We start from the raw sequence: 72,089 nt of genomic DNA, 5'->3' as shown, positions 1-72,089 counted from the left end.
TCCTGAAAATAATTCCAACATTTCAACTTTATTGATGTGCAAGCTAAGACTCAGAGGTAATACACCTCTCAAAGCCATGCACTATTAGGTATATTGGGACCAGAGATGACCCCAAAGTCCAGGCTTTAAACATACAGTCAACATTCTTCTTGAATGGTTCTCAAAAGACCTTGTAGGATTGATTGCAATTAATTAAGAAAAAAAGATGTATCCATTTCCCAAGCTGTACATATATGACTGTCATAATCTATGGTATTAGACAGCAAAGCTTTCTTAACATGTGTCTGCACCAAACTGTATGATCAATCTTTCTTTAGGAAACATAACTGTAAATGTAAACGATAATTTAAAGCTATATTTTTTCTCACTTTTTTTTTTTTTTAAAGAGAGAGAGAGAGAGCGAGAAAGAATCTTAAGCTGCTCCATGTTCAGCATGGAGCTGGACACAGGGCTCAATTCCATGACCCTGAGCAGAAATCAAGAGTCAGCTGCTCAACTGACTGAGCTACCTCGATGTTTCTTAGGTGCAAAGCTTAGAACGATTTTCTGAATCATTATCTCCATCAAGGGATCAATCACCCTGTGAAAGCTGACCTACTTTGGTCCTTCCACATTTAACTTCTTTTGCAAGTCAACAATTCACACAAATGATTATTGAAAATAGTCATTCATTTTGGCTAGTCAGAAAGGAAACATATGTAAGAAAGAGGAAGAAGACTTACGCTGGTCAGAAAAACACACACCAAAATGGGCAAGTCCTAGGTCTCTTCAGATCCAGTCATCAGCTCCTCCAAACTGGAATTCCTCACAACATTCTGAGAAGTTCTTTGGTGATAACATACCTAAACATGTTATTATAGGAACTAAGCCTCCTTTAAAAATGGTAATTTAATTTCTTGTTGAAAATTGACAAATTCCATACAAATACTAAACGCTCTTATTTGTCAAAATGCCTGTTCCTCTGAACAAAAAAATCCCCAATGAAATAAAACTCAGGATGACATTGGAGAGAATTTTTCTTAAATGAGGCTATTGATATGGAGTATTGGCTTGTTTTTCATGCTCCAATTATAAATAAATTATAGTAATTTGCATGTATTTTTTTCCTGATCCTGGAAAGAAAACAGTAAAGAAAAATAATTGAGTTGAATATACGAATACGTTTTAATTTCAAATGATTTAATAGAGGACAAGTTAGATTGAGAGTAGAATAAGTACTATTAGAATTATTATCCTTAAAATGAACTGTCAGATTATTTTTACCCTGATCCTCATTATTCCTTCTATTCCCTTAAAACTGAACTAAGCTACTTGGCCAGAGTAGCAGTGACAGACAGTGGTGAAGAACCTATGAGCTTCCTCACATATTCTCCGTGTCATCTTGGCCAAGTTGCTTTCAACATGTCTATGCCTCAGTTTCCTTATATGTCAGTGGGAATAATACAAGAGACGTTGTGATTTTTTATATAAACTAATGTCGTGGACTCAATGTCTGGGTCTCCACAAAGTTCATATGTTGAAATCCTATCCTCCAATGCTATAGTATTAGGAGATGGGGCTCTTGGGAGGTGATTGACATTAGCTGAGATCATGAGAATGAGCCCTCATGAATGGAATTAGTACCCATATTAGAGTCACAGGACAATTTGCTTCCTCTTTGTTTTCTGTCATGTGAGGATACAAAAAGCTGAGAGTCTGCACCCTTAAAGAGGGATCTCACCAGAATTGGACCATGCTGGCTCTATACTTTCGAGAAAAAAAAATATCAGATGTTTATAAGCCACACAGCGTATGGTACTTTGTTGCAACAGCCCAAACGGACCAAGACAAATACTTATACATGTATTTAGAACCGTGCTTGATACATGGAAAGTATGCCACTAAATATGAGTTTTATGGCTTGCTGGCTTTAGTTCACTGGGAGTAGAATTTATCTCTGGTCTTAGTTTGTCTATTAACATCACTTTCCTGGAATTAATTGACATAATGAATATGAAATTTCACTGTGACTGAATTCTGCTCATGTTACTGACTGCCTACGACACTCTCCTCCACCCTCAGTCCTCCCCGTCAGCCTCCATTTCCTTATAAATATTACATTACTCTTCAGATGTGTCTTTCCTGTTTTCCACTATTGCTTACTTAAAGCCTGTATTAGTTTCCCATGGCTTCTCTGACAAGTTACTAAAACTTGGTGGCTTAAAACAAAAGAAATATATCTTCCCATAGTTCTGGTCAGAAGGGTGAAATTGGTGTCAGCAGGGCCATGCTCCTTCCAGAGGCAGAGGGTAGAACCCATCCCTTGTTTGTTTTTTTTTTTGTTTTTGTTTTTGTTTTTTTTTTTTTTTTTGTTTTTTGAGCTTCTGGTGGCTCCTGGCATTGTTTGACTTGTGACAGCATCACCTCAATCTTCAAGGCCGCTATCTTTGTTTTGTTTTGTTTGCTGCAAAAAGCTTTATTGCTTCCATTCGGTCCTTGGCTTGGGAGAGGGCTCCTGGGTGGTTAAAAAGCTGTTGAGTGACTTCAGGGAGAGGCTCAGGCACAAGCCCTGGCACTAGAGGGATGCCAGAGGGGTCCCTCAGAGGCTGCTGGGCTTCAGAAAGTCCTAGTCATGCTTGAGAGTGAGCCTTTGGAAGAGATACTAGCCCATTCCAGACTGGGGTTCAGCCAGTCTGCAGTTAGTTGGGTGGTTGCCATCCTCTGGATGACTTTCACCTCCTCGTCTAGGATCTGACTCTCCAGAAAACCACATAGATGGGGGTCTGCACTGGCAGAACCCAGGTGCATGTAGATCCAAAAGGGCCTGGTTCAAGTTCTTTTCCAGGACCAAGGTGGCTTCCATAGCATCCAGGGTTTTACCTCATTCATGTTGAGAGGCTTCTTCACGTCCTGGAAGAGGGTGAGGCTGCCTCTCTGGTTTTGCATATTCAAGGGAAGCTCAGGGATGTGGTGTTTCTCCTGGAGGAAGTATCCCTTTCTTCCAGAAACATGTCATCAAGGTGGAGATAGAAGCCCAGAGAGGTTGATGTAGGAAGTCTGCATATGCATGTTGACCAGGTGGTTGACAGAAACCTCCACCTTGGTGGAATAATTCTCACATATCTGAGAGCTCATGGTTGATCCCTAGTAGGAGATAGGCTCAAAGTAAGGTGTTGGCTGGTTCGAGAAGGCCACCATCTTTAAGTTTTTCCCTGTTGGTCTTCTTATCACCTTCTCTTCTGTCTGGGTAACCTCGCTCTGCTTCTTTCTGGTAACACTTGTGACTGGATTGAGAGCCTACCTGCTCAATCCAGTAGAATCTCCCCAAATCAAGATAATTAATCATATCTGCAAAGGTCATTTATCTCTATAAGGCAAAATTTACATATTTCAGGGATAAGTATCTGAGATCTTTGGGTAGTTGTTATTCAGACTACTGCATAAGCGATCTCTCCTTTGAATCCACAAATTTGTTGATATTTTTCAAATGGCACTAATTTCATTTTTTTGATAATTCATCTCACACATGTTACACTGTAGATTAACTGAAAGTAAAAAGATGTCTTTTTGCATATCTTTTTTTACCCTCTGTAGTGATCAGTTCATAAGCATGCACATGACTATCAGCTGTTAGGTTAAATTTAATGTTTTACAATTGTAAATATTACTTATGGTGACTACTATTATTGAAAATATTAAGTTTTCTCATGTTTCAATGTATAGTAAGTCTGTTCTTTTATGACACTCAGGTGTTAGATCTTTAGGTTGCCAAAATAATACCATGTTCTTATATGTAGAAGATTCCTAGCCTAGCTTGAGAGAGATGAACAATAAGGAAATAACTACAAAGAAATGCAAGAATGCTAAATACACAAAGGGAAAACAGAGAGAGGACTCCCCTGGGAGTCAGATATTGCTTCCGAACATGGTGGAGCTAAAATGGCTTCCATTATAGAGGTTATTCCCAATTTGTACATTTCTGATCACTAAAGGCCAGACTCATGATTAACAGACTTTGAATATTATTAATCTGAACCCCATGTGATATATAATTAAAACTTAAAATTTTAGTGACCTTGATTTTAGCTCTTTCATACATTATGCAGAATAAAGTCATCCATAATTTCTGTTAAGTAAACATCATTGTATTTGGCTACATTTTACTGTGTTTTTGCTCAGATGATATGCAAGGATCTTATATCTTGGTTTACTGACTTATTTATTTCCCCCTTTAAAAAAGAATAATTATGCCCAAAAAGGAGCATAGTATGGTCTTAGAATTTCTGCTCTATTGTCTGAACCTGCCCTCAAGTGCAATGCAAGTGGCATGAAATAGCTTTGATCTTTTATTCTGATCCTCTAGTAATAATCTTTCTGATATGGGCAAATAACAGCAGTTTTCCTCTCCATGACAGGCCTTTTCTCCTGGGACCCAAAGGGCATTAAATTGAACTCAGAGGTGCCACAGAGTTATGGGAATTACGGTTTGGTTACTACTATATTCTCATATATGACAATTTTGTCTCCCAGTAATTTTTCCCCAAATGTATATAAAAAAAAGGTAATATTTTTGCCTGTAATATTTCATCAATCTTACTAGAATCATTATATCTTGATTTTTTCAGATTTTATGATACTTCTTTTCTGTTCTCTTAAAGAGATTGCCTATTCTCCTTATTTCTCAATGACATAAGGCTCTCACTTGGGTCTAGATAACAATGAATACACTAATTGTATTTTATTTCAAGTATTTTTGTTAAAGAAACATTTTCCATGACCCTTATTGAAGATAGTAAGGAAGATTTTATTCAAGAGGATTCCTGCACTAGGGGCTTGGGGAGAGAAATCAGGCTCAAGTCTGAATAAGGAAAAGCAGGGATGTATAGCCAAGGAGCAAGGTGGGAGTCAGTGGATGAGCAGTTAAGAAGAGGAAGCATCAAGGCTTGGCGGGGGCGGGGAGGGTTCTGGCTAAAGAGACTTGATAAGATTCTTGCGGAAGACAAGCCAGGGTGATAAGATATCCAGGATGGGGAAGGAGGAATTCAGTTACATATGGAGGGCGTCAGATACCAAAGCTGGAGGATCCCGACTAAACGGATTTAGGATTCTTGCTAAGACTGGATTCCACAGGAACAGAGAGAGAAGTAAAGGCAGGGCTCAGAGGAAGCTGACCAAAGTTTCATCAAAGAGAGGATCGTTCTCATTTTGAACACTTATGAGGGCATTTAAACTATGTGGTAAAATCTTTCATCAACCACACTTACTGACACTTAATGCTGGCTGCACACTGCACCAGATGTTTTAGATCCACTGCTGGAGGTAGGTGTTATTCTTATGTTAAAGATGAGAATATTGAGGATCATAGAAATTAAGTAAACTGTGCAAGGTTGTACAGGTGGTGAAATGAAATTTGGAACTAGCTTGCCCATTCATTAGTTCATCTGGCATATGTGCATTGAATACTTACTCTGCATCAGGCACTGTTTTCGACAGTGAAGGTACAGAGGTAAGCAGAAAAAAATAATGTCTCTTCCTCCACAGAGACAACAACAGAATATGGGAGATGACGTGTTATTGAGGCAACCACCTAAATAAATGTAAAATTTCACCTTTAAAGTTTATTGTGAAGAAAGAGACATGATAACTTGTGTTATAGTAAGATGGTTATATTCGTAGGAAGGGGTCCTACGAGGCTGCCTTGGAAAACATTCATTACAGCTCAGCTACAAGGAGGTGAGCAGTGTGTTCAAGACACAGGCATTACTACAGACTGAATTGTATACCCACTACTTCTCTTCCCCAACCATATGCTGATACCCTAATCTCCACCGTGATGGTATTTGGAGATATGGCTTTCTGGGAAATCACTTTTAGATGAGGTCATGTGGATGGAGCTCCCATGATAAGATTGGTGCCCTTAGGGGAAGAAACATGGGAGACTTTTCTTTCTTTTTCTCTCCCTGCATGCACACAAAAAAGAAGTTAGTCATGAAGAGGGACCTCAGCAGGAACCTTCCATGCTGGAGGGTTAGCCTCCAAAACTGTGAGAAAATAAATTTTTGCTGTTTACGCCACAATCTCTGTTAGTTACAACAATCCTGCAGCCTGAGCTGACTAGATAGGCATATATAAACCTTCTGTACAAGAAGATGACTTGGCCTTTTGAAGAGACAGAAGGCCAGTGTGGTAATCAGGCAGAGTGCAAGAGGGAGTGGGGTTTGAAATGAAGCTGAGGATCCAGGTAGAGCCAGTTCATGAACAGTCTTGGGACCAGCTTTGGGAATATGACTGTTTATCCTAAAAGTGTTGGGTAACCATTGAAGAGCTCATGTCTTGACACATTTGCATTCTGGAAAGATCAGTCTGACTGCCAAGGAGACTGGGGATGCAAGATGGGGATGGTGAGGAATTGGACAAGGGCCAGGAAGGATTCTCTTGTTTCTTCCTTGCACAGTTGAATTCACGGAGGAGGGAATCCTGAACAAGGAACAGGATTGGAGAGAAGGATGAAAGACATGAAACAGTATATAAACCTTCAAACTTGCCTTATCCAAATCCTTATATATAATCCCTTATAGGCCGAACACAGAAGCAGATTTGGGGTAACATTAGAGGTTCATTTTTGACACGTCGATCTGAGTTAACCTTGAAATATTTAAGTGATGAATTTCGGACAGGCAGTTAGTATACTGGTCTGGAGCTTAATGGAGAGATCAGGGGAAAAAAATCTATGTTTGTGGTCACTTGCTGCTTAATGGAATTTGAAGAAATAAGGAGAGTATAGAGTAAGAATATAGGAGTGTCAGAGAACCAAATAAACCCCATACTTTAAAATATAGTGGCCAGAGAAGAAAATGGTTTGTAGGGGTTAGGAATGGATGAAGCAAGATCCCTGCCTTGTTCCCATCTCTCCCCTGTCTAGCAGAGAACTATTGCTTCTCTGCCTTTTTGGTGGCATTTACCATTTTGAGCTACTGGTAGAAGACTGGAGAGTAGGAGATTGGTAGAAATCTGGCTATTTTCATCCTGTATTAGTTTTCTATTTGCTGCTACAATACATTAGTGTCTATTTAATTGCTTAAAACAACATAATTTTATTATCTTACAGGAGTCTGAAGAAAGTCTCAGTGGCCTAAAATCAGGTGTTAGCAAGACTGTGTTTTTTCTGGAGTGTCTAAGGAAGAATTTGTTTCTTTGATTTTTCCGGCTGGAAGAAGTCACCTGTGTTTCTTGGATTGTGACCCTTTCCTCAACTTCAAAGCCAGAAGAGTAGCATCTTTAAATATATCTCTCTGTCTTCTGTGCTCGCATCACTGACTCTCCTGTCTCTTTTAATTATAAGGACCTTTGTGATTGCATTGGACCATCTAGATAATTCAGGGTAATCTCCCCATCTCAAGATCCTTAATTCAATCATGTCTGTGGAGTCCTTTTTGATGTGTCAAGTAACATATGCACAGGTTCTGGGGATTGAGTTGTAGACATTCATAGGGGGACATCACTCTTCCTACCATACACCCCTCTCACTCATCCAGCTCATTCTGCCTCCAGTCCCAGTCAGAAGTCTCCTCTTGGTGGGGTCTGTGTTCCTGACACGTAGACTCCACCATGGTCTCAGACCCTACCAGACAACCCTAGCCTCGAGACTCTGGTAACCCACATCTTGCCATTCATCTTTTGGGGATGGTGGATGCTCCCTGATGCTGTTAACCTTGGAGTTGCCTGGCTTTTTCTTGTTTGGCTTCTCAGGTCTTCTGTTACACAGGTAACCACAGACTACATGTGAAAGGCCTCAAGTGGTTTCTGTTTTCCCAGCTTGCTGGACCTTGACAGGTGAGAACTGATGGCAGCTTGGGTTCAAGTAATGCTAGAAACATTTCCTCATATTTATGTGACATGATAAAATCAAAATGATTAATTTTGAGGAAAGATCCCTGGGTCAACAATCCTGCCATATTCTATCATGTTATTCTTTTTTTTGAAAAGTGTTACATATTTCTTTTTTTTTTAATTTTTTTTACATTTATTTATTTTTGAGAAACAGAGTGAGACAAAGCGTGAGCAGGGAAGGGGCAGAGAGAGAAGGAGACACAGAATCTGTAGCAGGCTCCAGGTTCTGAGCAAGCGGTCAGCACAGAGCCTGATGTGGGGCTTGAACCCACAAACTGTGAGATCATGACCTCAGCCGAAGTCGGATGCGACCGACTGAGCCACTCAGGCGCCCCGAAAAGTGTTACGTATTTCTCAACAAGTGTCTCTTGTTTCTCTTAAGAGATGAATCAATTGTATTTGTAGAATATAGAGAAAAGATTTCCACAAAACTCCCTTTCCTTCTTTGACTAGGTACTCGATAATACAGTATTAAAAATTTCCATGCATGGATGAATTTTTGTTATTTGATTGTGATTGAAGCAAGCCTTAAAATACAGTTGAAGGGAAATTAAGGCCATTAATAAATATCCAAGGAATGTAATTTTTAATGTAAGTGATTTATAAGTGATAAACCTTAAACAATACTCAAAATACAGTTTTTCAGAGATAAATTCCAAAATTAATGAATCAAGTATTTCCCTTGGGATGTGGATAATGAAAAAAACTCAAATAACACAAACACATTTTTAAGATCCTTAAAACAATTTATTACAGCTGTCCTAACTTCATTCTGGAAACCTTTGCTTCTTTTCAGCATCAAGATCTTGATTAGAGTATGTTATCTGGGTTGATTCAGAAATCTACACACTGGAACAGCTTGGTGGAGTGGATTTTGATGATTTGGGTTCAAGCCCAGCTCTGGTGCTCATTAGCTTTGTGATCTCAATCTGCTTAGCCATTCTGAGCCTTGGTTTTCATGAGTAACACATAATCATTTCAACCCATTTTAGAAGAATGAGGACTAAATGTAAAATAATTGTTTCTGAGTAGATGGGCAGATTTTTTTTTTTTTTGGTATGACTTTGCAATAGAAAATCCCAGCTGTAAAACTAAAGATTTATTTTTTAACTCTCTCTCCTTGCATTCTCTAGTATTCTTCCCATGAAGTTTCAGTTGCCTGTTGAATATTACAGGGGAAAAGTAGAGAGTAGAAAGTTAGATAAATAGGTCTGGGTTTTAAGGAAGAGGTCCAGATTGGAAATATACATTTGACAGTAATTACCATTTAAAGCTATGAGATTAGGTGAGTATGGGACATGAGTACAAATAGAAGTACAAAAATCAGTTGTGTTTCTATACACTAACAATAAACAATTAAAAAGAGAAATTAAGAAATTAATCCTCATTACAAAATTAAGAAAAGAATAAAACACCAAGGGGTAAATTTAAACAGGGAGGTAAATGATTTGTACACTGAAACCTATAAAGCATTGATGAAAGTTATTGAACAAGACACGAATAAATGAAAAGAGATCTCATGCCCATGGATTGGAAGAAATAATATTGTTACAATGCCCATACTACCCAGAATGATCAACAGATTCAATGCAATTGCTATCAAAATTCCAATGGCATTTTTCACAGAAATAGATAAAACAATGCTTCTTGAGAAAGAAGAACCTAGGTGGAGACATCACTCTTCCTGATTTCCAACTATATTACAAAGCTATGGTAATGAAAAAAAAAATAATAATGGTGTTTGGCATATGAAGAGACATATAGATAAAGAATGGAATAGAAAGCCCAAAATAAATTCCTGCATATATGAGCGATTAATTTTTGGCAAAGGAGCCCAGAATATACAATGGGGAAAGAATAGTTTCTTCAATAAATGATATAGGGAAACTGGACAACCACATGCAACGGAATGGAACAGGATTACCCATCTTACACCATACACAAAAAAACAACCCAATACAGATTAAAGACTTAATGTAAGACCTGAGCCATAAAAATCCTAGAAGAAAACATGGAGAGTAAGCTCTTTGACATTGCTCTTGGCAACAATTTTTTTAATAAGGTGACGCAGGCAAAGGCAACAAAAAGAAAATAAACAAATGAGACTACATCAAATTTAATTTTTTTTTTCAACGTTTATTTATTTTTGGGACAGAGAGAGACAGAGCATGAACGGGGGAGGGGCAGAGAGAGAAGGAGACACAGAATCAGAAACAGGCTCCAGGCTCTGAGCTGTCAGCACAGAGCCCGACGCAGGGCTCGAACTCACGGACCGCGAGATCGTGACCTGGCTAAAGTCGGACGCTTAACCGACTGCGCCACCCAGGCGTCCCAAACTACATCAAATTTAAAACAGCTACACAGCAAAGGAAACCATCAACAAAATAAAAAGACAAGCTAAATAGGATGAAGTATTTATTTGCAAACAACATATCTAATAAGACGTTAATATCGAACATAGTCAAGGAACTCGTACAACTCAATAGCAAAAACACCAAAGTAATTCAATTAAAAAATGGGCAGGGACGCCTGCATGGCTCAGTTGGTTAAGCTTAGCATCCAGCGGATCATGATCTCATGGTTTGTGGGTTTGAGCCCCACATCAGGCTCTGTGCTGACAACTCAGAGCCTGAAGCCTGCTTCAGATTCTGTGTCTCCCTCTCTCTCTGCCCTGACCCCACTCATGCTCTGTTTCTCTCAAAAATAAATAAACGTTAAAAAAATTATTTTTAATTAAAAAAAAAATGGGCAGAGGACCTGAATAAACTTTTTTTTCCAAAGAAGACTCCCAAGTACCCAACAGATGCATTAAAAAGTGTTCAACATCACTGATTATATAGGAAATGCAAATCAAAACCATAATGAGGTATCACTACACACTTGTTAAGGTGTTTAATATTAAAAAAAAGATAAGATATTACAAATGCTGGTGAAGGTATAGAAGAAAAGAGAACCCTTGCACACTGTATGTAGGAATGCAAACTGATGCAGCCACTGTGGAAAATAATATGGAAGTTTTCTCAAAAACCTAAAAATAGAACTACAGTATGACCAGCAATTTGACTTTTGGGTAGATATCCAAAGAAAATGAAATTACCATCTCCAAGAGATATCTATCTTATCATGTTCACTATAGCATTATTCATATTAGCCAAGGTATAGAATAAGGAAATCCTGTCCTTTGCAACAGTATGGATGGAACTGGAGAACATTATGTGACGTTAATAAGCCAGACAGAGAAAGAAAAGTACTGCATAACATGACTTACATGCAGTCTTTAAAAATATAAGAATCAGGGGCGCCTGGGTGGCGCAGTCGGTTAAGCGTCCGACTTCAGTCAGGTCACGATCTCGCGGTCCGTGAGTTCGAGCCCCGCGTCAGGCTCTGGGCTGATGGCTCGGAGCCTGGAGCCTGTTTCCGATTCTGTGTCTCCCTCTCTCTCTGCCCCTCCCCCGTTCATGCTCTGTCTCTCTCTGTCCCAAAAATAAATAAAAAACGTTGAAAAAAAAAAATTTTAAAAAAAAAAATAAAAAAAAAATAAAAATAAAAATATAAGAATCAAACTTACACAGAGTAGAATGATGGTTGCCAGCATCTGGGGGTGGGGGGAGGAATAGGAAGACACTGGTGAACACAGACAAACTTTCAGTTATAAAATTAATAAGGTCTGAGGGTCTAATGTCTGAGCTGGTGACTATAGTTGATAATACTTTATTGTACGATTGAGAAACTTAAATGCTCTTACCAAAAAAACCAAAGTAAATATGTGAGGTGATGGACATGCTAATTAACTTGATTCTGGAAATACTTTCACAATGTATATTTATATCAAATCTTCATGTTGTATACTTTAAATATATTGTAATTTTATTTGTCATTTAGACCTCAATAAAGCTGAAAACAAATTTAGAAGGAAATCAAACATCTAAGATGTTGAAGGAAACTGGTCAAATGTTTTCAACTGAGGTTATTGTCAAAGACTGATACTAAAAACAATTTCCTACAATTTAATATTATAATTATATTAAAATTATTTTAATATATTAAATTATTGTATTATTAATTATATAAATTAAATTTAATAATTAACATAAAGGGGCGCCTGGGTGGCGCAGTCGGTTAAGCGTCCGACTTCAGCCAGGTCACCATCTCGCCGTCCGTGAGTTCGAGCCCCGCGTCGGGCTCTGGGCTGATGGCTCAGAGCCTGGAGCCTGTTTCCGATTCTGTGTCTCCCTCTCTCTCTGCCCCTCCCCCGTTCATGCTCTGTCTCTCTCTGTCCCAAAAATAAATAAACGTTGAAAAAAAAATTTAAAAAAAATTAACATAAATATTAAAACACTTATAATGCACGAATAAAACAAAGGAAGAACATTGTACCAGAAAAAATAACTAAATTTAAAAGAACTCCCAAATTTCAGGGTTGAACAAATGAAAAGGAACTACCAAAGGAGCATGAGAAGGAGCAGCCAGATACGTAGCTGCAAAACCAGGAGAGTACGATGTCCTGGAAGCCAAGTGAAAAAGCATCTCAAGGAAGAGAAATACTCACCGTGCCACAAGCTGGATGGATCGACTATGATAAGGACTGAGAGTTGACCATAGGATTTAGCAATGTGGAGATTACTGGTGACTTGATCATTGTTTGTGGATTAGTAGAGGGCAAAAACACAGTTGACACAGGTTCAGGACACAATAGGGAGAGGGGAATTGGAGCCAGTAACTATTGCAAACTTTATCAAGAAATTTTGCCGTAAGAAAAAGTGAGAAATGGGCAGGTAGCTGGATGGGGAAATGGATTCAAATAAGATTTTATTTGTTTCAGATGGGGGAAATAACCCCATTTTTGTATATTCAGGAGAATAATTATTTGCTTAGGAAATAGTAATACACAAAGAGTGGGGAGAATAAGAAATAGAAAAAGGAATGTAATGGACAAATGGAAGGGTCAGCTTTAGCTAGATAATTCATCTATAGGAGCAGGAGAGAAGTTAGAAAATGCAGCACAAAACAAAATAGAGGGATACATATGATGATCAGAGCTCTTCTGATTGCTACAAGTTCCTTAGTGAAAAAAGAAACAGTCATCAGTTGAGAAAGAAGATTAGAGAGGAGATTTTGGCAGCTTGAGAAGAGAAGGGAGAAGTAAAAAATCTTATCTAGAAGAGATAAGAGGAAGGGAATGAATGGGGGAGTACAGTATGACTGCCAGGTGCTGTTAAGGGTGTGGTTTTGGGTAGTGATTATGATTTCAGCATGATTATACGCGCTCTTTCTGCTATATTCACCTGCTTGGGTGCAGGCACAGAATAGACAGAAAGCTGATTTAATGAGTGTATTTTCACTATGCCAGTACAACTCAGCTCGAGTGAGATGAGAATGGAATCAAGAGTGTGATTATCAGGATTGATGATGAGATGTGAGCTGAATATGGAGGGAAGAGAGGACATAAGGAGAATGAAGGACGGTGAAAGATAGTAAGAGCAATGGACTAAAGATTGCAATCAGGGGAAATTTTCTGAAAGTGAATACTATGAATACCAGGAAAAATAAGGTAGAAAAATAGGAGGTGACCTCTGTCAGGGAATCTAGCAGAAAACCAATGGCATATTCAAACTGAGCAATTTGAGAAAAGTTTGATAAAACGACTACAGATGGGGATCCAGGTTTAAGGATCCCACATGGAATAGCCATACAGTACCCTGTGATTACCAATGGGTTAACAATCCTAAACCTTAAGGGTGAAGAAGAGGAAGCTGGAACCTAGATGGGAAGTGACATGGAGCTGGTCATCTGGAAAGACTGCGAGCCAACCCTCCATTACTGGGTGGGAGGGGATTCTTCACTCTCCTCCTGCCCTCTAGTGTCCTATAATCACTCCTATTCGCCCAACCATGAAGAAGCCGGCAGTCAAGGGAGATTTTTGATGCAATCCACATAGGACATAGAGCAAAGAGGAGAAGAATGGGAAGTGGATCTGGGGGAGCAAACAGAAATTGCCAAGTATATAGCGTTGAGGAGACTGACAGTGATCCAATAACTGAAACCTGGGAGGACAGATTTATGGGGAAGTGTGGGGAGGGGTGCGTTCCCTGGGAGTGAAGCAGATAGATGATGGTAACAGGAAGATATGGAGGGACTGGACTTTGATTATATGGAGTCCATCACTACTGATTGCATAGTCAAGCAAAGAGAACGGTCTGGAAGAGACAATGAGGAACAAGGAGTCTTGTGGTAAGAGAGAAAAACAACCACTACTAGAAATGACTGTAGAAGAAATGTGCCTTTATTCATTAATTCAACAAGCACCTGATATGTACTCAGGACTACTCCAGACACTTGACATACATCAATGAAAAAAAGAATATTAAAAGTCCTACCTTTGTGGGGGAAAGCACTTAATAAATAGTAAGCATACCAAAATAAAATAAAATAAAATAAAATTTATGGTATCCTAGAGCATGGTTAAGTATCATGGAAAAAAATAACATGGAATAGGGAGAGTTAGAAATATGAGGAGGGGATAAGATTGCCATTTTTATTTTTTAAGATTGAAATTTTAAGCAATACTTAAGAATGGTAAGCTGTCAGAAGGATACTTTTGGATAAAATGTTTTTAGGTGGGTAGAAAGTTGTGGGGTGACAGTACTCTGAGCTTGGGAGAAGGAAGGCGAGTACCAGGCAGGATAGATAAGTTTCATGAGCAGAAAGAGAGGAAGGGGAAGCCATCTGAATGGTTTATGCAGCCATTTGAATGGTTGAATGGTCGTGGAAATGAGTCTCCACAAACCTCACCTCCAAGTCCCATCTGAAGAACTCTCTAAGTTCATCATTTTATGTCACAGAACCCCACTACCTCTCTGGTCTTCATATTCTCCCTTATCCTGGCTAGTTCTCTTCTGCCTGTTTCTTCAAGATTCATATGTTCTAAGACGCTCTCCTCAGGCAGATTCCTTTCGCTCATTCAGGTATTACCACAGGGCTTCGCCTATCAACCATATTCTTATGACTCCAGAATTTACATTGTGACCATTCTCTTAAAAAATGTGTCAGTCTATATTTTGGGGACACTTTAAGTGAAACTTATCCAAAAGTGAATTCATGGGTTTTCCCCCAAAACCAGCTTCTCTTTCTTTATTATCTTTTTTGATGGCTTTACCATCTATCTAGTCACCCAAGCTAGAAACTATGATGTCATCTTGAATTCCCCCCCCACCTTTTCTTTCACTGACACAGTATTTCAGTCTGCTCCTGTCTTCATAAAACAGATTAATTAGCCTTAGAATTACCACTGTTCTCATTCTCCACTGCTTCTCTCCATTCTTAATGACGTTCTTTAGTAAAAGCTCTAATCAGATTTTGTGCACACTTTGTATAGGGCAAAGGCAAATTTTAAAAAGCAGATGGTGTTATTCAAATATGTTACCATAATTACTTTCTTTTTCCACCATGCACTGACCACACAAGAGCAGAACTATAGTTTATTAAACAGTAAATAACTGGAAGCAACATAATTAAATATTTTTAATATAGAAATAGTGAAGATGATGTATTCCTTTTACTGATAAATCCTTTGCTCAGAAACTATAAAGACAAAGGAGTGTACAATCTCTACATCTAGCATTTAATTCCTGTTTATGTGAACACCCTTCTTTCAGAATTTATTTCCATGAAATCATCAGTTCTCGACTTGGACTTAAGGGAAGTAAACTGACCTAGGTATTATGACTGAACACTAGGTGGTTTATAGTTTAACTGAATATTTAGAAATGCCATCCGTTCTGGAACTAATTTTTTAATCTAATGCTTTATGAAGAGTAAATAAAAGCAGCACTCAAATTGATATGCACCGAAGGAGAACTGTGCAAATATTTCCCTAGTGTTGGCACTGGGAGCACTCACTTTCCTCAAAACATTCAAGTTTGGCGTCACTGGGCATGACTGGAAAGGCTAAATGGTTTCAGAATGTGGCTTGAGACTTCACTTCTCATTTACCTTGAAATGCAATCAAACATAGCAGGAAATGTTCTCACGAATAGACCTTTTAACGTTTTGTATTAAAAGCTTTTAACCTGCGGCTAGAAACTGGTTTTGAAATACTTATCTCAGGAAACGAATTTGCTTATTCTCCACACAAATCTAAATACAACCCAGTTCAAAATTGAACAAATTTCAATTTCATTATAAAAAGTAGAGTTTTCTATTGGATTAATGGTTACTCTTGACTGTTACATTAATAAAAGTATGTCCCTAAAGTATAGATTACATCTTGATGGATGTTGAGAGACCAGATTAAGTATAGCCCTGTATAAGTACAAAATAAAAAATAAGATAAACGCAATTATCATTAATGCATGAGAGCATCAGTGCCTCTCAGTCCTATTTGTATGGTCATTTTATTTCAAATATTACAAGGAAATAATACTTCTAATTTTCTTCTATCTTTGTAGAGGTCACAATAGCACCATCTGGGTAATTCAGGAATTGCTATCAATGTTCCAATTGTTTTTTTCCCCCAACATTTAGTCCTACATGTTTTTTAATATTACACAAATAACTTCAAGTTGCTTTAAAAATATTTTTTTTATTTAAAAAGTTCAGGGAAAGAAAGTAGACATATCCAATATAAATTCTTTTTTGAGAAGTTTTGGCACAAAGGGGAATAGAAAAAAATGAATGGTGGTTGGTGGGGAAGGTGGGATCAAAAGGTTTTACTGTTTTGTTTTTAAGTTTATTTTCAAAGAGTGAGAGAGTGGGAGGGGAAGAAAGAGATGGAGAGGGAAAATCCCAAGCAGGCTCTGATGCGGGGCTGGATCTCACCAAGTGAGAGATCATGATCTGAGACGAAATCGAGTAAGACGTTTAATCAACCGAGTCACCCAGGTGCCCCTGTTTTTGCTTTTTTTTTTTTTAATGAGGCAAAGGACTAGATGCTTGTATGATGTTGGAAATAATCCAGTTGAGGGAGAAAATTTGGTGACTTAGGAAATAGAGGGAAGAATTGCTGCTGAATAAGATCTAAGGCACACGTAGAGGGGTCAGCATTAGATAAAAATACAGATAGCTCACTAAAAGCAGAGTTCATGGGTGCAAATGCCAGTAAGTTGGAGATATAGAAAGGGAATCTAGAAATTCTTTTCTGATAGCTTCCATTTTCTCCATTATAAAGGAAGAAGTTCCTCACCTGAGAGCAATAATGAAAGAGGGAGTGTTGGAAGTTGGAAGAGAAGAGGTATGGAGAGAATGAACGGCAGAGGTGAGCACCTGGCAGCTGATGGCTCCTTTCAGGTCCATGGCAGTGTGCTTTCATACTTTTTTTTTTTTTAATTTTTTTAAAGTTTTTTTTTTTTTTTTTTTTAATTTATTACTGAGAGACAGAGACAGACAGAGTGCAAGCAGAGGAGGGGCAGAGAGTGAGGGACACAATGAATCTGAAACAGGCTCCAGGCTCTGAGCTGACAGCACAGAGCCCCACACGGGGCTTGAACTCCTGAAACGCGAGATCATGACCTAAGCTGAAGTCAGACGCTTAACAGACTGAGCCACCCAGGCGCCCCAGTGCTTGCATACTTATAATCCACCATGTTCAAGCACTCTGGTGTAGGTGTGGAATAGGTGGAGAGTTGGATTAATCAGGTTGTGATTTGCCAAGTAAGAGAAAAGCATGAAAGCTGAGGATGATTTCATGGGAGTGTTGTAAGGACCATGGAATTTAAGCTCGATAAGGAGCAAAAAAAAAAAAAAAAGAAAAAAATACACACACACACACACACACACACACACATATATATATATGAAAAGAGATAAGATCATAAAATTGGAAATTTCAGTAGGTTTAGAGGAATGCTGAAGCAAGAGAACCAAAGAGAATGTGCAGGAAGGAAAGAAAGTGGTATTAAAAGAGTTGGTAAAGGGGATTGAAATTACAGAAGGGTTGTGTTTGTTGGTAATCACACAGGTAGAGTGGTTGAGACAGATGGAAGACAAGGTCTTCAGAGGATAAGGGTTTTAAGACCTGAGAGTCCAGGGAATTGGAAGAAGTATCTATGTGTAAATCAGTAGCTAAGACTCAGGTGGGATTAGGAAACCAGGAACAAATATTTGAGATATATGGGCTTTGTCATGGAGTTTCCACAGATAACAGCCTTGGTGAGGAATTGGTGGGAGGGGGGGGGAGGGGGGTGGTTTACAGAAAAGGGAAGAGTAATCATCTGAAAGTCCCAATGAGGAGCAAGTGGAGGGGGTTGGGGGAACAAAACAAAATAAAACAAAACACTTCATGCCTCAAGAGGGACTCAGAAGGCCTCCTCCTCAAGAGGGGATAATACTTAACAGCAAGAATATAATTGCTATCCTCACTGAAAATGTTAACTCACAAAATGGGACGGAGTTTACGTGTATCTTGCTCCCCACCATCTGGAACAGTACTTAGCACTTAGTAGGAAATTTTGTTGACTGGATTTCATTTTACTGCACTATTACTTAATTATGCTGGTTTAGCAATAGATGGTTATATTGGAACAAAATACAAAATATGACACAATAAGATGGTTAGACATTTCATTACTTTCAGCTGGAAAAATATGTCATAAGCACAGAAGTGCAAAAGACAATAGAAATATGCATGTAAGGATTTATGGTTAATGAGGTTGCTAAAATGATTTAAATGACAAAGTAAGGACTAGATATCTTACAAAGGACATCTTAGTGGTAGGTGGGGAGAATGGAGATAAAGGTTGACAGAAAATAAATGATTCTATGAAATGTAAACTCATTTAATCTGAACTACAATTTTACAAACCCCAAGGATATCATTACAGGGGATTGGATCAAGCAGTGATTCTGATGAATTTGCAAAAGCAAATGGAGCCAAGAACAACCTTCTTCATTTTGCCCATGGTGCTCCTCCTTAAATGTTCTTATAAATAAATTGAATAAATCAATGTTGTTCTGAGATATCAGTGAGGAATATTTAAATATGTGTAACTACATTTTTTTTCTTTAGTATCCTGAAAAAAGTTGGATTGAGTTCACATCCATATTGATTCTTTAGGGGGTATCTTCAGTGGTAGCCTTTATTGAATGATAGAGTGTAAAGGATGCAAATATAGGGGTGTTACTAAAAAAAGGGATGCATATATAGTCTTGGGAAAGCATAGAAAAATAAAGAATATAATAATTTTAGTTTATATTTTTTGCCTCTTTTTTGCCTCTAATTTTTCTTTTTAATAAGGTTGATCAATCACTACACAAATACAACAAAACTCTTTGTCTCCATAGGTTTAACTGAAACAACCTCATGATTCTATGTAAAGGGTTGCTTTATTTGGTGTGGTAGGCTGAATAATGGTCTCCTAAATATTTCCACATCCTAATCCCTAGGGGGGATGAATGTTGCCTAATATGGCAAAAAGTCTGTATAGATGTAATCTTGGATAATCTAAATTAAGATTATCCTGAATTATCTGGGTAGGTCAGATATAATCATGGTGGCCTTTATGAGAGGGAAATCAGCCAGAGAAGAAGGTGTTGTGAAGACAGAAGCAGAGATTGAAGGGAGGCAACCAGAAGCCAAAGAGTGTGGAAGGCAACCTCCAGAAGCTGGAAAAAGCAAAGAACAGATTCTTCCCACGATTCTCCAGAAAGTAGCAGTGCTGTAGTCACCTTGACTTTCAGTCCTTCAGACTCATCTTTGACTTTTGACCTTCAGAACTATAGGAGAATAAATGTATGTTGTTATAGGCAACCAAATTTGTGGCAAGTTTTTTTTTTTTAAGTTTTATTTATTTATTTTGAGAGAGAGCATGTGTGTGCATGAAAGAGGGGCAGAGAGAAGAGGAGAGAGAGAATCCCAAGCTGGCTTTGCACCAAGTGCAGAGCCCGATGTGGGGCTCAATCTCATGACCATGAGATCATGACCTGAGCTGAAACCAAGAATCAGACACAACTGACTAAACCACCCAGGTGCCCCAGTGGCAATTTTTAATAGGAAACTAAAGCAGGATGTATTACTTTAAACCAAAAAAAGGTATTGTATTAAAATTAAGAAATAAAAAGGATGAAATATTCTCATTTTTTTTAGAATTGTTTACATGTAAGTGAAAAATTTATGGAAAATCTTTCTAAACCTGTGTCTGTTGCCAATTTGACCTACAATTTAAGAATTACTGAATAGGAGCGCCTGGGTGGCTCAACTGGCTGAGCATCTGACTTTGGCTCAGGTCATAATCTCATGGTCTGTGAGTTCGAGCCCTGCATCAGGCTCTATGCTGACAGCTCAGAGCCTACAGCCTGCTTCGGATTCTGTGTCTCCTTCTCTCTCTGCCCCCGCCTCCAATCTCTCTCTCTCTCTCTCAAAAATAAATAAACATTAAAAATTAAAAAAAAAAAAAGAAAGTATCCACCTTATTACACCCACACAAATTGCTAGATATTTATTTTAAATAGCTTTTTAAAATAATGTCTATAAAAGCAGATTGTGTTATTTAGAGAATCTGTGGCCTTCATCCCATTTCTGCCACAGAGTTCCTAAAACCCTTATAATTTTCTAAGTGGTAAGAATGATAAAGATATTTTTGTTATAGTAATGAACTGATTTTTGAGAGCACCTAAGGATAGGCCTTTTTGCCAGTGGAGCCAACCATGTGATTATAGAGTTGGAACTTTCAGTCCTATACCCACACCTCTGAGGAAGAGAAAGGGTCAAGAAGTTGAATCAATCACCAGTGTGCAATGAGTTAATCCATCGCGCCTATGTAATGCCAAAACTGGGGAGAGTGGTACCTCAGGACAGAGCATGGAAGCTCCATGTGCTTTCCTCATACCTTGCCTATGCATCTTTTTCCATCTGGCTCTTTTCCTGAGTTATATCCTTTTATGATAACGAATAATTTAGTAAATAAAATGTTTCCCTGGGTTCTCCGAGCTGCTCTAGCAAATTAATCAAACTCAAGAAAGAGGTCATGGGAACCTATAATTTATAGCCAATTGATCAGAAGTATAGGTAGCTACTTGGACTTGGAATGACAATCCTGAGTTGGAGGTGGGGGCCATTGGAACCTCCGATTTGGAGCTGGTCATCAAAAGCACAGCCTGGAGTTGTGATTAGAGTCTATAATGGTTGGGGACAGTTTTTGAGACTGAGCCCTCAATCTGTGGAATCTCATGCTTTCTCTAGGTAGATAGTGTCAGAATTGAGTTGAATTCTCAGACACCTTTTTTTTTTTTTTTTTAATTTTTTTTCAACGTTTATTTATTTTTGGGACAGAGAGAGACAGAGCATGAACGGGGGAGGGGCAGAGAGAGAGGGAGACACAGAATCGGAAACAGGCTCCAGGCTCCGAGCCATCAGCCCAGAGCCTGACGCGGGGCTCGAACTCACAGACCGCGAGATCGTGACCTGGCTGAAGTCGGACGCTTAACCGACTGCGCCACCCAGGCGCCCCTCAGACACCTTGTTAGTAGCCAAGAATGGCTTGGTGTTGTGTGGAACCCTTCTCCCCCAATATACACTCACACTGGAATTCAGACCAGGAACCCAAAATATTCTTCTTATTGAATTGATCGCTTTTGTAATTTGTTTTCTAAAACAGCATACCAAGAAAGTCCAGAAGATACTAGAACTAGTTAATTGCCAAGCCTTACCTGTGTAAGCTTAGATATAACTGCTGTAATCACAAAGGAAAGACTTGGCTCCTTCAGAACTGAAAAAGTATGTGTCAAAAATCCCCTAATCAAGCATATCCTAAAACAAAAAAGAAAACAAAAGGATGGGAAAGTATCGTACACTGAAGAGTTAACGTATTTAAAATATAAAACTGTAGAAGAAAATTTTAAAGTATGAATAAATAATCATATTTAAGTATTCATTAAGGATACGTAAGCCTATTAAACAAACATTATTTACTAGTACCATGGTTCTAGTCATAAAAGCCATACAAATAAAAACATAAATGTGGGAGCATTTTTGTCACTTAAGTAAGGCAAATACAGAATAAATAGCCAATGCTAGTCATTAATGATAGCTCTATTTTCTTAAATTAATTGTATATACTTGGGATAACTGCTTTTGGGAAATCAACATTGCAATATTTACCAAATGCAATAAAGAAGAAAATAATTGACATGATAATACTACTTATGGAAATCTATTCTAAGGAAATAATTACAGATAAATAAAGTTATGTGCATGATAATGTTCATTTTTCATTCTTGACCCAGTGTAAAGTGTATGTGTGTGAGTGTGTGTAAAAAACAGTAAGTAAGAAAAAGAGAAAAATAAAGAAAGGTATTAAAAAATTTGATTTACTCTTTTCCACTAATGAGATGAATTAAATAAAGTACATATTCCATGAAATAATCAATATGGTTTATACTTATGTGCAAGTAAGAAGTTATAATTTAACTTAAATTATTTTGCCAAAATACAAATTAACATATTAAAGATGGAAACCCACAATGTCAAATTCCTTATTCAAATAATTATGCAAATTATAACATAGCATAGAAAAGAAACATAAGGTTTTATTATGTTAAATACCACACTTGTGACAGAAATACAGAAAAAAATAAGAAAAGTTTATATTTACAGTATAATAAACTTAGGCATTTTATTGTTTACAGTATAGATCCAACTGGTCAAAGAAATAAATTCGCTTTTTAAATGGCATAAAAAGATAAAAGGCTAGCAGGATTTTTTTCAAGTGTGTGTATTATCAGGATTAAAGTTGTGACATCAGAATTGAGTAACCAAATTAGAATAAAAGATACATAACGCACAGTGTTGGTGGGAATGTGATGAAATTAGGACTTCCTTCTGCTGGCGGGAGTACAATTTTGGAGAGCAGTCTGGCAAAATTACATTAAAATCCACATATTCTTTAACAATTTCAACTTTAGCAATTTATTCTAGAGCTATATACCAACCAATGCATAAACTGTATTCTGGGTAGGAGTTCAACTTTGAAAACAGGTGCTTCTCTCTCCTGCTCCTCTCTGCCTCTCCCCTAATCACACACACACACACACACACACACACACGCACACGCTGTCTCAAAATAAATGAATAAACTTTAAAAAATTGGGGGGGGGGCATCTGGGTGGCCCAGTCACTTAAGCTTCCAACTCTTGGTTTCTGCTGAGGTCATGACCTAAAGTTCTATCTTCCTGTTGGGCTCTGCAATGACAACGCAGAGTCTGCGTTGGATTTTCTCTCTCTCCCTCTCTCTTTCTGCCCCTCCCCTGCTCCCTCTTTCTCTCTCTCAAAATAAATAAATAAGCTCTAAACAATAAAATAGAATCAGCACATACATAGCCTTGATAGTTATTTTAAAAACTATAGAACCATAAAAATTAATGTATCTATGTGTATGTTTTTATATAAGAAAATATGTGCACCTAGAGAAATATGATATGCTATAAGTTAATACTGGAAGCTTAAAAGACTTAAGGAGGCACTTACTTTGATGGAGAAGTATGTATTTTTATTTTATATATTCTGTATTTATTTTCCATCTGCTTTTTGCCATTAGTTTTGCTTATTTATATTTTAAAAGGCTAAAACCAAACATAACATGCTGAAATTATTTACCAGGTGTAAATGAAAAGACATTTGGTGTTTAATACACTTGTAGTAACCTCAACATCTCTATCCTCTTCCTACATGAGGGATCTTGTTCTATTTAAATGAAGTGTTTTCTTTCTCTTTTTTCTTGTTTTTAATTGTTTGAGTTACTTTCATATGGTTATTTAAGTTATATACTAGCACCACTAGTTGAAAGGTAAATTTTTAGTCAATTTTTAAATATCTTTAAGAACAACTCATCTAACTAGTTTTTGCTGAGATAAAATAATAATGATAATAATAAATGACAAAATGTTCTTTTAGAGTTGTAGCTCCAATTTTAAGACATCCAGGGCAATAGTTTGCAAAGTAGTTGCTCAATATATGAAGATTAATAGTTGAGAAGGGCATAATTCTTTCTCATACATAATCTAAGAGATACTGATTTTTCATACATAAAAGGAAGATTTCCCTTAACGCAGTGGTTATTTCTTAAAATCATAGAATATTAATAATATAGGTAGGTTGGTTACTCCTTAAACTTACCCATGAAGAAACAGATCCAGAGAAGTAAAGCAACTTCTGACATTTTCAGAAGGAAGTTGCAAAGGTGAATCCGACATCCCCATCTGACTCTTAACCCCCTTTTTCATGCTGCCAATCAGAAGAAAACACAAGAAAAAAACAACTCCTGTGCCCCAAACTACAGTACCTTTTTCAGGCCAATGGAAGCATATAGTCTATTTGACTATCTTTCATGCACTATTTCCCGAATACAAAAAGAATCGTTTTAGCAGATTGGTGTCCTGGCATACTGTTCACACATAAGATTAATGAATAGAGATTCAGTGTTTTCAGATTACTTGATTCTGACAGAAGTTTAGACTATTAAAACAAGCTTCATTTTTATTCACTTGGAAGTTTCTGTAATCTTCAAAGCAAACATATTTGCTATCCCAAAGTAAACACATTTTACATAATTATTTTATTGATTTTTTGCTACATGAAATGTAATATTTGTCCTACCCTCCAAAACATCATATAATTTCTAGGCTGCTATGAGTGGATATGTCTAGAGAAGAGTACCTGTAAAAAATTATTTTAAGTCTTAAATTTCCATATGAACTTGGAATAAAACCAATAATTTTCCTTGCAAAATTCTGATTTTTTTTTCAACGTTTATTTATTTTTTTGGGGGGGGACAGAGAGAGACAGAGCATGAACGGGGGAGGGGCAGAGAGAGAGGGAGACACAGAATTGGAAACAGGCTCCAGGCTCTGAGCCATCAGCCCAGAGCCTGACGCGGGGCTCGAACTCACGGACCACGAGATCATGACCTGGCTGAAGTCGGAGGCTTAACCGACTGTGCCACCCAGGCGCCCCAACAAAATTCTGATTTTCATAATGACCTGAGGATGTCATTTTACTAAAATTGTTTTCCTGTATTAATTTGAAATCTGTTTACATTATTATTTAAAAGCAGACAATAAAACAAGGTAGGTAATGTCAAAAGAAGGGTGAAAAATATAAAAATCACAACGTTTCTTAATTTTTTTATTTCCAGTGACTGCATGAAATTTTTTCCATTATGTTTTTCTTAAAAAAATAAATGTCTATAGTAGTACCCAGAAAAGCCAACAAAGTAATTAGATCATAGACATGTTAAGGTCTATAATTTCTGAGAAAAGCTAGTGGAAATGCTCAGTTTCATGTTTCTTTCCTGTGTGCATATGGAAGAATTGATGGGCAAGCAGCATTTTTTTTCAGGCCATATCACACGTGGAATAAAAACACCTCTGCAGTTTAGGATCCTGGACTATACAGGAGATACGCTGAAACTCATTAAAATCATATATGCCTGAGATTTAATGTATTTCGAGGTGAATATGAAATGAGCCATCTAACTAACTCACAATCATTTAGTGTATTCATTACAAAGCATATCTACTTAGCAATGTTGTCTGAAAGCAAACAGCCAAAGAGTGCGTGTGTATGTGTGTGTGTGTGTGTGTGTGTGTGTGTGTGTGTTCTATGCATAAACATTTGTAAGGATATGTGTGGATTTTAAGTGCCCAAGTCAGCACTAACCAAACAAAACTTTTCTCTTGGCTTCTATACCATTTTTTGGTCTTCAGTGTTAGAAATTACATAAACGTTTATCACAAAACCCTATGTGTTCCCTATTCTGGGACAACTCCGGCCAGAATAACAGCCACAAAATGTGATTTTGGCCCACTTCAATGAGTTGTCCTGTATAATTTTACTCTGGCAAAATACGTGATAAACTATTGTAAAATTTTCTTCAGGGCTTTTTCTTCTCTTCTACCAAATAACTATATGGAAATCTATCACCTGGTGAAAATCTTCTTAATTCTTACAGGTTTTGGAGAGGAAGAATTTAATTTATAAACAAATGAAATGGTTTGATTTTGTATGGTAACCACATTTTAACTTTGGGCTAACATCTTTGACAGTTAACTCAAAAAAAATATATGTCCATATTATCAAAAATTTCATTGTAATATAGTGAACTTTTATTTTCCTTTCCTTAAGTAGAGTTTTTCTCTGTTTTAAGTGAGTGTTATCAAAAGTATTCTTGGCCAATGTAAATGGAGTATTCTAGTTGAAGTGATAAGTCAACTTATTTTTAAAACATGATTTCCCACAATTTGAGGTCACTCTCAAGTTATCTTCTTTTATATAATAAGTTCTAGAAAGACATGCATGGAATGTTTAGCTGAAAAAAAGTCTAGAGAATATGAAAAAACAGCTGTGCTTTCTTTGAATACTTATGAAAACATTTTCTTCAAGTATAATTAAATGTTCAATGATACTCTTACAGAAGATGGTTAAAAATTGAGTTCAATATTATGAAAAGAGTTACAGGAAATGCAAAAAATAGAGAAACATATTAAATGACACCATAAAAATACAATCTGCCAGTTCTAGAATGTGGGATATTCTACATAACAAGCGACCCAGTTTCATCAACAGTATTTGCATGTTTAAAAAGTTGGGGCCACTGTTAAGATTAAAGGAGTCTTAAGAGAGAGAGAAAGAAAGAGAGTCTTAAGAGATAACCAAGTACAATTTGTAAAACTTAGTTGGATTCCAATTTGCACAAAAATCTTTAAAATATATTTTATGGGTCAGTCAAGAAAGATTAAACATTAAGTAAGTACAAGATAATACCAAGAATTTATTATTAATGTTGCTGAATGAGGTAGGGATATAGTAAATTTGTTTAAATCCCTATTGGTAAACGATATAAAATATATAGAGATATATACAATTGAAATGGTAGCTTGTCTGGAATTTACTTTAAAATGTTGTTTTAAAATATTCCATTAAAAAATTGCCAGGAAAATTGGGCAGATGAAACAGAAATGACATAATATTGATAATCTTTGAAGCAGAGTGTTTTATAATGGATATTTACACTTATCCTATGCTGGAATCTTTATGATAAAAATGTTAAGAGATAAAATTAAGAATATTGTGTCAATTAGGTACAAAAAATAGTGGCTTACTCCAATAGTCATCTGTTTACATAGAATTAAATTTATTTAGTTATGTATTTCATTCATTCATTCATTCATTCATTCGAAGTCACACAAGCTCAAGTTGCTTGGGAGAGGGAGCTATGGGTTCTGAACCTATTGAGATCCCGGCCACATGGTTGGGCATGTGAAGCATTGAGTGGGCACAGAAGACCTTTGGCCAGCCCTACCTCACAATTCTTTGTGTTACAAATCTGGCAGAGCACAGCTGGTGAGTGTTCGGGTTTGGGCTGGGCCTGCTTATGCATCTGCAGTCAGCTGTCAGGTTAGTTGGTTTATGGTGGCTTCAGCCTGGAAGCCTTGTCTCCAGTCCATACAATTGATCACTTATCTTACAGCAAACTAACTCCAGGTTGTTCATCTGACAGCTGGCAGAGTTGTAAGAGATAATAGAAGCATGCCATTCTGTTTTTCAAAGCAAATCACAATGCCTGTTTATAAAGTTATTTCTTTATGTTTGAGAGAGAGAGAGAGAGTGCACAAGCAGGGGAAAAGCAGAAAGAGAGAGGGAGACACAGAATCCAAAGCAGGCTCAAGGCTCTGAGCTGTCAGCACGGAGCCTGATGTGGGACTTGAACCCATGAACCTTGAGATCATGACCTGAGCTGAAGTGGGACACTTCATCAACTGAGCCACCCAGGCACCCCTAGACCTGTCCAAATTTAACAGGTAAGGATATCAATTCCACATCCTGATGGAAGGAACTTCAAAGTCACAAAGGGTGGAGAATTAGTAGACATTTTTGCAATTTGCCAGACATCTATGAAAAAAGAAGACAATAAAATCTTAATAGTGAAATTTTATAAGCCATTAAAATATGTTAAAATCAGATCAAAGACAAGTATTCTGCTACTACAGAATCTCTGTTCACCATTATTTTAAGTATCCAAGCCAACTCAGTAACAATAAATTTTATTTTAGTGCTTACCATGTATCAGGCTCTTTTCTAAGATTTTTACATATATTAACTCATATATTCCACATCACAACCCAGGAGATAGGTGTTATTATATTCTTCATCTTGTAGATGAGAAAGCTGGAGCATGAGGGAGTTATATAAATTTCCCACATCCACACAACTCGAAAGTGGCAAATTTGGAAACAAACCCAGACAGTTGGGTTCAGAGTGAGCATTTTTAATGCTATACCAGAAATGGAGTCTTTTAAAAGAAAGAAAACATTCATTTTAATCGTAGCAAATATGACTATATACATAGAAACTCCAAGAAAATATTAATCTATTTAATGACAAACTTCAGCAGAATCAATAGATTCAAGAAAATATAGAAAACTCTGTATCTTCCCATACCCTAAGATAATATTAGGGAAAAAAATTATTTCATTAATTATGCCGCATAATAAGGTGTCTAAGAATACATCTATTAGATATCGGGAGATTTAAAAAAATAGTTGTGGGAGGGGCGCCTGGGTGGCTCAGTTGGTTAAGCGTCTGACTTTGGCCTAGGTCATGATCTCAAGGTTCCTGGGTTTGAGCCCCACGTTGGGCTCTGTACTGACAGCTCAGAGCCTGGAGCCTGCTTTGGATTCTGTGTCTCCCTCTCTCTCTCTCTCTCTGCCCCTCTCCCCTCCCTGCCTCTCTCTCTCTCTCTCTGTCTCTAAAAAATAAATAAACGTTAAAAAACATAGTTGTGGACATAAATGACACCTGAATAAATGGGCAGGCATACCGTATTCGTAGGCAGTTAATCTGAAAATCACAAAGATATCTGGTCTACCTCAAATTAATTTAAAATTTTTTTAATGTGCATTTATTTTTGACAGAGAGAGACAGAGCATGAGTGGGGGAGGGGCAGAGAGGGAAGGAGACACAGAATCTGAAGCAGGCCCCAGGCTCTGAGCTGTCAGCACAGAGGCCGACAAGGGGCTTGAACTCACAGAGAGATCATGACCTGAGCCGAAGTCCGATGCTCAACCAACTGAGCCACCCAGGCACCCCCTATCTCAAATTAATTTAAACACTGAATGAAGTTTCAATAAAACCTCTAAATAAGTGGTTTTTCATAAAAAAATACTGTTTAAGCTAAAATGTATATTAGACAAAAAGGAGGTGCTTGCTCCAAAAGATAGTAAGACCTGTTACAAAGCTCTAGTGATTGAAATAATGTGTTATTAGTATAAGGATAAATCAATAGAAAAGATAAACCTTCTAAAAACACCACATAAGCATTTATAAAAATTTCATACATGAAAAAAGTGACATTACCAACTATGTAATGAATGGACTCTTGCATGCTGGGACCACTGGTTATTCATGCAGAAAATAATATTAGACCATGAATTCAGACCATTAAAAAACAAGCAAACAAAAATAAGTCCATTGTACCTAAATGTGAAAAAGCTATCTATACACCCAGAATAAAGTGTATCCTTATGCCCCTGTAGTTGTAAGTAAATTATTTAACCAGGAAGCAAAAAAGAATGAAGGACAACTAATAAGCAGAGGAGTCTGGCTGGCTCAGTCAGTTGAGCATCTGATTCTTGATCTCAGCTCAGGTCATGATCTCATAGTTCCCGGCATTGAGCCCTGTGTTGGGCTCCATGCTGAGTGTAGAGTCTGCTTGGGATTCTCTCTCTTTCTCTGTCTCCATCCCTCCGCCTTAAAAATAAATAAATAAACTAAAAAAAATTTATATATAGTAGAAAACACTATGAAAATGCGTACTATGGAGGAATCAAGGGCTAAGAGGAAATATTTGCCACACATAATCCACAAAACATTAGTCCCAAGAATTCATAAAGAACAGCTATAAAGTTATTAGAAAAGGACAAATATCTCTGTAAAAAAAATTGAAAGAAGATAAGAACATCTCAAAGAAGATATAATACAAATGATTAATAAGAAGAATTTGAAAAAGATTTTTAGAGAAATTTCACTATGCATTGAAATACAGAAAACCACAAAGAAAAAAGTAATACTCACTATTGTAAATATTTTTGGGAGGGGATCTTTTCATTCTCTTTTTATTTATATGTACATTTCCAACAAAATTAGAATTGTAATATTCCTACTGTTTTGCATGCATTTCTTTACTCAATGTTATAACTGTCTCTTTAATTAAATCTTTAATGTCATGTGATTTTAATGACTAAATATTCTTATAATTTATTTAACCATTTCCTATTACTCAGCATTCAATTTACTTTCAGTAGTGCATTGCAAATTGCACATCCGAAAAAATTTAAAAGCTAAAACGTACAAGAAATTATCCTTTGTCTTTGTTTTTGCTCAAATGGGAGTTATTTTCTTTTCTAAAATATATTTAATGGCAGGGGAACCTGGGTGGCTGAGCCAGTTAAGCATCTGACTCTTGATTTCGGCTCAGGTCATGATCTCACAGTTTGTCAATTTTAGCCCCACATTGGGCTCCAAAGTGACAGTGGGGAGCCTGCTTGGGATTCTTTCTCTCTCCCCCTCTCTCTGTCCCTCCCCTGCTTGAACTCTCTCTCTCTCAAAACAAATAAATAAACTTAAAAAAAAAAGGATCCCTTTAAATACATTTAATGGCAGAGGTAAGTGAACCTACTCTTCTGTTTGTTACACTATTGTTATCATTGGTCCTTGTGAAGCCAATTCATTCTTCTTGGTCCATTCTTCATCCAAGGTCTCAATTCCATTTCCATTCTCCATAGATACCTACTCTTCTGGTCCGATATACATGCCTTTAAATACATATGTATTGTTTAAAAATAATCTTTGTTTTGTGCCTATCTGGCAATATATTTTATTAATTTAATTTGATTTATCAAGTATTTATTTTATATAAATATTATTGCCCAAGAGGTATCTATCTCACTTTCATCTGTTCTTCATTCAACTCTATGTTTAAAATATCTATGCATTTTTATGTATGTACATCAGATTTGCTAGTTCTAACCAATATCTGTAAATCATAATGTATGTCTACCACATTTACCTTACTTCATTTAGTAATGAGCACTTTGTTTACATCTAAAACTCTACCACCATGAACAGTGCTTGTGTATTCTCAGCAATGCTTTATCTCTCAACTACCAGGTCAGTGACCATAACAGTCATGAGTCTCTTTGAGAATTTCTACGGATTTATACATCTGTGAATCAGTAGGCTAGATCACTGGGTACATGCATTCTTAATTTGACCAAGCACTGCCAGATTGCCTTTCGGAAGATTTTCACCAGTTTTGAACTCACACACAATGCCTGAGAAGTTCCTGTTTCCCAGTGGGATATGTTTTGATATGCTGTTGGTTAATGATTTTGTTTAGAGGAATAAAGAATAACATTTATATTGAATTTGTTCCCCATATAAAGCAAAGAAAAAGGTTTGTTGTTACTCAAGGAATTCTAGCTCTGTAAGATTAATTTAAATGCTTAGAGTGATTTAAGCCCCTGTTTCACCAGAGACAAGATACGTGTGTGTGTGTGTGTGTGTGTGTGTGTATGCCTTACATATATATATATATATATATATATATATATATATATATTAGTTTTAGGCCATAAATATGGCCTAAAACTAATACAATTTTATATGTCAATTATACTTCAAAAACAAAAACAAAAAACAAAAAGGCAAAAAACAAAAAAACACAAAAAGCAAGACAGGCTCAATCCAATCAAATATTTTTAAACTATGTATTTTCAAATTTTGTTAAACATCATTATTTATCTGTTTCTTTTTAATTTAAAATGAATACATGAAATCCAAGTTCTCTTAATGATAGATTATATAAGATTAATCTCTGAAAATTCATAATTATAAACTATCAACAAGATATATTTAAAAAACAACAATTATCTTTTAAGCACTGGAGGGAAACTAAAAACAGATAGAAACTGGACAAAATGATTCAAGCCTTGAAAAAGGAAAGACTAGGTGAGTTTTTCATTTATTTGCTTTTTTATTTAATGATACTTTAGTTCATATAGCATTGGGTGGTTACAGCTCAATTAGAAAGCTCTACTTTCTAATTGGTTTTAGGATCCAGAGGGCTGAGTGCAGGAATGTCAAAATAGCTGAAAATAGAGAAAGGAAATCTGAGAAAGGAGATAGCAATGTATAAACTGCACTCAAATATTTCCTTGAATATAGCAGAGTTAACTGCCTCCTATAACAAAAATCAACATTCATCAGAGGAAAATTGAACCCAGATTCTCTATTGCATGTCATCCAAAATATTCAGTATAAAATAAAGTATTACCAGACGTACAAAGGAACAGGAAAATGGTAACCATATTCAAGAGAAATAGTAAATAGAATTTAACATTGAGGCAATTTAGATGTTGACTTAGCAGAAAAGACTACTATGACTATTGTAAATATGATCAAACACAAAAAAGAAGAATATGATTATAATTGTAATGAATTAACAGGTATAAAATATCATCCGAAAAATGGAAAATATAAAGAATTATCTAATCAAAATTCTAGAACTGAATATTGAGATGTTCAAATAAAACATTTTCTGGGTAGGATGGAAGAGAGCATAAAAAAGGACGAATGAACTTAAGATAAATGAATAGAGATTAATCCAAGCTGAAGAAAAGAAAGGAAAAATACTAAAATTATGAACAGAGTGTGACCAATGGTCATTTTCATAGAAGTAAAAACACAAGAAATGCTTCAGCAAGTTTTTCAGTCTCAAAAGAAAATATGATACTCACAGGATATTTAAATCGACAAGAAGAAATTAAGAGCACTACAATGGTAAAAATATATGTATACACAAATATCTCTTATACTTTATAACTTTTTAAAAAAATAAACTTACTATGAAAATAAAAATAAAAATGTACAACACTGTTTGGTGGGATTTATAATATGCAGGTGAGTCATATATGACAATGATAGCATGCAAATTGGAAACATGTAAATGGAGTTATACTGGTTCAATATTTTTATATTTCTTATGAAGTAGTATGATGTTAACTGTAAAAAATACTATTAATTTTTGCTAAAGGCCAGTCAAAGAGTTAAATTAGAATACAAAAATATTTGGTTAACTCAAAACCAGCAAGAAAGGAAGAACACAGGAACAAAAACCAAATAGGACGCATAGGCCACAAATAGCAAAATGGTAAACTGAATTCTAACTAATGAATAAGTACATCAAATGTACATAGAATAAATATGACAATTAAAAAGCAAGATTATTGGACTGGATACAAAGCAACACTCAACTTTATGTTATCACAAATGATAAGCTTTGTATATTAAAAAAACAGTTTAAAAGAAAGGAATGGAAAATTTATGCCATGGAACAGTAAGCATAAGAAAGCGGAATCTTATTATTAATATCAGAAAAATCAAGACAAAGACTTATAAGAGATAAATAAGAAAATTTCAGTGATAAAAGGGTAGTTTGTCAAGAAGACATAACTGTTATAGATACGTATGCTCCTAATAAAAGAACTTCAAAACACAAAAGCAAAGTGGACCAAACAAAGGGAGAAATAGAGAAACCTGCAAACATTTTTTTAATATTTTATGCTCCTTCCTCACTAATTAAAAGAAAGTTGAACTAAAAATATATCAGTAGGGGGGCGCCTGGGTGGCGTAGTCGGTTAAGCGTCTGACTTCAGCCAGGTCACGATCTCGCGGTCCGTGAGTTCGAGCCCCGTGTCAGGCTCTGGGCTGATGGCTCAGAGCCTGGAGCCTGTTTCCGATTCTGTGTCTCCCTCTCTCTCTGCCCCTCCCCCGTTCATGCTCTGTCTCTCTCTGTCCCAAAAATAAACATTAAAAAAAAAAAGATGCATCTAATAAAAAAAAATATATCAGTAGGAAATCGCTAAGGATATAGGAGATGTGAAAAACCCTACTAACCATCTTGGCCTTATTGAGAAGAATGAATTTTAGCCCACTAAATAAAGTAAGAATCTGAGAGCATATGCATACATACATTTTAAAATAAAAGTAGCATCATATGATACACATTTCTTGGAAATTTTCTTGTTTTTTTCTTTTTTAACTTTATACATTGAGCATCACTCCTCCATCAACAAATGTGGATATAAACCTTTATCTGTAATAACTGTAATATTACATAGAGTGAATATACCTTTATTTAAGAAGTCCTTTTTAAGTGGCAATTCATATCTTCCAGATTTTTGCTATTATAAATAATACTGCAGTAAACTCCTTATAAGCAATTAGATCCTTTAAGAAGGGATTTCCCAAAGTGTATTTAGTTCATATGCATATTTTTAAATTGTATTAGGTGCTGATTTTTAATTTGATAAGTAAACTTTGGCAAAACATACATGTTACAAAAAATGAATTTCTGCTTTTACTAAGAACACAATAACAAATCGAGACCTAACTGCACTGAACACATGAATATCACTGGCATTAAAACTATATTATAACTAAATAAATAATATCTAATTTTAAAAAGAGAAAAAAGAATAAGATTGAAAGAAGAGAAAAAGTTTTTGAAAAAATTTCTTTATCTACAAATTTAAAAAATATCTTTTTTAATTTTTTAAATTAATTGAATTTTTGAGAGACAAAGTGTGTGTGAGCAGAGGAAGGTCAGAGGGAGATAGAGAATCTTTTATTTAATGTTTATTTATTTATTTATCTATTTATTTATTGATTTATAAATTCTTATTTACTTACTTTGAGAGAGACAGAGAGAGGCGGAGGGAAGGGACACAGAGAGAGGGAGAGAGAGAATCCCAAGCAGACTCAAGGCTCTGAGTTGTCAGCACAAAGCTTGATGTGGGGCTTTAACTCAGGAACCACGAGATCATGACCTGAGCCAAGGTCGGACACTTAACTGACTGAGCCACCCAGGCACCGAGAGAGAGAGAAAGAGAGAGAGAGAGAGAGAGAGAGAGAGAGAGAGAGAGACTTAAGCAGGCTCTATGCCCAGTGTGGACCCCCCCACAGGGTTCCATCCCACAACCCTGGGATCATGACCTGAGCCAAAATCAAGAGTCAGATGCTCAATCAACCAAACCACCTAAGCACCTCCCAAATATAGAGAAATCTGATCTGCAAACAGATTAACCATTTATTTAACCGTCTAATCAATTGCATAAAATCAATATCAAAACCTAAGTTTCTTTAGATGAAAGAGTACATCTCATTATTTTGGCTTCTACATTGCAAACATGATCACCTGACTGGAATTTCAGCTGAAATTAAATTGCAAACTATTATTTTTATGTTACAGTATTAGTTTTCATGTTTCTCTCCTTGTCCATTGGGAATTATTATGGATTGAACTGTGCCCCCCTGCCCCACATTTATGTATTGAAGTCCCAAACCTCAGTAGCTTAAATGTAACCTGATTTGGAAATAGCTAGGTCTTTTAAAAATGTAATTCGTAAAGTAAAAATGAAGTCATACTTGAGTAGCAAGGACCCCTAATCCAATATGACTGCATCCTTATTAAATAGATAAATTTGGACAGAGACACGCACACAAGAAGTTCATGTGAATATGAAGGCAGAAATCTGGATGATGCTTGTACGAGCCAAAGAAAGTCAAAGATTGCCAGCACACCACCACAAGTTAGGCAAGAGACACAGAACAAATTTTTCCTTACAAGGGACCAGCCCTGCTGACATCTGATCTTGAACTTCTAGCCTCTAGAACTCTGTGGCCATAAATTTCTGTTGTTTAAGCTACCCAGTTTGTGGTACTTTGTTCTGGCAGCCCTAGAATACTAACCCGGGAATTAAGGGAGATGAAATTGTTTCTCCATGTTTATGATTCATAGAGTATAATAACACTCAGTATACTAAACTGGAAAAGGTCAAGTACCATCATTGGTACCATTAAAAAAGCGCCATTAGGGAGTGATGTCAACATAGTAATGATACATGCAGAGGTGATGGATGTTAGCTGAACCTATTGTGGTCATCATTTTACAATATATGTAAATCACATGATCCCACTACACATCTTAAAGTTACACAGTGACGTATGTCAATCATTTCTCATTAAAACTGGAAAAAAAATACCATTAAGCTTCTCTCAGACATATTTTGGAAGCATCTGTTTTATATTTGCGCTTTATCTAGTCTTATTAATTCAGGCTGCAGAATCCCAGATAGTTTCACAGAAACTACAAAACGTAGAGTCTTAAAATAGGCTTTTGGCCCTTAACCTACAGACAGCAACCAGAAAGTTTCTGGTGGCTTCTACCCTACTTTGAAAAATTAGATTGGTGGTTTTTTTCCTAAATCAGTTACGGTTTGTGGGAAGGACAAGAGAAGACTCAATTTAAAAGAAAGATATTTTGGGGCGCCAGGGTGGCTCAGTGGGTTAAGCATCTGACTTCAGTTCAGGTCATGATCTCATGGTTCCTGAGTTGAAGCACCACACTGTGCTCTGTGCTGACAGCTCAGAGCCGGGAGTCTGCTTTAAGTTCTGTGTCTCCCTCTCTCCCTGCCCCTCCCTTGCTCACATTCTATATCTCTATCTCTGAAAAATAAAAGTAATTTAAAAAAATAATTAAAAAACTGAAAGAAAGATCTTATATCGGTATTTATTTTTAAGTTGCCTTTAGTTATTTTTTGTTGTTATTTCTTATTTTTTTATTGTTGTTTTTTTGTGTAGTTTTCAGATTTTGGATTAGTAGGATTTTATAAATATCCTGGAATGGCTTGCCATTCCATATAATAGGGGACATAACGGTTGTCTTCACTTATGTAATCAAGAATTGTTTTCATCTATAAAGCTCATTTGTGAAAAGGATTTATTTTAGGAAAATGCTTTACAACAAACAGCTTCCAGGATTTTCTAGGGGCTTGAGCTTTTAGGAAAACTTGACGGTGATAATTTGTGACAATCAGGAAGAATAAGAGGAAGAAACATATTGTTGATAACAGGGAGAGAAAGAAAGGAAGAACTGATTTTCTCTTATATTTTTTGAAATGTTCACAAAATTAAATATGGGATTTATTTATTGTCAAAGGAATTTATATTGTAATGAAACTATGGAGATTTCCTATCTCCATTGTTTCTTTTCGATAACAAAGGAAAACAATTAAGTGATCATTCCAAATAATTCCTAAACTTCTTGCCATACACTCAACTGTCTTCATTGTCTTTATCAAGGTCACATTTTGACTTTCCTCCCCCAGAAAAGACTTTCATGGACAATGTAAGAGCCAAATCTTAGTAAAACTTATATGCAAATAAAACATGCATGGATTCATTTCAAAGGCAATATATCCTTAATGTATATGACTAACTTAACTAATTTTTAGTTGGGAGAAATGTACTGCACTGTGCTTGGCCTTCAATAGCACTGCATCATTTTAGGAGTCTCATAATTGTTGTATCAGAATCACTTTTCAATGGGGCTGTATCAGAACAATATCTAGAAAAATAAAAATCATTCTGTAAATTTATTCATAATCAGAACATTAATGTACCGAGAGGTCAATAAGTAAGATAAAAGAAAAACAAATAATTTTTAAATGCTAAGGAAACACTATGGCCCAATTATTGTATTCAAAAGTAGCTTTCACAGAACCATAGAATATTGATTTCTTTATATTTTATTTTTTTTTAATTTTAAAAAAAAAATTTTTAAACGTTTATTTATTTTTGAGACAGAGAGAGACAGAGCATGAACAGGGGAGGGGCAGAGAGAGAGGGAGACACAGAATCCGAAACAGGCTCCAGGCTCTGAGTGGTCAGCACAGAGCCCGACGCGGGGCTCGAACTCAGGGGCTGTGAGATCATGACCCGAGCCGAAATTGGACGCTTAACCAACCAAGCCACCCAGGCACCCCGATTTCTTTATATTTTAATAGTATCATCATCAACAACAACAAATTTGTCGGGTCATGGTCTTTGTTTATAAACTTGCTGAGTATTTGCTAGTTCTCAAAGGCCGTGTTTAATAAAGTAGAACTCAAATTGTTTTTCCTTTATGGCACATAGCTCTTTATATTCTGTGTTAGAAAAATCTCTTTATATCGTATACCTCCTCCTATATCATAAGCAGTTTGGATGAATATTTATCTTTATGTGGTACCCAAACATCCATCATCTATGTGTTAGGGCCTGAGTAAGTGCTTACAGAATAGAATGTTTGTTGGATAGAGACAACTCTGAATAAGTCCTCAAGAAATCCGAGTGTTGGTGTGGTTTTTCCCTGCGTGAATTTTGCAACCTTTTTTTTTAAACCTCTCTTTAATTCCATATCTGAAAAATAAAAGTGTGGATTAAATAATTTTAAGATACCTTTAAGTTCTAAATTTGATTTGTAAGTAGCTCTCTTTCTGCACTGCTTACATTCTTCTGGGAGGCTTTCTAGACAGACTATTTCTCTCTTGCTAGCTTTCCCACTGCTTTGAATACACATATTTTTAAACAAAGAAATGGATTCCGTGTATATAGTTTTTATCATTTGTAACTGTGTTTAGTCTCTCCTGTGGAGAGCTGGTACCAAAATTATAAGCTTTTACTCTCAGCCTAGCATTTGTGAAACCTATAAGAATGATTAAGTGTCAGTTGTCTTGAAACTAATTTGTTGGTTCCTTTTTTATTATTATTATTTTTAATCTAGGGGAAGGTTTCTCTAACTTGTTCCCAGGAGAATTTAATTTTTCAGATGGTAGCTTTTCTGAGTACAGTTCCTTTCCTTTGTCACTGACTTCATTTTTGAAACTCACTGTCCTCAGAGGTTATTTCAATACTCAAATTGACAGGGAGAAGGCTATGATCCACAGGCCATGCTCCCTCAGCTGGTAATCTAATGTCTACAGCTAGCATTGTGATAAGCGGTGCCGTGTACCCCTGGGGCTGGAGGGTTTGGAGAGCTGGGAACTGCTATTAGGCTCTTTCTTTCTTTCTTTCTTTTCTTTTCTTTCTTTCTTTCTTCTTACTTTTTTAAGTTTATTTATTTTATTTATTTTTTTTTAAATTTTTTTTTCAATGTTTATTTATTTTTGGGACAGAGAGAGACAGAGCACGAACGGGGGAGGGGCAGAGAGAGAGGGAGACACAGAACCCGAAACAGGCTCCAGGCTCTGAGCCATCAGCCCAGAGCCCGACGCGTGGCTCGAACTCACGGACCGCGAGATCGTGACCTGGCTGAAGTCGGACGCTTAACCAACTGCGCCACCCAGGTGCCCCTAAGTTTATTTATTTTGAGAGAGAGAGAAAGTGCGTGTTAGGGAGGGACCGAGAGAGAGAGAGAGAGAGAGAGAGAGAGAGAGAAACAATCCCAAGCAGGCTCCATGCTGTTAATGCAGAGCCCCAATACGGGGCTCAAACCCAGGAACAGTGAGATAAGGACCTGAGCTGAAGTTGGTGGCTTAACAGACAGAGCCACCCAGGAGCCCTGGGCTCCATTTTCATGATAAAAAATAGATAAATAAACAATGCTTCCTAGCCTGGTGAAAGCACATACTGTTTTGCAGAAACAGTATTCATTAATTTTCATACCAGTTTTAGTTAAAATATGTGTATGTGAATTATTGGAATAATTGGAATATATATATGTATACATATGTATATATGTGTGTGTGTATATATATATATATATATATATTTCAACAACTTCTCTGGGACCTTTGAATGTCACTTGTTTTGGAGAAATAAGTGGCCCTAGCTCTCTTATTTTTCTACACAGATTGCCTAAAGACAAGCCAGAGAAATAGCCTTTGATTATCACTGAAGGAAACGGCGGGTGAAGGAAGGACAGGTAGAGGGAAAAGGAGAAGAAAGGAAAAGAGGAAAGAAAGGGAAGACTGATAATATTTAAGAATATATGGTAAGAATGGCACAAGGAGGCTGTAGTCCTAGGGAAATAAATGCATTCTGGAAGTCTCAATAATGGGCAGGCATAGAGTTACATTCTTCAATCTTAGGGAAGTGCAAAAGGGAATTGTGGAAAACCACCATTTCCTCTGTCATTGTCTCTAAATGTCTCAGAACATACTCAGGTATATTTTTCAACTGATGTGGTTTATAATCATGCCTCTTTTCATGAAGGTACCGATGCTCTGTAACATAGAGGTTTGTTATTATTTGTAGCTCACAGAGTGGATACACCCATATTAAACTTTAAGTAATCCAGAATTGCATGATTTACTTTAGAACTACATTTTGATGGCATTGTGTTGGTATTAATTAGCTTTTGAGGGAAGAGGAAAGGATACCCATAATCTCTGTCCCCAGAGAATCAGCCCCATTACCTAGACTTGTGTGGATTTGATAGCGTTAACTTGTAGATATTATAGAAGACTAGACAAAGAGAAAAGTCCAGAGGGATTTGGGATTACTCATTTACAAAGGGTTGGGTGCGTATGTGTCCAAAGAGAGATCATGGTTGTTCAATTAACCTTACCCACCACCACTAGAGAATTTTACCAAGGCAAAGGAAAGAGTGAGGCAGAACTTCACTTTGTAGTTTCAGAATTATCTTCAAAAAGAACATCAAAATACATTAGAAGATAAGCAAATAAACACAGAACCAAAGAGAGCTTTCAGAATACCGCGAAGACATCTGTCATAGGATATTTGTATTTTGATTGAGGATCAATTCCCATACAGATTAAGTTACATTTGTAAAAAAAAAATTATCATTTTCTCCCTTTAGCTTATTTTTGTAAAGATACCTAGGTCAGTTCTCTACACAGTGTAGGAACACAGAAGTCATTTGGAAGCAACTTCTCACTGGACATGGCATCCTTACCCTTTCTTACCATATCTCCCTCTTTAGCCCCAGACACCAAAGACACTACTCAGTACTTTGGGGACAATTTGATCACTTGTATGACTGATGTTAGAAATTTTTCCTTATTTTGAGTCAAAACGACCCTGGGTATAATTTCTGTGTTCAGGGCCTTGTTTTGCTTGCCAAAGCCAAGGAATATCATTTTAGTCCCCTTTCTGGATGACCTCCTGTGAAACGTTTGAAGACAGCGATCCTCTATTTTCATGTGAAATCCACTCACATAAATTAAATGAAAGCATTCTTATTTCCTTTCTTCATTCCCCATTTGGGAATTTTCCAAACTGTCACTGTTTCCTTCCAGAGAACAGCCCGTTTAGCAGGTGAGTCGCTCAACAATAGGTAGAACTGTCACTTATTTTAAGTCTATCCATTTATTGATAAAACTCAAAATAGCATTTGCTTGTCTGAGAGCTCCCTCCTTACAGTAACTTATTTTAAACCTACAATAAAATGCCTTCAATTCTTTGTCACAAGCCCTACTCTTAGACTACTTTTCCCCACTCTGTGTTTGTGCCGAAGTTGTCGTGGGCTAGATTCAGGGCTATGTATTCATCCACACGTTTCTTCCTAAGTTCATCTTCTTCGTTACAGTTATCACTTCCAGCTGTCTGTTTGGTAATGGCGAATCTGCAATTGACATCGTACAATACGCTACAGTGAAACTTGCAAGCCTTCCTGTGGATTGGCAGTAGGAGATCATTATCTTGATTTCTTTGGGCCTCCATGGAGATTAGCGCGCTGTTGGTGCCAGCAAATGTTAGGCAACATGAAAAAAAATATGATTTAATTATTGAAAATGTTTGGAGAAATACTAAAGGTTCCCAGTACAGTGGTGAGTTGAATCCATTGATGCCTATAAACATAATATGAATTTTTAAGTGGTCTTTCCCCTTTCAGTGTTACGGGATTTTACAAGAATCATTATTTCTTATTATTTTTATGCATCTGTCTTGCTGGTCTGATGCCAAAAAGTGAATTGTATACTATAGAATCATGGGTTGGCTCTGCTGGATTCTGACTCATGCCCTATATTAAGAGATGGCTCCAAATGTTTTCTCAAGGGTAAATTCTGCTTCTGCATTTGAGCTACAAATTAAGAGACAGACTTTGAAAAAGATGCTGGGGCTTGAAGAACATTCTCAAGGACAGAAGTGTAAAAAGACAAGCTGTTGTGGATGGATTCAAAATAAGATGTAAATGCTGGCCTCCCGGCAATTTGTCCTTCACAGAGGAAAAAGTACAGAAAAAAAAAAAAACCCAAATCCTCTGGGATTCAGGCAGACCCCAGGGAAAGGTCTGGTTTTTGTTTTTCAGATCCCGCTTTCAGCATTTTTAAAAGGTTGTATGTATTTTAGTGACGTTAATTAAAGAATCTTACCTGTAGTCTTGATTTAGTTAGTTTCCTCTGCTTTTGCCTGAGGATTCAAAAGCTACTGTGTGAAAGCAGAGGTTTTGTGCTGTTTGTGTATTCAACCATCCCTGGGTTTAAATCCTTACTTCAAAACCCATCAGGGGAGACTCTGGGCAGGTTGTTTTAAGTTCTCGGAACTTACATTTTCCTCTGTAAAATGGCTTTTCTGTGAGCAGAAAATAAAATCACACATAGAAAGCACCTGACGGTGTCCTGTGTGCATTGCAGTATTTGCAAATTTTCATCTTTCCTTTCTAGGTTCAAGCATTTTCCCAATACTCTCTCCTGCTATTCCCCACCTCCCACCCACTCAGACAGATAGATGAACCAGATTTGTTTACTTGTAGAAAAATGTGTGCAGTCTTACGATAATGTTAGTGAACACTCAGTTTAAGGTCGCAATAGCATCTGGTCCGCTTTTGTTAGAAGTTTATATCCGTTTTGTTATTGTCACTTGTTCATTGGATTTTGCTTCTGGTGACATGAAGAAAATTAAGAAATCAATTCCTTTAAAAATTAAAAAGAGATTCCGTCTGACCTAGAGGTCTACTAATATTGAAATGACTTGGAGACTCTTTTAAAGCATTTCATAGAAATAAAAGACCCTCTACGTGGACAGAGGAAAACAACAGGATTTATCAAAGGGGTTATTAGTAAGGACAGTGGCTGTGTGTGATGACGGTGGGCATGAACCAGTCATTGATGCAACCCTCCTTGGGAAATAGAAATGGCCCTGGCTCTTTCTGGTTCTGTTTGTGGGGGTGAAGAAGAGAGAAGAAGAGTTGCCCATCGGGATGTTTATACTGTTTAGTTAATGTCCTGAAATGGCAGAGCCCACGATTGCCCCTCAGTGAGGTTTCTAAGAAAAGGTTAAGAATATGCGAAAAGTCCCTTCTTTCTGAGTCTTGAGAGATAAGTTAGACGCTAGTGCCAAGTGATGTTTTGTAAACTCTACTTACTTATGACTGTAAGTTCTCAGACTAATTTTCAAGGCATTCTATCCTTCTGCTAATGTTTTTCATCACCAAAAAATGCTTCTTCCCTCACTGTGTTTTCTGTCTTTATTCCAAAAGCAGGACCAGGCAGCGGTGTATATGCTCTGATCTCAGCCCAAACAGACTTGTCTACTCCAGGTTTCCAGAAGAAAGGATTCATTCTCGACTAAGAAGTAAATAACATTCTTCACAAAAATCCCAATCATTTCCTTTGTTATTATATGATTAATAAAAGACAGGAGGACCATGGATGCACGTGATTGCGGTGACAGCAATCGTAATCATTGTTGAAGTTCTCCATATGGAACAGAAGTGATGGTGATTACCTGATTAGCAGATTCCAGTTTTTTCAGGGTTCTTTCTTTTCTCTATGATGTTCTCAGTGCCCTCCTGCTCAGTGACAAATAAAACTCTGGGATGGGAGGGTGACATTGCCTTTATATATCATCAAATTCCTGTTAAATTGCAATCATTTGAAACATATTCTGGTTGGGGATACTTTTAAGGGTTCTGGAACTCTCCTGGTTAAGCAGCCCTTCAGAAGTGCAAGATCCAGTCTTACAAATTTACCTGCCTTGAGGCTGCTCCCTTCAGTCCTTAAAATGCCCCTAAACTACATCAATTATATATCCTGTTGGGGATATAAAAGTGCTCTGTTGGACAGTGACATCTGCTCTGTTCTGTGGCATTTTTGTGTGCTGATTTATTTATTAGTTTAACCCAAATAAGTAGCAGTTCTTAACTTTTCTGAGTCATGGACTCCTTTTTTTAAGGATCTGGAGGAAATTATAGATCTTCTCTTCAGAAGAATGCACATACACAGATAGAGAGTTTTGTGCTGAATTTCATATCAATGGACTACCTAGAGTATATCCTAGAATTCGAAAGAAACTCTACCTCAGATATTTCAGAGGCATGGTGAACTTGGGTCTAAGACAGAAGTTCCGGCAAGTTTCTCTCATGGGAAATGGAGAGCTTTGTTCAACCACAAAGCCGTGCTGGCTGTCAGCATCAGTGCCTGTTTTGGCTGCTAAGTATCCATTCAGATAAGACAGTGCCTGTGCCTCTTTCTCATTATGGGTGTTAATTTTGCCCTTGTAAGCAGGAAACATCTCTGGGTGCCAGGGAGAAGGGCCAAGGATGAGAGAATATGGTAGGCACCATGAGATGGAAAGGAAATTAGAGAGCGTATCACTACTCTTGGTCTACTGGGGAATAGCACGGAGAGCCAGCTTTGCAGCCAGGACTCACTCTTAGAAGAAATGTGTGTTACATGCTAGGTTTCAGGTTCCCAGACGTCCTATACTGATTGTAAAAATGGCCTCAGTTCCCCACTCCACCCCCACTCCCTGCTGCATCCATATTCTTTGCAATGTGATTTTTCAGCTTTTCCAATCATAAAAGAAAAATATTTCTATACATCTTAAATCTGGCCCGAACTTACGATTTGCTTTGGCCAGTTGAATGTGGCGGAAGTGACAGTGCGCCAGTGTCGAGGTTAAGCCTCCAGACATCACTCCACTTTCTCCTTCTCTCATTCTCTCTCTTTTCGGTTCCTGCCAGAAAAAATATCCTCAGACCAGCTTGCTGGAAGATGAGAACTAGTCAGATATCTCAGACCCTCATTAGGTAAGAACGCCCCTGCAACCAACCACAGATAAATGAGTGAACTTTGTGGAATCTAGTTTAAATCCTTAGAACTATCCAGACAACCTATAGACACATAACCAAAACAAATGTTTGCTGTGGCATACGCCTGAGGTTTACTGGCTGGCTGCTTGCTCGGCAGGATCATTACACAATTAGATTACTCAGACATCCAGGCTAGTTGGATATGGACCTAAACACCAAGAGGGTCTTAAAGTGGACTTACCTCCCCCATAAATCTTGATGTCAGGGTGTGATATGGAAAGTAGGGAATATTTCCCCAAGAACTGCATTCCCAGGCTTGGCCTGCTTCAGGAGCAGAGTATTCACTTAAAATGATCATGTCAGGAATTGCAGTAGACCTTGAAATTGCAGTGGGGAGTATAACTAATTCTAAATGGGGGTCATCTTCTGGTGGAGCTAGGATGTGAATATACCTCAAGCCTGTAGCACTGAACCCAACTAGAATACTTCACACCTTTAGGTATCCTTGGTTCTCAACTAGAATTGCACTGACTAGAATTTTTGGAATGATTCTATTGACACTAGTTCTGAATAAGAACAAGGTTTTATGAGTATAATCACTTTAGAATCTTTACTCGTAACCCAAAAGTAAACTCCAGCAGGCAAAATCTAAATAATCACTTTAGAATCTTTACTCGTAACCCAAAAGTAAACTCCAGCAGGAAAGAAAGAGCGGTCAAGTATTTGGTAGCTGGACAAAACTATGGCTATTTTTCTGGGCTATGATTTATGTAAATTTTGCTAGCCCTTATCTTCCTCCAGGTTTTAAGCACTTTGGTGGTGATTCATATGAGGTCAAATGTTGTTGCTTCCAAAACACAAGACGCTTGTGTGGAAGATATGGAAAGACTTGGAGCCAGGTTTTCTGATCTTGATCCAATGCTCTGCTTCAGAGTTATGTGACTGAGGAGGAATTATTTGACCTCTTTGATCTGGTTTCCTCATTGGAGACATGTTGTTGATGATGATTTGACTGCCTCATAGAAGGAGTCATGATAAAAAAAAAAGCTACTAAAAACTTTGAGGGTTCTATTTCACTCTAAACAATAATGCTAAATTCTCTTAAATTAACATGCATTTTTTTTTCCCATCTGTAAAGGAAATGGTACAGGAGAGCTGGATTGACTGTCCAGCTCTCACATTAGTAGAGAGGTTAAACACACACCACACATAACAGACAAAACTCTTCTTGCCACTAAGCACATCTACATTCATTTTAAAATTAAATTTATTTTAATTTATTTTTACATGTATCTTACATTTATTTTATTGTATTTTTACAAAAGCTACTCTTTTGTAAATATGAGAATATGATTAGAAATATGGAGCACTTGAGTTTCCTTATGTCCTCCCAAATAAGATAAGGCCAGGGGGAGCAACTCTGCCCACCCAGCAAAGCTGCACCTTACACCCACTACTGATACTTAAAAAAAAAAAAAAAAAAAGAAAGAAAGAAAAGAGGGACTTGGTCTATTACTGTTGTCAACTTCTTAAATGCATAATAAAGCTCATTTACTAACTTTAAAATGACAAAGATAACATGTTAAAATATTGCTCTGTCTCTAGTTATAAATGCTTAATATGAAAGCAATAACAGTAATAAATCGGGCTCACTATATGTATTAGAGTTCTCCAGAGAAACAGAACCAATAGGAGATACATACACAGACACATACATACATACAGAGAGAGAGAGAGAGAGAGAGAGATAATATGAGATTTATTATAAGAATTAGCCTGTGTGATTATGGAGGCAGAAAAGCCCCAAGATTTGCTGTCTAAAAGTTGGAGTAGCAGGTAAAACAGTGGTACAATTCAGTCCAAAGTCCAAAGGCCTGGAAACCAGGGACACCAATGTCCAAGGGCAGAGGAACATGTATATCTCAGCTCAAACAGAGAGAACAAATTTGCCCTTCTTCTTCTATTTAAGCCTTCAGTGGATCAAATGATGCCCACTTATATTGGTGATGGAGATTTCTTCTGGACACATCCTCACAGACATACCCAGAAACAATGTTTTACCACCTATCTGGGCATCTCTTAGCCCTATCAAGTTGGACACGTAAAATTAACTGTCACAGTAAGTTTTGTCTTCGTCCCAGTAAATGAAAAGCTACGGTTGGCCCAAATTTCTCATCTACAACATGGACTTTCGGCATTACTATTTTTTTTTTTTAACTTAACTGCCCTTGTGTTACTAGAAAATATCAGACTTTTTGGTCTTTTACATGGTAATTAATTGAAATTTTAAAGTGTTACTTAAAGTTTTTGTTTTCTTTTGTTTTGTTTTAGCTTCTTGGTAATTTACACCATCAAAGAACAAAGGAGAGACCAAAGGATATACAAAAAAGTTTATGAAGTATAAACTCAGTATTCTGGCAACTGTCTTTTCCACATGACCTTCCTTATTGAACAGATAAACCAATAAAAGTTTTACCAGATGTCATTAACATGTAAATCTGACTTCACTTTAACTATGAACTATTGATTTCTGGGTACTAGGTTTCTTACCACTTAGATTTCCACACTGTATTTTTCTGTTCATTAATTGATCAATTTCTGCATCGTATCATAAAACACATAAAACCCATGGCCAAATATCAGAATCTATATTTTTTGAACAGAACAAGTTTTTTAAAAAGCCCACGGCTCTGCTTAATGGCTTGTTGCAAATTCATAGTCTACAAACTCAGCTGAGCGCCCATAAGGTATTTTCAGAGAGATGATGATGAGGTAATTTGCAACACATTGAAAGTGAAGTGTCTGTTGGATACCTAAATGGAGATGACCAGTTGAAAGTTAAATATATAAATGTAAAACTTAGAAGAATGGTCTAGTCAGCCCTCAAAGAATGAACTTACGTGATCCCCCTAAGGAAGATAATAATCACAGCTTAACACGACTTTTCTGTGGGGATAATATTAGCATCAAAATGGTGTGTAAGTATTTCCCTACCTAGTACCACCAACCATTAGAGCTTGTTCTCTGCAGTTAAGTGTCAGGCCATTCTCTGTTTTACTCTGGATTCTGAATGGAGTGTGGGGCTCTGGGAAGGGAGCAGAGGTCTGCTCACCTTCCTTGCAAGCTGGAGAGGGCACAGAGTTAGCAGCTTCCTAGAATCGAACAGTAGCCTCCTTAGTGTAAAGAAACTTCTAGAGACTGATACTAAGTGGTTGCTCATGTAAGTGAGAAATTTAAGTGCTGTGAAGACAATAACAGAAATTGCGTTGGCTTGAAAATAAAAGTAAAATATTCCAAAATTCGCAAGCTATTTTATATAGATAAGCTAGGTGGTAGAACAGCTATAGCACTGACAGTAGTAATAATGTTTGTTGAGCATTATGAGGCCTGGGCACTATTTTAAGTGCCTTACATACAGTAATTTATTTAATCCTCGCTACAGCCTTGTGGAGCAGGGACTGTTCTCATCTTCATTTTACAGATGAGAAAACCAACACCCACAGATTATAAGTATTTTACCCGGAGTTAAACAGCTGGTGAGTGGCAGAGATTTGAAGTTAGACAGTCTGGTTCAGAGATTATGATCTTATGAAGTGCTTTCTGTACGAACAAAAAATGAACAACTTTGACTCCAACATACCATACTCAAGTTAAATACTAGCACAATTTATCTAAGAGAGTGAAAAACAATGCTACAGAAAAGGCTAATCGAAAAAAGAAAACGTCAGTATTTTTTTTGTTGTTCTCTTAATCCAGAGATTTACTCCCCACTCACTGTGGAGAAATCATGCAATCCTATGAGGGAATGCAGTGTCTTGTTGTGTTTCGTTGTGCCTCAGCTCCCTCTTCACCAGAGCTCTATCCTAGTGATCGAATCGCAGTAGGACTCACTGTTACAACAGCACACACACAAAGCAAACACCCTTAAATACGGAGAACAAACTGGTGGTTGCCACAGGGGAGGTGCGTGGCGGAATGGGTGAAATAGAGGGGATTAAGAGGCGTAAACTTTGAGTCATAAAATAAGTAAGTTATGGAGATGAAAATTATAACTTAGCAAATATAGTCAATAATATTGTAAGAACGTTGTATGGTGTCAGATGGTAACTACTGTGAGGTGAGTATTGAATAATGTATAGACTTGCTGAGTCCCTATGTTGTCTACTTGAAACTAATATAACATTGAATGTTAATTACACTTCAATCAAAAAAAAAAAACAATCAGAAACGTCTGGGTGGCTCAGTTAGTTAAGCATCAGACATCCGCTCAGGTCATGATCTCGTGGTTCATGAGTTCGAGCCCTGCATCAGGATCTCTGATGTCAGCACTGAGCCTGCTTCAGGTTCTGTTTCCCTCTGTCTCTTCTTCTCCTCCTCACCTCCCTCCCTCTCTCTCTCTCTCTTAAAAATAAACATTAAAAAATTCTGAACACACACACACACAGTGGTGGAGAATGACCTGGTACAGAGATGTCTTGTTTGCATACTAATGATAATTGCTACCACGAAAGCTGGATTCTTGTAAATAATCTTTTTTCGGCAGAAGGTAGTTGTATAGAGAAGGGCTGTGAGGCAATTACTGCACAGTCAGGGAAAATTCTTTGGAAAATAAGATTTAAAAAATAATAATAACTATAATTAATATTCACTGAGCACTTACCGTGAGTCATTTATCACTCTAGGTTCTTTTAATGCGTATGGGGCGCCTGGGTGGCACAGTCGGTTAAGCGTCCGACTTCAGCCAGGTCACCATCTCTCGCTCCGTGAGTTCGAGCCCCGCTTCGGGCTCTGGGCTGATGGCTCGGAGCCTGGAGCCTGTTTCCGATTCTGTGTCTCCCTCTCTCTCTGCCCCTCCCCCGTTCATGCTCTGTCTCTCTCTGTCCCAAAAATAAATAAACGTTGAAAAAAAAAATTTAATGTGTAAACTTAGTCTACCCAACGGTCCTGTCAGCAAGGCTTATATTTTCCCCACTTTGTAGGTGAGGAAGCAGACAGGCTCAACAACTTGCCCAAGAACACAGCTAGAAACGTTAAAGAGGATATTAAATGAGAAATCATTCAAATCATACTTCTATTCTATTATTTTTCTTTTATCATTTTTTGATGATTAGAAATGTAATTTATTTCTGCTAGATGTAATTTGCTGTTAAATTTTGCATGTGACATAGCACTTTTATATTTCAGTGCTTTTTTTATGTGATTAAGGAAAAATTCTTGAGACAAATACCAATTCTTTTCTAATTATTCCTTACAATGCATGATATTATGTGAGTGAGGTTATTTTTCCCATGGGAGCTTCGCTAATTTCATTTATTGCCAGACATTACACATTAGCATTTTGTATTCACGTTGGCATTAGAAGTCTACAGAAAACACAATTCAGTACTCAATCCCAAATACTTTCCTTTTGCTAATTTTCTTTAGGTACAAGGAGACTTAAAACCTGAACCAAAGGGAAAATTGTAGGGATAGAAACCTATGTCCCGGTTTCAAGCAGCTAAAATTTTAGATAAAGATTCCTTTACCCTGTCATAGTTTGCATAGTTTTAGCAAACAGCATTATTTTTACAATCAGAAAGTGTATATAAACTTTAATGTACGTTTATATTTTATTTTGCCCAAATTTTATTAACTTAAAAAACAAGATTATTTCATTATTTTCTAATTGCTCTAATATCTGTTTTGTTTGATGTTTTCCATTATCATATTAAGTTATTATGATTGCCTATTTAGAAAGACACTTTTGAAGGTGTGACTTCTGAAGGGAACTTAAATTCACAACACATATTTAAATGTAAATATTTCTCATATTTATAGGTAATTGGCTCTTTGGAAGTAACATCCAATGATTAGAAATTAATCTCAGTAAGTTCTGAATTCAAATACTAATGTGCATTTTCTATTTCTTTTTTATTTATTTCTTTTTTAATTTTTTTATTTTTTTAATGTTTATTGTTTTAAGTTCTTTTTAATGTTTATTCTTGAGAGAAAGAGAGGCAAAGTGTGAGCGGGAAAGGAGCAGAGAGAGAAGGAGACAAAGAATCTGAAGCAGCCTCCAGGCTCTGAGCGATCAGCACAGAGACTGATGTGGGGCTTGAACGTGGTTCTCGTGTGAATCACGAGAACATGACCTGAACAGAAGCTGGCCGCTAAACCAACTGAGTCACCCAGGTGCCCCATCTACTTCCTTTTTATTTTTTACTGTGAAATCTACTCCCCTAACAAATTTTTAAGTACACAGTACAGTATTGTTTTTTAAATTTTTTTAATGTCTATTTATTTTTAACAGAGAGAGAGAGAGAGAGAGAGCAAGCGAGCATGAGTGGGGGAAGGGGCAGAGAGAAGGGAGACACAGAATGTGAAGCAGGCTCCTGGCTCCGAGCTGTCAGCACAGACCCCGACGCGGGGCTCGAACTCACAGACCGGGAGATCGTGACCTGAGCCGAAGTCAGACGCTCAACCGACTGAGCCACCCAGGTGCCCCAAAGGTACAGTATAGTTAACATAATCACAATGTTGTACAGCAGATCTCTAAAACTTAATTTATATCTTATATGACTAAAACTTTATACCCATTGAAAAGCAACTCCTCATTTTCCTCTTTCCCCACGGCTTGGCAAGCGCCATTCTACCTTCTACTTCTAGGACTTTGACTATTTTAGATAGCTCATATAAGTGGAATTATGCAGTATTTGTCCTTCTGTGAATGGCTTATTGCACTTTGCATAATGCCCTCAAGTTTTTGTATGTTGTTGCATATGGCAGGATTTCCTTCTTTTCTATGGCCAAATAATATTCCTGTGTGTGTGTATCATATTTTCTTTATCCTCTCATCTGTTGATGAACATTTAGATTATGTCCACATCACAGCTATTGTGAATAACTCTGCGGAAGAATGGACAGTCCTGGAAATAAACCCATGCGTATATGGTCAATTGATCTTTGACAAAAGTACTCGGTGGAAATAGGATGATCCCTTCAACAGATAGTGTTAAGAAGGCACGATATCCACATGCCAAAAAAGTAGAACTGGAACTTTATCTTAACTCATACACAAAAATCAACTCCAAATAAATTAAAGATTTAATATTAATACCTGAAATTATAAAACTCATAGAATAAAACATAGGGGAAAAGCTTTATGACATTGGTCTTGGCAATGTTTCTATGCATATGACACCAAAAGAATAGGTAAAAATAACATAGCAAAAATAGATCAGTGGGACTATACCGAATTAAAAAGCTTCCACACAACAAGGGAAATCTACAAAATGGGAGAAAATATTCCCAAACAATATATTTGATAAGAGGTTAATCTCCAAAATATTTAAGGAACTTCTACAACCCAATAGTAATAAACAAACTAACAAATAGGAAACCAAATGACCCCATTTTAAAATTGCACGAAGATGGGGCACCTGGGTGGCGCAGTCGGTTAAGCGTCCGACTTCAGCCAGGTCACGATCTCGCGGTCCGTGAGTTTGAGCCCCGCGTCAGGCTCTGGGCTGATGGCTCAGAGCCTGGAGCCTGTTTCCGATTCTGTGTCTCCCTCTCTCTCTGCCCCTCCCCCGTTCATGCTCTGTCTCTCTCTGTCCCAAAAATAAATAAACGTTGAAAAAAAAATTAAAAAAAAAATTGCACGAAGAACTTGAATAAATATTTCTTCCAAGAAGATATACAAATGGCCAATAGGGATATGAAAGATGCTCAACATCATAAATCATCAAGAAAATGCACCTAAAACCGCAATGAGATACCATTTTACACCTGTTAGAAAGATCATTACCAAACAAACAAAAAAGAAAAGTTAACAAGTATTGGTAAGGATGTGAGGAAATTGGAACACTGTTCCAATTGTTGGTGGGAATGTAAAACAGTGCAGTGCTATTGAAAGCAGTATAGAGGTTTCTTAAAAAAAAAAAACAACTAGAAAATAAAACCACCATATGAGCGAGCAATTCTACGTATTTGTATTTATCCAAAATCAGGATCTGGTCCACGTTCCTTACAGCATTATTCACCATAGCCAAGATGTGCATTTGGAATACTATTACTCAGACAAATTCTCCAAAAAGCATCTTTGCTAGGTAAAGCCACAAAGAAAGAGAGTTTGTGTTTCTCAAGTCATTTTAACCAATTTTTACTTGTATAAATATATATATATTTTTAACTTCTCCAATGCAAGCATATGTTAAACAGAACTAAAACAGCAAACTAGTCTGATTGAGATTTAACCAATTTTAGCTTTAAAATATCATTTTCAATTACATTCCCTATGGTGTTCTCTCTAGTGAGCTAGATGTTTGGTTATATTATACAAAGAAGTTCTTTAGTAAGAAAAAAGCTAGAATCTGTTCATTCAAATAATTGATAGTTATACTTAAGAGTCAGGCTTCAAATATAATAATTTTGCAAATTAAATGTTCGTGTCCTAAACTGTACTCAGGTTTCATTCAAAAGTGAGAGAATGAGTAGCCACGTAATGGAGAAAATGATTGGTTCCGTCTAGATGATGGAAGGAAACTGAAGGTGGACAGTTCAGCACAAGCAGTACTTTAAGGAAATTAAATCAATCTTGGCAGAGACTCCTCGATGGCTTTCTAATATCCACGGCCCCGCATTTATCTCCATAGTATTAGAAATCAAGTTTTAACTGGGCTCCTTGCTAGCTTGTGATAATATGACTAAGTTCCAGCCAGTGAGATATAAGTAGACATACAGGATTCGAGATTTCTAGAAAATCTGGGTATAGAGGGTCTACTTCTAGAACGGACACCTCTTTATTTCTCTTATCTTTTCTGTCAGGTCTATAACTCAGACATGGTAGTTCAGTGTCAGCAGTTATTCTGGACCATGAGGGTGGGAACAATAATTGCTATTAATGGACTAGCTCTGGACAGTCTCTTTCCAAACTTACTGTACTAATTAATATCTGCTATCTTTACCTGTACAGCAGTGTTTATGCAATTATTTAAACGTTGGATTGCTTCTTGCCTTCCCTATTCAAAAAAGACTAAAGCATGAATAAACAAAAGCGTGATACAAATGATAAAACTTAATACAATTGAGAAAATTCTAGACAGGAGCAAATCCTTTGCTTTGTCTACCCATTAGATACATGCCATTAACTATGAAAGAAAGAAATATGTATAACTATGCAGTACTTAAATACATTTTAAAACATCATCTTCAAGCCAGCTTCTATGAGACTGTTTATGGTTTGACTTTTACATACTGAATTTTTCAGATGAACTTTTAAGAACTCATTATGGATAAAGGCAAAATAATCCTGTAGTTACTGTGGAATCCCATGTTTTATGACAGTGTCATGCTCAAAACAATTTTGAAAATGCCTTAAAACTTAAAAGAACATTTTTTTTTGAAAAATCACGAATGGTGTCACATATTTATTCTTTTAAGTAGGTTTGGCTTGAGAACCAGCCTTCAGTCATAGATCAGAGAAAGAGAAATGTTACTAAAGAAAGAAACGTATATTCATGCAGGTATGCAGATGGACATGTTTTGTAAAAGAGCTCTGAAGTTTCCATAAGAAATAAAAGCATTTTTGGAATTGGTGTCTGGCTCCCAAGGTTCTTTTGGAGAAACATTCATTTGGTTGTATGACTTATGAATATAGTGGTTTGAGTAGGTTCCATTTCCTTAAAACAAAACTTTCTTATCTGCCCTGTTGAATGTCTCTGTTTATAGCTTCCCAAGCCTCAAAGATTTTCCCACCTGGAGCCTTCACTTGTCACACTTACTGGTGGACATAGGCAGCTCCTTTAAGAACCATGAGCACCACAAACTTGTGAGGACTTCAAAATATCATTGGCTAGTCAGCTGTCCTCTCCTCAGTTTTTTCTCTTTCATGATAGATCTGACCCAGGATCCTGGATTTCAAAGTTGGCCACCAAGGAGCCTTTTTTTTTTTTTTTTTTTTTTTGCATTTGGGCTCATTCTATCTTCTCACATTGACTTACTCATGGGATTATATACCATCAATATCCCCTATTCCTAAAATTTACAACCTCCCATTAACCACTCTGGATCTGAAGTACTTCTCCAACTTCCCTCAGACCGAAGGTTTCATTGCTGCCTTATATTCATGGCTAGGCCTTCCTGAAAACTGGAGCTCTTTCCCATAACCAAGATGAATGCAGGTCCTGTATTTCAAAACCCTAATGGCATTCATTCCTAGAAATATGATTAAGGCCCTTGTTTCAACTTTCTCTGTCTGTCTTCCATGATGGTCGGAGGTAAAGAGTATGTGTCTCATACCATGAATATTGTTTCCCCCTCACTGCTAGTTACCTAGGCCAAAAAGTTTGTGGTGTTCTTTAGGAACAAGACAAACTCCAAATTTTTAAATAAACTCTACAAAACCCTACACGACGAGGTCCCTGCCTATCTCTTCAACCTATCTGCCTCCATTTTCCCCCTATTCGCTACACTCCAGCCCCTCTGACCTTCTTTTTGGTTGCCAGAACCCATCAAGCTTGTTCTCAACTTTAGGACTCTACTCTCACCATGTCTTCTTCTGGAAATGCTCCATTTTTAGACTTTCACGTGGCCACCTCTTCTCAACATTCAGACTCCAGCTTTTGTCTTCACTCACGACTATAGGTACAGTAATCACCAATCGTGGCCCTGATTCCTATTCTTCCTTTCTCACATAAATCAGAGGCAAGCCAGAGACTTGCTTTAAGAAAAATATTTTTATGTTTATTATTTATTTATTTATTTATTTATTTATTTAGTGTGTGTGTGTGTGTGTGTGTGTGTGTGTGGACTGTTCCTTTCTTAGAATTCTGCAAATGACAATGCCAGCTTTTCTTTTTTTTTATTCCCTCCTGTGTTTGGACTTGTTTGATTTTTTTTTTAAATCTTTCTTGCCTTTGTAAATTGAGCTCTTGAGCTTAACTGTCTGGTTCATGAAATTTGGACAACTTTCTTGAATTCCAAATTACTTTGTTTATAAACATTGTGTGGGTTTGTTTACATACTTGGTGTGAGCAATGGGTTTACACCACAGCTTAAAGAGCTTTGCCTCTTTCCCTCTGTTCCCCGGGGCTCTACCATCTAGCTCCTATTAAGGAAGTAAAGCCAAAGATGTCATCTAACAACCTTCCTATTCAATGCAAGAAATTTCTCCCTTACTTCCTGCTAAGGGGCCATCCAGCCTCATTGTGAATAACATTGGTGGTACCGAATTCACTATTTCACCAGCCAAGTCATGACAACTTCATAAAACTTGAAGACTTCCTAGAGACTTCTTACTTTTATTTATCTTAAATTGTTCCCTGGAAACCTCCACAGAACGGTTCTGATTCCCCATCTTAAATTACATAGAATAAATTCCTTTCCACATGCTGGCCATCTGGTTAAGTATGAAGGGGATAAATTCATAATGAGGATAAGATCATCAGGGGATAAAGACATGGATTTGAGGAGGTAAGGGATAAAGCTGGATAATCAACAACAAGCGACTACGGCAAGATCAGTAATGTCATAGTGCAGTGATCAAGAAGCCATATGTGTCTTCCTTCACCCTGTCTACTAGTGCCATTTATTTTCCCCTGAGAATCCAGGAATAAATAAGACTGCTACCTATGGCAGTGCCTGGGTGGCTCAGTAAGTTAAGTGTCCAACTTCAGCCCAGGTCGTGATCTCATGGCTCATGAGTTCCAGCCTCGCATTGGGCTCTCTGCTGTCAGCACAGAGCCTGCTTCAGATCCTCTATCCCCTCCCCTCTCTCTGCCTCTTCCCCACTCACTCTCTCAAAAATATGAAATAAAAAATGACTTTAAAAAAAAATAACAACAACAACAACAACAACAAAAAAGACTACTACCTCTGAAAGAGGAAAGTGTTCCAAAAATTGTCGAAGGGTGAAGTGAAAAACAAAGAACTTTAAATCTTCCTGAAGGTAATCTGTGGTATCCTCCAAACCTATTCTCTTACACAGAAAATAAATCACAGCTTAACTTTTCTGTTTCCTAGAGTTTGGAGCCTTATAACCTTGATCTTCAGTTGTCTCCAACCAATGTCCCTATACAAATTCCCAAAGAAATTTCCTCTGAGTTCTTGCAACATAGCTCTTGAATACTTTTCCTTTGGAAAACTGGACATCTGTACCTCTCTTTCCTTATTCCATTACTGTGACATTTATTGAGTGCTAACATGTCAGGGTTACAGTATATTTGTCCCTTCGGTATGAGGGCCCAGATGTCAGTAGTCTGTCTCCTTTCTCTTCTCTGATGGTATCCCTCCCTCACTAGGCACGATGAGGTATGGTGCAGGTCCTGACTGTTCACCTGCGTGACTATTTTTACCTCAGAAGCAGGGATTCTCAGGATATAATTCATACGCAAGAGTTGAATGATAGGCACAAAGACTCCGGTTACTGCCTCAGCTTAAAAGGTTTACATATGTTAAAGAAGCTCTTCTAGGCTCCCTTTCCCTCTACTTCCAATTGTTGACTCCTTGACTTCATTTTTTTTGCTAGTTCATTTGAACTTTTCACCCTATGGTGCAAGACTCAATTTTTCTTTCTGTTTTCTTCAAGGCTCCAGAAGAATAAAGTTCTATCAGTGTCTTGAAACCCAGGGCAGCCCCTTAAGTTCACGGCAAAACCACTCTCCACAGTCACTTCAGTAATCACTAAGGAGAGAGTCCCTGAGATCTTTCCACCAATAATTTTACTATTACTTTTCTCTGTTTTTTTTTTAAAAAACATAACATTCTAATCAGTCTTCTGTAGGCTACTTCTACTCTCAGTCATTGCATTCTGAAAATTTGCCATCCCAATTTTATTTCTGTTCTTTCCACCTTTCTTTCTTTCTTTCTTTCTTTCTTTCTTTCTTTTTTCTTTCTTCTTCTTCTTCTTCTTCTTCTTCTTCTTCTTCTTCTTCTTCTTTTTAAATTACTGTCCCATTAGCTAACATATAGTGTTTATAATGTGGTCTTGGCTTCAGGAGTAGATTCCCGTGTCATCACTTACATACAACACCTAGGGCTCATCCCACCAAGTGCCCTCCTCAGTGCCCCGTGCCATTTTCCCTACCCCCCAACTTTCCACCCTTATCAGGCCCCAGTTTTTTTTCTGTATTTTAAGAGTCTTTTATGATTTGCCTCCCTCTCTGTTTGTAACTTATTTTTCCTTCCCTTCTCCTATGGTCTTCTGTTAAGTTTCTCAAATTCCACATATGAGTGAAAACATAATTTCTGTCTTTTTCTGACAGGCCTATTTCACTTAGCATAATACCCTCCAGTTCCATCCACGTTGTTGCAAATGGCAATATTTCATTCTTTCTCATTGCCGAGTAGTATTCCATCGTATATATAAACCACATCTTCTTTCTAGGCAATGAAAAAGAATGAAATCTTTCTACCTTTCTTAATCCCAAAACTGATAGCTCCTTGGGGCAGCAACTTTGCTTTCTTATCTGAATTTCCAATGCATAGCACAGGGAGAAAGTGAATGAATGCACTTCTAAAAGCTCTCAATCACTTCTAGCCCAGCCTCTGTACCGTCTATTGTTAGCATCTTCTTCCAACATCACTTTAGGGATTTTTTTCCTTTTTCTGGAAAACACTTGAATTCATATTAAAGCATATGCATTCTTATCAATAGTCAATAGACTGTGTTTCATCCTGTTTGATGTGAGACAGTTACAACACACCTCTAGTTCATTCATAATTCAAATCCAGCCAGAAGGAATATCCTTCCATTGTTTTCTCCTATACCATCTCTACTTAACATGCATGCAGTTCCAAAGTCAAAAGTATTAAAACAGACTAGGAAAGAAAAAAAAAAACTCACATAAGTAATGTATGCTTTTAAGAGTCTAAAGAACTCAAGCAATTTCCTAGGAATCTCACCACAGATTAGCCCCAGGATGTCCAAACAAAAGTCTTTATATTCTGGGAATTAAAAATCAGTGGCTGAGTTTATCATATGTCTAAGGTCTGCATGTTGTCACATGAGACAATTCACAAGGAGAAGAGAGATTTAGGAGAATAAAACTGACTAAGCCAGAAACATGTTCCACCAGATGTCAACGCATTACCCCATTCTGTCAATACCCAGCTCAGGTTCACCTTATTTTGTACCTGCTCCATCTCTGCAGTTTTCCCTTCTTTAGACACCGAGACAAAAACTCAACACAGTTGCTAAAGCAACTTCTATTTTGACAGCTTTAGTATTTCATCATTATGCCTTTGTTTCAATGGAAAAATGTCTTCCCACGCTCTTAACTGAAGATGACTTTCTCATTAAGCCAAAGCTTTTGCATCTTCTTACATAACCAATGTGTACATAACCCACCTGCTTCTGGGTTACTTTCCATCTGTTCTTCAAGACAAATCCTATTACATCTAAAAACAACTTTTCTTTTTCTTTTTATGGACATTATTTCTCCTTGTAAATGGAATTTGTAATTAACTTGGGCCATCTTTGTACACAACAAAAATGTTTCAGGAACTTCATGACAATTAATTTGCAGAATATTATGCTGATGAAGGCTAATCATTCTATATTTTTATTTATAAGAAAATATTTCTGATGGACAAAGGGCAATTTAGATTTTATAATATATAATCACTTGGACTATAAGTTCACCAAAAAAGGGAATCTTCCTTAATCAGAACCCAAATGGAATTGAAAGTCATACAAAGCTTAGGATTTCAGAGCAACTGGGACATGGGGATTTTCTAGTGTGTTCCTAGCCTTGGACTGTTTTGAGAATTCAAACAGAAAGCAGTGGGCCCTCTTCAAATGTTTTCATATTGTGTTAGGCTTGCTTTCTTCCTCTGAGGTCACAAATCATAACCCAGGTAAAGAACACTTGATTCAGTCCAATTCTTTTCATTTTTGATGAAGCTCATAGAAACTACCGATTTACTTGAGAATCTAATTATTTAGGCCTAGAAATCAAGCTATTAACAGAACACTTATTTCCTTACTGTAATAGATTGTGTTTTGTCATTTTAAAAATATGTTTGAATATTATTTCTGCTTCTTTATTTATGAATACAGCTATAATGACATTAAATTCAATAAAGTTAAGAAAACCATATCCCCAGGGGCGCCTGGGTGGCGCAGTCAGTTAAGCGTCCGACTTCAGCCAGGTCACGATCTCGCGGTCCGGGAGTTCGAGCCCCGCGTCAGGCTCTGGGCTGATGGCTCAGAGCCTGGAGCCTGTTTCCGATTCTGTGTCTCCCTCTCTCTCTGCCCCTCCCCGTTCATGCTCTGTTTCTCTCTGTCCCAAAAATAAATAAAAAACGTTGAAAAAAAAATTTAAAAAAAAAGAAAACCATATCCCCAGAGGTTAACTGGCCTTCTGTACGTCAGTTACCTAAGAAGACGTATTTTCAAAGAGAGTCTCTTTAACTATTTTGCCTTCCTGTTTCAGTGATCTTGGAACTTAAGCAGGAGCTTATTAGTATAATTATTATTGTTGTTAAATTTTCAGTTATTATTTTATAATAAGGAATTTAAAAAGACACCAAAGTCTTCAGAATGATTTCTCTAAAGACAGTGTCAATTTTACTCTTCTTTGAAACTGTCTATTCTATTTTTTACTATTGGATCACATAAAATATTAGAAAAAAAATTTTTGGAAAATATTACAAGAACAATGAGGTGAAAATTAGAATTTCACAGCCCTTCTCAATTTCCTTATGTACATTGTCTAATTCCCGTCTTTCTAACATGAGGTTGTTCAGTGACTTAGGACCATGTTAATCATTTTAATGTTCTCACTCAGTTGTAGGGGAAAATGAAATAGCTAAATTTATGCTAAAAATAAACCTTACAGATTTGCTGGATTGCATGACATTTGAGAGTAAACAACTGTCCTCCCTCTTGGAGAACTAATCCTGCCTGGCTTTTGACTTTCCCAAGAGATTGTTCTAATAGATGTTTTAAGCTGAATGTCGGATAATTGTTTCCACAACTAGCACAGATTGGTTTTCTCAAAAAAAAAAAAAATGAAAATGAAAGTTCTATCCAATTAAAATAGAGCTATTAATACTATGCTGTACTGGAAAGTAGAGCTCTTCAAAGACCTGTGCAATTTATCACAGAAACACACATTTTCACAGCAACTGAAAGAGATGGGTGAAGAATTAAAAACTTTATGAAGAACTAAAAAGCAGTGATTTAACTTTCCTTAGTTGGCATATATGAGAGTATTAACATCCCTGGCAGAGAGTAGATACCTCCACATTGGCTCTACTAACTTTCCACCACAGAGAGGATGCTTCATAGGGGAAACACAGAGTCCTGGCTTTCTATTGTTTATACTATATACTCAGCAATAGGAATGATTAGCACCATGTAATAGGGTATCTAGGTTGAGAATACTCTATATTTTTTATCTAGTAGATCTTCCTTTTGTGTAGATAATTTATTACTTTGTGAATGATATGCTTTGCAATTTCTGATTGTTAGATAGTCTAGCCTTTTATTGTATTTAAGCTTAAATCAAGAAAAACGCCTTTGTGAATTTATATTCAAAACTTAAGGTTAGGGATTACAAGAGTGCCTGGGTGGCTCAGTCAGTTAAGCGTCCGACTCTTGGTTTTGGCTTAAGTCATGATCTCTCAGTTTGTGAGATTGAGCCCCATGTCTGGCTTTGCACTCACGGTGTGGGGCTGCTTAGGATTCTTTCTTTCTCCCTCTTTCTGCCCTCCCCCATTTGCACATGCTCTCATCCTCTTTCAAGATAAATAAACTTTTTTTAAAATTTATTTTTATACAATTGATTGTCAAATTGGTTTCCATACAACACCCAGTGCTCATCCCAACAGGTGCCCTCCTCAATGTCCATCACCCACTTTCCTCTCTCCCCCACCCTCCATCAACCCTCAGTTTGTTCTCAGTATTTAAGAGTCTCTTATGTTTTGCCTCCTTCCCTCTCTGTAACTTTTATTCTCCCCCTTCCCCTCCTCCATGGTCTTGTGTTAAGTTCCTCAGGATCCACATATGAGTGAAAACATATGGTATCTGTCTTTCTCTGCCTGACTTATTTCATTTAGCATAATACCCTCCAGTTCCATCCACGTTGCTACAAATGGCCAGATTTCATTCTTTCTCACTGCCATAGTATTCCATTGTGTATATAAACCACAATTTCTTTAGCCATTCATCAGTTGATGGACATTTAGGCTCTTTCCATAATTTGGCTATTGTTGAGAGTGCTTCTATAAACATTGGGGTACAAGTGCCCTTATGCACCAGCACTCCTCTATCCCTTGAGTAAATTCCTAGCAGTGCTATTGTTGGTTCATAAGGTAGATCTATTTTTAATTTTCTGAGGAACCTCTACATGTTTTCCAGGGCTGCTGCAGCAGTTTGCATTCCCAACAGTGCAAGAGGGTTCCTCTTTCTCCACATCCTCTCCAGCATCTATAGTCTCCTCATTTGTTCATTTTAGCCACTCAGACCAACAATGAGGTGGTATCTCAGTGTGGTTATGATTTGTATTTCCCTGATGAGGAGTGACGTTGAGCATCTTTTCATGTGCCTGTTGGGCATCTAGATGTCTTCTTTAGAAAAGTGTCTATTCATGTTTTCTGCCCATTTCTTCACTGGATTATTTGTTTTTTGGGTGTGGAGTTTGGTGAGTTCTTTATAGATGTTAGATGCTAGCCTTTTGCCTGATATGTCATTTGCAAATATCTTTCCCCATTCTGTTGGTTTCCTTTTAGTTTTGTTGATTGCTTCCTTGGAAGTGCAGAAGCTTTTTATCTTCATAAGGTCCCAATAGTTCATTTTTGCTTTTAATTCCCTTGCCTTTGGGGATGTGTCAAGTAAGAAATTGCTGCAGCTGAAGTCAGAGAGGTTTTTTCCTGCTTTCTCCTCTAGGGTTTTGATGGTTTCCTGTCTCACATTCAGGTACTTCATCCATTTTGAGTTTATTTTTGTGAATGGTGTGAGAAAGTGGTCTAGTTTCATTTTTATGCATGTCACTGTCCAGTTCTTCTAACACCATTTGTTAAAGAGACTGTCTTTTTTTCCCTTAGATATTCTTTCCTGCTTTGTCAAAGATTAGTTGGCCATACGTTTGTGGGTCCAATTCTGGAGTCTCTATTCTATCGCATTGGTCTATGTGTGTTTTTGTGCCAGTGAATAAACTTAAAATAAAAAGATTTGGGACTACAATAAAACACCTGTTGTTGCTATTGTGAGTCAATGTGCTTATTTATATTCCAGGAGCCCACTTCTTATGCCCTTTGGTGCCAAAAGACAAAGGATTGAAAAAGGGTAGATTCATCAATATCTGCCTAAACATCAGGATGAGTGAAGACATTATACAGGCAGTATTCTCAAATGTAGACCCCAACCACCTGTATTCAAATATGCTTGGATTTTGTTTGTTTTTAATGCTAATTCCTGGGCCCTACCCAAAATCTGAAGAATCAGAATATATGAAAGCAGGTACCAAGAATATGTAGTTTTAACAAAAACATTGTAGGAATCCTGTAAACATAAAAAGTGAGGAATACCACAGTATGGTGAAAAGGCAGAAAGGCAAGTGAGGAGAGACTCCATAATTGTAGATGACCTTTCATGACACACACTGAGATGGAAGATGTTTCTCGTGAGCGAAGGATCACAAAATGGACCCAGCAGCTCCTGTGTTGTGGTTCTATTATAAGGGTTTATTTATTTATTTATTTATTAATATTTATTTATTTATGAGAGAGAGAGAGAGAGTCAGAGAGTGAGGGAGACAGAGAATCCAAAGCAGACTCCATGCTGTCAATGTAGAGCTGGTCGCAGGACTCAAACTCACAAACCAAACTGTGAAATCATGATGACCTGAGTCAAAGTCGGACACTCAACAGACTGAGCCACCCAGGTGCCTCTAAGCTCTTAACGTGCTAGAAGATGAAAGAATAGTACTTTACTCACTTAGATCTTGAGGAGAATTTCATTTTAATTTATTAAAAATAATAGAGCACATTTCCAATAACTAAATTATATATTTCCAGGAGTCTAAATTACCTTTCAAATGTGAATTTAGGCCTTCTTTCATTCCAATTTAAAAATTATGAATGAAATCTTCAAAATACTACTCTATCAAAACATAAATATTTATTGTATAAAGTTCAAGCACACGTAGAGTGTTCACCAAGATAAATCACATGCTGAGCCATGAAACAAGTCATAGCATATTTCAGATGACTGAACTTTTTAAGGTATGTTCTAAAAGGACAGAGGCTACTTTACAACACAAAGCCTGATATATCTATGTCTATATATCTATATCTATATCTATATCTATATCTATATCTATATCATCTATATCTATATCTATATCATCTATATCTAAATCTATATCATCTATATCCGTATCGGTAGAGAGCGAGGAAGGAGAAAAATATAGTTAGAATATCATCAGTGGGTGAAAGGCAGAAGAGGAACAAAGTATTTACAAAGGTTCAGATTATCTTTCCCAAGTTACTTATTAATTACAAAGGAAAACCCTTAAATTTAAAGTGGCAGATAGCACATTAATCAAGTCAACAAAGTTAACATGCTTAATTAAGGGGACAAGACAACACCATGTTCCTCCCATTGTGATGCACTAAGGACACAACAAAAAAGAAAGGCAGGCTGTACCCTGAGTTGAGAAGATGGAGTAAATGGAATTTTTTGCCAGTGGTAGGAAAGTAAATTGTTACAATTACTTGGGAAAATCTCATGGCACTATTGACTAAAGCTGAACATATGAATACTTACATCCCAGCAATTTCACTCCTTGGTAGGTATCTGCCAAATTGTATGTTCATAGTAGATTTTTTTTTATAACAGCCCACACTGGAAATAACCCAAATTTCCAAGTGCATAAATAAATATAGGCAAAACTGTTTTGATTCCTAATTCAACTTTCACTCTTATTATTGGTCTAAGGAGACTTTCTATTTCTTGGACTCAGGATTCATGATTCAATCTTGGTTACAAGCATTGTTAGGAATTATCTGGTTTTTTTAAATAGGTTATCTGATTTGTTAATATATAATTCTTTATAGTACTCTGTTATCACACTATGTATTTCTGTAGTTATCTGTTGTATTGTTGTCTCTTCCATTTCTCATTTTGGCTTTTGAGTTGTCTCTCTCTCTTTTTTTTCTTAGTTAATGTAGTTAAAGCATTGCCAATTTGTTTATTTTTTTTGCAAAAACTGGTCATTACTTTCAGTGTTATGTTATTGTTTATTCTGGTCTCTAGTTTATTTCTGATTTGCCTTTGTTATCTCCTGCTCCTACTAAATTACAGCTAAGTTTCTTCTTTTTCTAATTCCTTGTGGTATAATATCAAGTTGTGTATTTGAATTTTTTTTTCTTAATACAAGCATTTATAGCACAAATTCATTCTAACATTTGCTTTTGCTCTGCATCCCATAGGTTTTGGAATATCATGTTTTCTTTTTCTTTTCTTTTGAGACATAATTTGACTTGCCATTTGATTTCTTTTTGGCCCATTGCTTGTGCAGTAGTGTGTTTAATATTTAGATATTAAATATTTACATTATATGTTTTCCAGCTTTGTTATATTGTTGATCTTTAGTTTTGTAGCATTGTGGTTGGAAAATATACTTGATATGATTTCAGTCCTCTTAAATTTGTGATATTTGTCATGTCTTTTTTTTTAATGCAATTTAACCAAGGAATTCTTCTGCATGTACTTGAAGACAACGTGTAATCTATATTTCTTGGATGAAATGTTTATATATATATATTTTAGAGCCATGTATTCTGAGTCAAGTAAAAAATGTTTTGTTGAAAAAAATTATTTTAACAGAGGGTACTTGTTTAAAATGAGCATTATCATGGGATGCTTAGCTGGCTCAGTCCACTGAGCATCCAAATTTGATTTCGGTTCAGGTCATGATATGCTTGTGAGATCGAGCCCCATGTTAGGTTCTGCACTGAGCATGAAGCCTGCTTAAGATTCTCTCTCTCTCCCTCAACACATCTCCCCCACTTGCATGATCTTTTTCTCTTAAAAAAAAAAGTTTAAAATGAAGCATATCAGAGGGGAGGTGGGTAGCAGGGTGGGTGAAATAGGTATAGAGGGTGAAGAGTACACTTATCATGATGAGCACTGAATAATGTATAGAATTGTTGAATCACTATATTGTATACCTGAAACTAATAGAACACTCTAGGTTAACTATACTGGAATTAATATTAAAAACTAAAAAAAAAAAAAAAGAGAGAAAGAAAAGGCAAAAAAATTGGGCAAAATTATAGCCGTTAACTACTATTGTATAAAACACCATAGATGAATTTCACCAACTTAATGGTAAGTGATAAGACACAGAAAACACTATTCTGTACGATTCCACTTATATAGAACCTAAAAATTAGAAAAGCTAAACCAAAATATTAGATATCAAAATAGCATTTACTTTGAGGAGAAGGAAATTTTCTTGGGAACAGGAATAAGGGAAACTCCTGGGGTGCTGATAAATTTTCCTATTTTTTATGTAGGTGGCAATTACATGGATGGGATCACTTTGATAATTCATGGAGCTATTCCCACAGCATGTGCACTCTTCTCTGTTGTATGTTACAATATATAATAAGCAAATAGCAAAATCTATATGAAAAACTTTATCAAAAGACACACACAAAAAAATCCTAAATAAACCTAAACGCTGTTCATGCTTGGCATAATCTAACATTGTAAAGATGCCCTTCTTCTCAAATCAGGTTATAAATTCAGTGCATTTTTTGGAAGTATGTCAGCAGAATTTTTTAAAGGATTGACCAAAATTAAATTTAAAAATTATATGGAAATACAAGACTGTATGAATAATAAAGATTGAGAATAAGAAGAGCAAAGGAGACTCACCCTAACATGTATCTAGACTTTCCATAATTCCATTGTAATGAAGTTAAAATAAAATAATATAGCATGTTTCTAGCCTAGGAACAAAATGACCAGTGAAATGCAATACAAACCCCAGAGTCTAGTTTGTTTGGAAATTTGGTACATAATAAAGGTGGATTCAATCTCTATTGTCATCATCAACAATAACAATGAAAGAATATTTGGTAGATAATTTCATGAGGCTTCATTATATGGAGTAAAATAAAATTGTGGAACATGTAAACAAAAAATAATCTCCAGATGAATTTAAGTCCTCAATCTGGCAGTTAAAATGAACAGATACTAGATGAAAATAAAGGAGAATATATTTATGATGTCAGAGTTGGGAAATATCTCACTGAGTAAAAGAAGACACCCCCTAGGAAAATAAGTTCACTACGTAGACAGTTCCAAAGGGGAAGCTTGAATGGCCAAGCTTCCCCTTGACCATCAGTATGACAAGAAAAATGCTCACACTAGTAATGAGAACAGTGACAGGATTCTTTAGGGCTCTTCAAATGAGACCAATGTGGAAAGTACAAAAACAGCAAAATTTGACGAGGACAGAAAAAATGGGAATCCTCATGCAGGCTTGGTGAGAAGACAGTGTGAGTTCATTCTGGAGCTCCATTCGGCCTTACTGGGGTCTACCCAGTGACGGATTCAGTCAGAAAAAATTCCACACAACTCATCAGGATATGTCTAGAACCTGGGGTGGTCATTGAACACATTTGTAGTACAATGAGAGTGAGGATGGGATGAAGAGAAAAACAGAAGGGCTTTACGAAGACCAATGATGCCAAAGAGCCCTGAGTGGTAAAGTACCATTAACTCCATCCACTTTCTGCACCTTAGGGGCAGGTGAGAAAGGGAAAAACATAGGAAAAAAAAAAGAATTCTATTTATAAGCTTTCTTATACGTCTTATAGGGACAAGTTACGTTTAGAAAGAAATCAAAGTAATGACCATTGTATCTAATTGTGTCACCTCTGATTTTCTCCAAGGGAAAATAAACTATTAATATCTGTGTGAACTGGTCAATTTCCCCACAAACCAAAAGTTGCAAACATTTTAAACAGTATTACAGTTCTTCTAATCTGGGTCCGGACCTCCTTTTGCCACCTGGACCTGTGGCACAGCCGTCCTGTGGGCGGCCATAGAGCCTTGGTTTATAAGCTGTGGTCATTGAGGCAAATTACTCTATTCCTCAATTTAATAACTATGAAATAAGCACAATCATAGTGTCTACTTTATAAAACTGGAGGGAAGTTACATCAAATAATCCATGCACAGACTTGGCATATAGTGACCCCTCAGTAAATGTCAGCTACTAATTTTAGGCTCTAATAAGAATGTCCTTACTTTTGAGATTCTTCTTAGCATTCTGCCTGTATCTTAGGTGGATTTATTTATTGTTGCCTTCATGAATCATGCAGACCTCCAAACTTTTCCTTATACCTGGAATAATTTTTCTTAACTACTCTCCAAAGTTTGTGTGTGTGTGTGTGTGTTCATTATATCTCTCATAGTTCTTGAAATTTATTTTTTCCAGACAGACTTTTTGAACACCCAAATTGAGAGAAGTTTTGCAATGTTTGGTCAATTTGCAGGAAAAAATTTTCTGATCATAGTCAGTATATTTTTATTAGTAGTAAAAGAATAGGGAAGTGGTTGGGTAAAATGCAGCTCTTACTAGGAAGTACAATTCCAGAAGACACGTTTTATTACAAAAACTTCTATAAATATTCTCTAATCTGGAAGATATCCACATAAAACCACAGACCAGATTCTATCTGTCATTTTGTACAGTAATTTAATGTTTCAAAATTAAAGCAGGAAAGAAAAACCTTATAAACAAGCTGAATCAAAGAGAACTAGTTCTATTGAGTACTTTATTTAGGAAAATAATAGATGTTCTGGAGGGGGGAGATTGTACTATTTTCACAAACAAAAAAGGTTAAAACTTTTTAGAAGAATGTAACAGGATAAGGGGTGTGTGTGTGTGTGTGTGTCTGTGTTCATTTATTTCGAGAGACAGAGGTGTGTGTGTTCATTTATTTTGAGAGACAGAGAGAGAGATAGAGAGAACATAAGTGGGGGAGGGGCAGAGAGAGAGGAGAGAGAGAATCCCAAACAGGCTCTGTGCCACCAGTGCAGAGCCTGACTTGGGGCTTGAACTCAATGAACAGTGAGACAATGACCTAGCCAAAACATCAAGAGTCTGACCCCTAACCGAGCCACCCAGGTGCCCCAGGGTGTGTGTTTTTCAGTCTTTCAAAATAAGAACCAGAGGTTTGATGGGTAAACACCTCAGGAAATAATCACAAGCTCCTTGACCAAACCACAGAGGTGCCTTTGGCCAAGCCTATTCTTTGTGCCTAGTAATGTCACAGTGACTTTGAACTCCTTTGGTGCTATTGAAATCTCTGCTCACACAATGTGTCATTCTTTCAAGCAGTAGTTATTGTATTTATTCATGCAAGTGCACCACTGGAAATACCTGTTCTGGGACAAGGTTTGTATTGAATGGGCCATTGTGAATGTCAATGTATACTCCTTTCCCTGAAAATGCTGTCTAGATAAAGTGCTGGAAAATCAATAGTGTGCTCCATTTTCAAAATAAACTCACTTGTTGTTCTGAAAAACTGCAAATAATCTATTTTGTGTTAGGGTATTTTCCTTTAACAATGGGAAAGATAAAACTATGCTTGTATACTCTGCAAACAGTTTTCTTGGTTTGGTTTCTATATACTTGAAACCTTCATAAGTAACCTTAACAGATTGATTCATTTTGATAATATGAATCGCTTGCAACAACTTCAAGCCCCAGATTCTTTATGGAGCCGACTTCTTTCAGTCCAGTCTGTGTTTAGTATAATAATCATACTGCAGGCTCACTATTCCTCATGTATTCTAGACACTACCCATTGTTCCCCAGGTAATAGTAGCATATATCCTCTTGCTACTCTTGCCAACCTCCTTGTATTATTTTTTTTAAGTTTATTTATTTACTTCTTTATTTTAGAGAAAGAGCACAAGTGGGGAAGGAACAAGAAAAGGAGAGACAGAATCCCAAACAGGCTCTGCACCACCAGTGTAGAGCCCAATGCGGGGTTCAAACTCACAAACTGGGAGATTATGACCTGAGCTGAGATCAGGAGTCAGACGCTTAAAGGGACTGAGTCACCCAGGCGCCCCATGCTTGTTTTCTTCCATGCATCAATATGTCGTAATTGGGACTCAATGGTAGAAGGGAGGCCAAGCATTGGCTGACCCACACATATGGGGAAAGGCTGCAGAAGGAACATGGGGGCACCATCATAGGAAGATTTTTGAAAGATTTTCACATAGGGACAGAGGACCAAGAAATGAATTTTGGAGTAATGTGATTTCAGCACTTTAAATGAGGTCTGAGCATAGTTATGACTTGGATTTTAGTTCTGTCCTTATTGAAGTAGCCAACTAGGGAATCCTGGTGACAGAAGTTTGCAAGGGGGTCGCCAAGGTGAATTCTCTGATGTGGGGTGTCTGATAGTAGGTGGCAGGGAATCCAGGTCCTGTCACAGTAGATTCCAGGTGAAAAATTGCACCTACAGTGTTTACTTTGCAGAAGTGTTTGGTGAGGGAGGTGAGAGCAGTATTCTCAGTTTAGAACAAGGTTGGTTTGAAGATGGTAATGAACCAGAGAACTAGGATAATAAACCTCTTCATCATCTTCGTCTGTCTCAGGCTCAAATGGGTCAGCGATTCTTCATCAATTCTTCCTTTATCTTTATATCTCATGATTTTCTAGAGTCGTGATTGTTTCACTTTTATGATTCCCTAAGATGCTCCATGTTATGGATTAAATCTTGTCTCCAAAAAAGACATATTTAAGACTTAATCCTCAGTATCTCAGAATGTAACCTTATTTGGAAATAGGTCATTGCTGATATAATTAGTTAAGATGAGGTTATATTGGAGTAGGGTGGGCCCCTCATTCAACATGACAGGATCCTTATAAGAGGATGAGATAAAGAGGGGGGGGCGCCTGAGTGGCTCAGTCAGATAAGCTCAGGTCATGATCTCACGGTTCCTGAGTTTGAGCCCTGCATCAGGCTCTGTACTGATCTTGGCAGAGTCTGCTTGGAATTTTCTCTCTCCCTCTCTCTCTGCCCCTCCCTCACCTGTGCTCATGTGCTCTCTCTCTCTCTTTCTCTCTCACTCTTAAAATAAATAAACAACAACAACAAAAAGATGAGGTGAAGACAGACACAGAGGGAAGACAGCCATTGAAGACAGAAACAGAGATTGGAGTTGTAACTGCTACAGTCAAGGAATGCCCGAGGGCCACCAGAACCTACTTAGACAAGGATTCCCCACTGGATGCTTTGGAGACAGCATGACCTTGCCCACACCTCGACTTCCGGCTCCTAGCCTCCATACTGTGAGAGAAGGAACATCTGTTGTTTTATGTCACGTAACTTGTGGTACTTGGTTAGGGCAGCCCTAGGAAATGAAAGCAGTCCACAGAAGCAGGGATATGTTGCTACATTTGCTATTGTCACCTCACTGCCAGCCCTATGATTCCCATCCAGTCAGTACATGGTACAAGCAAGTACATATATGCCTGCCTTCCTGCCACTTCTACTAGTCCGAACATCCATGAGGCCGGGGACTATGCCTGATCTCTCTTAGCCCTAGAGAAACCGTTCTTCACTTCACCCTGAAGGATTTGTTCAATGTGGTCTCAAGTTTGATGGTTTTCTAATAGTCCATTTTTTTTTTGTTTTGTTTTCAAATAAAGTCACGGGTAGGATAATGGAAATATTTATACTCAGGAAATGCAATTTAAGTCTATTTATTTACATAGACTTTATCATCTTCTGTAATTCTATTATTACTTCTACTATTATTTACATAGACTACATTATCTTCTGTAATTTTATCCCCAGATAGTAGACAACTTCGTATTTATTCCTATTCCCAGAATCCTGGGGCGGGGGGGGGGACCCAGAACAATTCACACTTGGGCCACTCGTATCTGTGAGAATGTACTGTGTTCTCCCAGCTCTCAGCTGGTTCATCACTGGTTAGTGTCTAAACTCTGGAAAGAAACGTCCCCCTTTGTTTATGTTCACAAACTCAGTTGCTTCCTGAGTGCTTCCCTTCCCCCGTCGGCCATTTTTCAACAGGAAAGGCCACAAACAACTCTTTTATTGCAGTAGCTGCTAGCAATCCCAGTGGCACAAGAAGTTCACTCTAAAGAGTGTATTACTTAGTAATAATAATAAAAACAAAAGAAAATCTCCAAGGACGAGGCTGTCCAGCCAGTGTCAGTATTATCATTATTCAGAAAACAGAAGCCATAGGACTGCCGTTACCCATAAACATGTCTTGTTTTTACTGGCAGATGTTTCACTTAAATAAACATAATCAGGATTTGGAAAGATTCACCTTGGCAGCAGCTAAAATGCACGAATATTCACTAA

This window comes from Prionailurus bengalensis, chromosome B1 (genome assembly GCF_016509475.1).
Source record: "Prionailurus bengalensis isolate Pbe53 chromosome B1, Fcat_Pben_1.1_paternal_pri, whole genome shotgun sequence".
NCBI lineage: Eukaryota > Metazoa > Chordata > Mammalia > Carnivora > Felidae > Prionailurus > Prionailurus bengalensis.
This window is presented reverse-complemented; position numbering follows the sequence as displayed.